The following is a 72089-nucleotide window of genomic DNA, read 5'->3' on the forward strand; positions in this document are numbered from 1 at the left end:
AGATGCTTGGTACAGAATTAGTAATGCTCATCATAGGTGTATTAAGAAACACTCCACTACTATCCTTCTTAGGAACTTCTATGTTCTTGATACTCTTTCGGGAGGTAATTTCCTAGGTACTCCCGCTTTAGAAGCTAGTTGCATCATTGAGAGTCTAGTTGGAATACCACCTGTTAATGAAGTTAAAATTGAAATCTCTCTTGAGGATGTTATGAAAAATTGGAAACCATAGAGAAAAAATTTCCAAGTATTGAAACTAAATTGGAAATGTTATTTGATAAAACTGATGAACTTGATAAATCCCTAGGAGGAATTGATGAAAGAATTAGTGTCCTAGGAACTTGTGTTGTCCATGATAATCAAACCAATAGGATTGATGAACTTGAAAAAGCTATGGGAACCTTGGGTTCAACTTTTTCTTCTCTCAAGTATAAGGAGAAAGCTTATGTGGGTAAAGAGCAAAAATTCATGTATGCCTCTAAGGTGCCTAAACAAAAGAATTATTATAGACCTAAAATTGCTAAAACCCCTAGCACCACCATAGAAAATTTAGATAATGGAGCATCTAAAGTACCCTCTGCAACAAGTTGTGTTTGTAAAAAAAATAATGATGTTGATGCTGCATCTCTTGAAAATACTTGATTTGCACTTTCTGCGCCTAGCTGAAAGGCGTTAAAGAAAAGCACTTCTTGGAAGATAACCCATGTTTCATTTTATTTACTGTATTGTTGAGTCTTGGAAGTTGTTTACTACTGTAGCAACCTCTCCTTATCATGTTTTTGTGCCAAGTAAAGTTTTTATGTTAAAGTTGATGCTATATTTGGGATCGCTGCGCAGAAACAGCATTGCTGTCTGTCACGAATTCTCGCAGAAGTCTCTGTAAAAAAATCTAAAAAATCTGCAAATTTACGAGAATGATCCTCAGATATGTACGCAACTTTCATTAGTTTTGAGTTTTTCCATTTGAGCAAGTTAAGTGCCCCTTCCAGATGCATCTTTACGGACTGTTCTGTTTTTGACAGATTGTGTCTTTTATTTCGCATTGCCGCTTTTGCTATGTTGAATGAGTTTCTTTGTTCCATTAATTTTCAGAAGCTTTGTGCAATGTCCAGAAGTGTTAAGAATGATTGTGTCACCTCTGAATATGTGAATTTTTGGTTATGCACTAACCCTCTAATGAGTTTGCTTGAAGTTTGTGTGAAGGAAGTTTTCAAGGGTCAAGAGAAGAGGATGATATACTATGATCAAGAAGAGTGAAAGGTCTAAGCTTGGGGATGCCCCGGTGGTTCATCCCTGCATATTTTAAGAAGACTCAAGCATCTAAGCTTGGGGATGCCCAAGGCATCCCCTTCTTCATCGACAACATTATCAGGTCACTTCTAGTGAAACTATATTTTTATTCCGTCACATCCTATGTTCTTTACTTGGAGCGTCGGTTTGTTTTTATTTTTGTTTTGTTTTGAATAAAGTTGGATCCCGCCATTCTTATATTGGAGATATTACGCTCCGCTTTTTCAATGGAACACTTGTGTTCTTAATTGTGCTTTAATGTTCATGGCGAAAGCTAATTGCTTCGTTAGATTGCTATTTGGTTGGAATTGGAAAATGCTGCATATGGTTTGGCAATTTGGCAATTGTTTGAGCTCTCATAGATCATGTTTAAGCTCTTGCATCATGTAGTTTAATCTATTAATGAAGAACTACCGTAGAGCTTGTTTAATTTGGTTTGCATGATTGTTCTCTCTAAGTCTAGATATTTTCGGGTAAAGTGTTTGAACAACAAGGAAGACGAGTGTAGAGCCTTATAATGCTTGCAATATGTTCTTGTGTGAGTTTTGCTGTACCTGTTCATACTTGTGTTTGCTTCAAACAACCTTGCTTGCCCAAACCTTGTACTGAGAGGAAATGCTTCTCGTGCATCCAAACACCTTGAGCCAAACTCCATGCCATTTGTGTCCACCATATCTACCTACTATGTGGTATTTTTCCGCCATTCCAAAGTAAATTACTTGAGTGCTACCTTTAAAATTTCATTCCTCTACCTTTACAATATATAGCTCATGGGACAAATAGCTTAAAAACTATTGTGGTGATGAATATGTAGTTATGTGTCTTAATTCTTATAAGTTGCTTGTTGAACGGTAACCATGTTTTCCGGGGACGCCATCAACTTTATCTTTGTTGGATATCATGTGAGATGCTATGCATGTTCGTCTTGTCTGAAGTAAGTGGACTTCATGATCAAATGGTTTGAGTATGCATATGTTAGAGAAGAACATTGGGCCGCTAACTAAAGCCATGTATCATGGTGGAAGTTTCGAGTTTGGACATACAACCTCAATCTCTTATGAGAATATTAACTATTGTTGAATGCTTAAGCATTAAAAAGAGGAGTCCATTATCCGTTGTCTATGTTGTCCCGGTATGGATGTCTAAGTTGAGAATAATCAAAAGCGAGAAATCCAATGCGTGCTTTCTCCTTAGACACTTGTACAGAGCGGCATAGAGGTACCCCTTTGTGACACTTGGTTGAAGCATATGTCATGTGATGATAATCCGTGTTTCCGAGCTAAGTAGGACAAGGTGCGAGCACTATTAGTACTCTATGCATGAGACATGCAACTTGTAGGAAGTATTATGCATAGCACATATTAATTATTACTACCGTTGACAAAATTGTTTCTATGTTTTCAAAACAAAAGCTCTAGCACAAAAATAGTAATCCATGCTTCCTCTGCGAAGGGCCATTCTTTTACTTTATGTTGAGTCAGTTTACCCACTTCTTTCTATCTTAGAAGCAAACACTTGTGTTAACTGTGTGCATTGATTCTTACATGTTTACTTATTGCACTTGTTATATTACTCTATGTTGACAAATATCCATGAGATATACATGTTACAAGTTGAAAGCAATTGCCACTAGGGATAAAACATTGATGCTATGTCTAAGGATGTAGTTGTTGATTACATTACGCACCATACTTAATGCAATTGTCTGTTGCTTGCAACTTAATACCGGAAGGGGTTCGGATGATAACCTCGAAGGTGGACTTTTTAGGCATAGATGCATGCTTGGATGGCGGTCTATGTACTTTGTCGTAATGCCCTGATTAAATCTCACTATATTTATCATATCATGTATATGCATTGTTATGCCCTTTTCTATTTTTCAATTGCCCGACTGTAATTTGTTCACCCAACATGCTTTAATCTTATGGGAGAGACACCTCTAGTGAACTGTGGACCCCGGTCCTATTCTTTACATAGCATACAATCTACTGCAATTGTTCTTTACTCGTTTTCTTCGCAAACAATCATCTTCCACACAATACGGTTAATCCTTTGTTACAGACAAGCCGGTGAGATTGACAACCTCATCTGTTTCGTTGGGGCAAAGTACTTTGGTTGTGTTGTGCAGGTTCCACGTTGGCGCCGGAATCCCCGGTGTTGCGCCGCATCACATTTCGCCACCATCAACCTTCAACGTGCTTCTTGACTCCTCATTGGTCCGATTAAACCTTGGTTTCTTACCGAGGGAAAATTGCCATCTGTGCGCATCATACCTTCCTCTTGGGGTTCCCAACGGACGTGTACATCTACGCGCATCGGCCTCCATTTAATCCGGGACAGTGACGGAAAGTTCTAAGGTTGTGGATGTGCTCGTTGCTACTAGGGATAAAACATTGATGCTTTGTCTAAGGATATTTGTGTTGATTACATTACGCACCATACTTAATGCAATTATCTCGTTGTTTACAACTTAATACCGGAAGGGGTTCGGATGATAACCTGAAGGTGGATTATTTAGGCATAGATGCATGCTCGGATAGCGGTCTATGTACTTTGTCGTAATGCCCTGATTAAATCACATAGTAATCATCGTTGATATGTATTGAATCTTTATTTGTCAATTGCTCGCCTCGTAATTTGTTCACCCGACATGTTAGTTATCTTATTGGAGAGACACCTCTAGTGAATCGTGGACCCCGGTCCATTCTTTTACATCTGAATACATTCTATCGTTTTTACTGTTCTTTGCAAACAAACACCATCTTCCACTCGATACGTTTAATCCTTTGTTTTCAGCAAGCCGGTGAGATTGACAACCTCACTCGTTACGTTGGGGCAAAGTACTTTGATTGTGTTGTGCAGGTTCCACGTTGGCGCCGGTTTCACCGGTGTTGCGCCGCACTACATTCCTCCACCAACAACCTTCACGTGCTTCTTGGCTCCTACTGGTTCGATAACCTTGGTTTCATACTGAGGGAAACTTGCTTCTATACGCATCATACCTTCCACTTTGGGTTCCCAACGGACGTGTGCATCTACGCGTATCACAAGTCCGAAGGCACATAATGAAGCACAACAACCTCATCATGCACCTGAGCACGTGTATAAAAAGCATCAACACCAATATGCTTGGTCAGCTCATGCTTGATCGGATCACGTGCAATACTGATAGCACCTGTACTATCAGACAAAAGTGGAGTGGGTGTCGTAACAGAGACCCCAAAATCTGCAAGCAATCACCGTAACCAGGTCACCTCAGCAATCAACAAAGCCATAGCCCGCAGCTCAGAAATGCGGCGGAAGGGAGGAAGCTATCATCATAGCACGGGTAGTATCAAGAATATGACGATGCTTACGCTCGGCGACACCATTTTGAGCATGCGCGCTGGGACACGAGAACTGAGCGAGGGTGTCCTGCTTGGCTAGAAGACCACGCAGGTGCTGGGTGATACGTCTCCGACGTATCGATAATTTCTTATGTTCCATGCTACTTTATTGATGATACCTACATGTTTTATACACATTATATGTCGTATTTACGCATTTTCTGGAACTAACCTATTAACAAGATGCCGAAGAGCCGATTGTCGTTTTCTGCTGTTTTTGGTTTCAGAAATCCTAGTAAGGAAATATTCTCGGAATTGGACGAAATCAACGCCCAGGTTCCTATTTTGCCCGGAAGCATCCAGAACACCCGAGAGGGGCCATGTGGGGCCCACACATGGTGGCGGCGCGGCCCAGGCCCTGGCCGCACCGCCCTAGTGTCTGGCCCCACCAGACCCCCTCCGAGGCTGCCCTTTCGCCTACTTAAAGCCTCCGTCACGAAACCCCCAGTACCGAGAGCCATGATACGGAAAACCTTCCAGAGACGCCGCCGCCGCGAATCCCATCTCGGGGGATTCAGGAGATCGCCTCCGGCACCCTGCCGGAGAGGGGAATCATCTCCCGGAGGACTCTTCATCGCCATGATCGCCTCCGGAGTGATGAGTGAGTAGTTCACCCCTGGACTATGGGTCCATAGCGGTAGCTAGATGGTCGTCTTCTCCTAATTGTGCTTCATTGTTGGATCTTGTGAGCTGCCTAACATGATCAAGATCATCTATCTCGTAATTCTATATGTTGTGTTTGTCGGGATCCGATGGATAGAGAATACTATGTTATGGTGATTATCAATCTATTACTTATGTGTTGTTTATGATCTTGCATGCTCTCCGTTATTAGTAGAGGCTCTGGCCAAGTTTTTACTCTTAACTCCAAGAGGAAGTATTTATGCTCGATATTGGGTTCATGCCTTCATTAATACCTGGGACAGTGACAGAAAGTTCTAAGGTTGTGATGTGCTGTTTCCACTAGGGATAAAACATTGATTCTATGTCTAAGGATGTAGTTGTCGATTACATTACGCACCATACTTAATGCAATTGTCCGTTGCTTTGCAACTTAATACCGAATGGGGTTCGGATGATAACCTCGAAGGTGGACTTTTTAGGCATAGATGCGATTGGATGGCGGTCTATGTACTTTGTCGTAATGCCCAATTAAATCTCACTATATTTATCATATCATGTATATGCATTGTTATGCCCTTCTCTATTTTGTCAATTGCTCGACTGTAATTTGTTCACCCAACATGCTTTTATCTTATGGGAGAGACACCTCTAGTGAACTGTGGACCCCGGTCCTATTCTTTACATCGCATACAATCTATCGCAATACTTGTTTTACTCGTTTTCTTGCAAACAATCATCTTCCACACAATACGGTTAATCCTTTGTTACAGCAAGCCGGTGAGATTGACAACCTCACTGTTTCGTTGGGGCAAAGTACTTTGGTTGTGTTGTGCAGGTTCCACGTTGGCGTCGGAATCCCTGGTGTTGCGCCGCACTACATTTCGCCACCATCAACCTTCAACGTGCTTCTTGGCTCCTACTGGTTCGATAAACTTTGGTTTCATACTGAGGGAAACTTGCTTCTATACGCATCATACCTTCCACTTGGGGTTCCCAACGGACGTGTGCATCTACGCGTATCAAGCTAAATTTCTTGCGCCGTTGCCGGGGAGATCAAGACACGCTGCAAGGGGAGTCTCCACTTCTTAATCTCTTTACTTTGTTTTTGTCTTGCTTTATTTTATTTACTACTTTGTTTGCTGCACCTAAACAAAACACAAAAAAATTAGTTACTTGCATTTACTTTATCTAGTTTGTTTTATTTACCGTTGCTAAAATGAATACCCCTGAAAATACTAAGTTGTGTGACTTCACAACTACAAATAATAATGATTTCCTATGCACACCTATTGCTCCACCTGCTGCTACAGCAGAATTCTTTGAAATTAAACATGCTTTACTAAATCTTGTCATGAGAGATCAATTTTCTGGTATTAGTTCTGATGATGCTGCTGCCCATCTTAATAATTTTGTTGAACTTTGTGAAATGCAAAAATATAAGGATGTAGATGGTGATATTATTAAATTGAAATTGTTTCCTTTCTCATTAAGAGGAAGAGCTAAAGATTGGTTGCTATCTTTGCCTAAGAATAGTATTGATTCATGGACTAAATGTAAGGATGCTTTTATTGGTAGATATTATCCTCCCGCTAAAATTATATCTTTGAGAAGTAGCATAATGAATTTTAAGCAATTAGATATTGAACATGTTGCTCAAGCATGGGAGAGAATGAAAACTTTGGTAAAGAATTGCCCAACCCATGGACTCGACTACTTGGATGATTATCCAAACCTTCTATGCAGGACTAAATTTTTCTTCGCGGAATTTATTCGATTCAGCTACTGGAGGTACCTTTATGTCCATCACTTTGGGGGCGGCTACAAAGCTTCTTGATGATATGATGATAAATTACTCCGAATGGCACACGGAAAGAGCTCCACAAGGTAAGAAGGTAAATTCCGTTGAAGAAACCTCTTCCTTGAGTGATAAGATTGATGTGATTATGTCTATGCTTGTGAATGGTAGATCTAATGTTGATCCAAATAATGTTCCTTTAGCTTCATTGGTTGCTCAAGAAGAAAATGTTGATGTGAATTTCATTAAAAATAATAATTTCAACAACAATGCTTATAGGAACAACTCTGGTAATAACTATAGGCCATATCTTTCTGCTAATGGTAATGGTTATAGTAATTCTTATGGGAATTCTTACAACAATAATAGGAGTGTACCCCCTGGTCTTGAAGCCATGCTTAAAGAATTTATTAGTACACAAACTGCTTTTAACAAATCTGTTGAGGAAAAGCTTGATAAAATTGATATTATTGCTTCTAGAGTTGATAGACTTGCCTCCGATGTTGATCTATTAAAATTGAAAGTTATGCCTAATAATGATATTGATAATAAGATTACTACTACAGCAAATGCCATCCAAGTTAGAATTAATGAGAATATAAGATTAATGGCTGAATTGCGTGCTAGGTGGGATAGAGAAGAAAATGAAAAACTAGCTAAAGAGAATAATGTAGCAAAAGTTTGGACTATTACCACCATTAGTAATGATAATGATTCACATGTTGCTGCACCTCCTACTATCAATGGTAAAATAATTGGTGTTGGCAATGTTTCTACTCCTAGTGCAAAGCGTACAAAACCGCTCTGAAATTGCTAAAACTATCGAAACCGCTTGTGATAAAACTGCTGAAATTTTTTCCAACCTTGGGAACAATGATCCCATTGCTGTAGCTCATAATGATTTAGATTTTGATGATTTCCACATCTCTGAAGTTATAAAGTTCTTACAAAAACTTGCTAAAAGTCCTAATACTAGTGCTATAAATTTAGCCTTTACAAAACATATTACAAATGCTCTCATAAAAGCTAGAGAAGAGAAACTAAAACTTGAAACTTCTATTCCTAGAAAGTTAGAAGATGGTTGGGAGCCCATCATTAAAATGAAATTCAATGACTTTGAATGTAATGCTCTATGTGATCTTGGTGCAAGTATTTCTGTTATGCCTAAAAAGATTTATGATATGCTTTACTTGCCACCATTAAAGAATTGTTATTTGGATGTTAATCTTGCCGATAATGTTAAAAAGAAACCTTTGGGGAGGATTGATAATATGCGCATTACGGTTAACAATAACCTTGTCCCCGTTGATTTTGTTGTCTTGGATATTGAATGCAATGCATCTTGTCCTATTGTGTTGGGAAGACCTTTTCTTCGAACCGTTGGTGCTCGTTATTGATATGAGGGAAGGTAATATTAAATATCAATTTCCTCTCAAGAAAGGTATGGAACACTTCCCTAGAAAGAGAATGAAGTTGCCTTTTGATTCTATTATTAGAACAAGTTATGATGTTGATGCTTCTACTCTTGATGTTACTTGATTTGCACTTTCTGCGCCTAGCTGAAAGGCGTTAAAGAAAAGCGCTTATGGGAGACAACCCATGTTTTTACTACAGTACTTTGTTTTATATTTGAGTCTTGGAAGTTTTTTACTACTGTAGCAACCTCTCCTTATCATGTTTTTGTGCCAAGTAAAGTTTCCATGTTAAAGTTGATTTTATATTTGGGATCGCTGCGCAGAAACAGCATTGCTGTCTGTCACGAATTCTGTCACAAGTCTCTGTAGAAAATTCGAAAAAATATGCCAATTTACGAGCGTGATCCTCAGATATGTACGCAACTTTTATTAGTTTTGAGTTTTTCCATTTGAGCAAGTCTGGTGCCATTTTAAAATTCGTCTTTACGAACTGTTCTGTTTTTGACAGATTCTGCCTTTTATTTCGCATTGCCATATTTGCTATGTCGGATGAATTTCTTTGATCCATTAATGTCCTGTAGCTTTGTGCAATGTCCAGAAGTGTAAAGAATGCTTGTGTCACCTCTGAATATGTGAATTATTAATTGTGCACTAACCCTCTAATGAGTTTGCTTGAAGTTTGGTGTGAAGGAAGTTTTCAAGGGTCAAGAGAGGAGTATGATATACTATGATCAAGAGGAGTGAAAGCTCTAAGCTTGGGGATGCCCCGTGGTTCACCCCTGCATATTTTAAGAAGACTCAAGCGTCTAAGCTTGGGGATGCCCAAGGCATCCCCTTCTTCATCGACAACATCATCGAGTTCCTCCCTTGAAACTATATTTTTATTCAATCACATCTTGTGTTCTTTACTTGGAGCGTCGGTTTGTTTTTGTTTTTGTTTTTGTTTGAATAAGATGGATCCTAGCATTCACTTTGTGGGAGAGAGACACGCTCCGTTGTTGCATATGGACAAATATGTCCTTAGGTTTTACTCATAATGTTCAAGGCGAAGTTTCTTCTTCGTTAAATTGTTATATGGTTGGAATTGGAAAATGCTACATGTAGTAATTCTAAAATGTCTTGGATAATGTGATACTTGGCAATTGTTGTGCTCATGTTTAAGCTCTTGCATCATATACTTTGCACCCATTAATGAAGAAATACATAGAGCTTGCTAAAATTTGGTTTGCATATTTGGTCTCTCTAAGGTCTAGATAATATCTAGTATTGAGTTTTGAACAACAAGGAAGACGGTGTAGAGTCTTATAATGTTTACAATATGTCTTTTATGTGAGTTTTGCTGCACCGGTTCATCCTTGAGTTTGCTTCAAATAACCTTGCTAGCCTAAACCTTGTATCGAGAGGGAATACTTCTCATGCATCCAAAATCCTTGAGCCAACCACTATGCCAATTGTGTCCACCATACCTACCTACTACATGGTATTTCTCCGCCATTCCAAAGTAAATTGCTTGAGTGCTACCTTTAAAATTCCATCATTCACCTTTGCAATATATAGCTCATGGGACAAAATAGCCTTAAAAACTATCGTAGTATTGAATATGTACTTATGCACTTTATATCTTATTAAGTTGCTTGTTGTGCGATAACCATGCTTCTGGGGACGCCATCAACTATTCTTTGTTGAATATCATGTGAGTTGCTATGCATGTCCGTCTTGTCTGAAGTAAGAGAGATCTACCACCTTAATGGTTGGAGCATGCATATTGTTAGAGAAGAACATTGGGCCGCTAACTAAAGCCATGAATCATGGTGGAAGTTTCGGTTTGGACATATATCCTCAATCTCATATGAGAATAATAATTGTTGTCACATGCTTATGCATTAAAGAGGAGTCCATTATCTGTTGTCCATGTTGTCCCGGTATGGATGTCTAAGTTGAGAATAATCAAAAGCGAGAAATCCCAAATGCGAGCTTTCTCCTTAGACCTTTGTACAGGCGGCATGGAGGTACCCCTTTGTAACACTTGGTTGAAACATGTGTATTGCGAAGATCCGGTAGTCCAAGCTAAGTAGGACAAGTTGCGGGCACTATTAGTATACTATGCATGAGGCTTGCAACTTGTAAGATATAATTTACATAACTCATATGCTTTATTACTACCGTTCACAAAATTGTTTCATGTTTTCAAAATAAAAGCTCTAGCACAAATATAGCAATCGATGCTTTCCTTTTGAAGGACCTTTCTTTTACTTTTATTGTTGAGTCAGTTTACCTATCTCTCTCCACCTCAAGAAGCAAACACTTGTGTGAACTGTGCATTGATTCCTACATACTTGCATATTGCACTTGTTATATTACTTTACATTGACACTATCCATGAGATATACATGTTATAAGTTGAAAGCAACCACTGAAACTTAATCTTCCTTTGTGTTGCTTCAATACCTTTACTTTGATTTATTGCTTTATGAGTTAACTCTTATGCAAGACTTATTGATGCTTGTCTTGAAGTACTATTTATGAAAAGTCTTTGCTTTATGATTCATTTGTTTACTCATGTCATTACCATTGTTTTGATCGCTGCATTCATTACATATGTTTACAAATAGTATGATCAAGATTATGATGGCATGTCACTTCGAAATTATCTTTGTTATCGTTTTACCTGCTCGGGACGAGCAGAACTAAGCTTGGGGATGCTGATACGTCTCCGACGTATCGATAATTTCTTATGTTCCATGCTACTTTATTGATGATACCTACATGTTTTATACACATTATATGTCGTATTTACGCATTTTCTGGAACTAACCTATTAACAAGATGCCGAAGAGCCAGTTGTTGTTTTCTGCTGTTTTTGGTTTCAGAAATCCTAGTAAGGAAATATTCTCGGAATTGGACGAAATCAACGCCCAGGTTCCTATTTTGCCCGGAAGCATCCAGAACACCCGAGAGGGGCCACGTGGGGCCCACACATGGTGGCGGCGCGGCCCAGGCCCTGGCCGCGCCGCCCTAGTGTCTGGCCCCACCAGACCCCCTCCGAGGCTGCCCTTTCGCCTACTTAAAGCCTCCGTCGCGAAACTCCCAGTACCGAGAGCCACGATACGGAAAACCTTCCAGAGACGCCGCCGCCGCGAATCCCATCTCGGGGGATTCAGGAGATCGCCTCCGGCACCCTGCCGGAGAGGGGAATCATCTCCCGGAGGACTCTTCATCGCCATGATCGCCTCCGGAGTGATGAGTGAGTAGTTCACCCTCGGATTATGGGTCCATAGCGGTAGCTAGATGGTCGTCTTCTCCTAATTGTGCTTCATTGTTGGATCTTGTGAGCTGCCTAACATGATCAAGATCATCTATCCGTAATTCTATATGTTGTGTTTGTCGGGATCCGATGGATAGAGAATACTATGTTATGGTGATTATCAATCTATTACTTATGTGTTGTTTATGATCTTGCATGCTCTCCGTTATTAGTAGAGGCTCGGCCAAGTTTTTACTCTTAACTCCAAGAGGGAGTATTTATGCTCGATAGTGGGTTCATGCCTTCATTGATACCGGGACGATGGATGAAAGTTCTAAGGTTGTGATGTGCTGTTGCTACTAGGGATAAAACATTGATTCTATGTCTAAGGATGTAGTTGTCGATTACATTACGCACCATACTTAATGCAATTGTCGGTTGCTTTGCAACTTAATACTGAATGGGGTTCGAATGATAACCTGAAGGTGGACTTTTTAGGCATAGATGCGATTGGATGGCGGTCTATGTACTTTGTCGTAATGCCCAATTAAATCTCACTATATTTATCATATCATGTATATGCATTGTTATGCTCTTCTCTATTTTGTCAATTGCCCGACTGTAATTTGTTCACCCAACATGCTTTTATCTTATGGGAGAGACACCTCTAGTGAACTGTGGACCCCGGTCCTATTCTTTACATCGCATACAATCTATCGCAATACTTGTTTTACTCGTTTTCTTGCAAACAATCATCTTCCACACAATACGGTTAATCCTTTGTTACAGCAAGCCGGTGAGATTGACAACCTCACTCGTTTCGTTGGGGCAAAGTACTTTGGTTGTGTTGTGCAGGTTCCACGTTGGCGCCGGAATCCCTGGTGTTGCGCCGCACTACATTTCGCCACCATCAACCTTCAACGTGCTTCTTGGCTCCTACTGGTTCGATAAACCTTGGTTTCATACTGAGGGAAACTTGCTTCTATACGCATCATACCTTCCACTTGGGGTTCCCAACGGACGTGTGCATCTACGCGTATCACTGGGAGATATACTCACCCGCAGAATCAGCACGAAACACACGAATAGGCATGGAATACTGAGTACGAACCATGGCCGCAAAGCGCTAATAAATAGAGAGCACCTCACTGCGAGAGCGCATAAAAAACAACCAGGTGTACCGTGAAAAATCATCAATGAACAAAATATAGTATCGATGGCCCCCTTTTGAAGCAAAGGGAGCCGGACCCCAAACATCTGAATAAACTAAATCAAAAGATCGCTGAGATACAGACACACTAGTAGGATAGGGAAGCTGAATCTCTTTGCCTAACTTACAACCCTGACACGAATGTAAAGACACATCTCCTGAGACAGGCCCCAGAAGACCACGACGAACTAATGACGATAAATGGGAGCCACAAAGGTGACCCAGCCGATGATGCCACTGCTGAAAAGAGCCAGTGACAGAAGGAGCAACCGCAGGAGAACTGGCAGATGAAGTGTCAGCGGAAGGAACGCGAAGCCAGTCGAACTCCCATAGCCCCGGAGACTCAAGGCTGCGAGGGCCAGCTCCAACCAGGGCCTGTGTACGGCGGTCCTGAACAGCACAAGAATCAGCGTCAAGAATGACGTGACAACCGGAATCGCAAGCCGACTAGCGTAAAACATGTTCATCTTAAGACTAGGAACATGAGAAACATCAGGAACAGAGAAAGAGGAAGTAGAAAGGGTGCCTCGACTGGAAACAGGAAGAGAGGTACCACCAGCCGTGATAACACGGACATGAGAAATAAGAGAGCGAAGAGTAGAAAGAATAGAAGACACAGAAGTCATATGAAAAGAAGATCCAGAATCCAGATACCACGGGGATGACGTACCTGATTGTGTAGAAGGTGGTAGTCGCGCGGTGCCAGAAGAGCTAGGCACAGAACCAACAGTACCCGACGAGGAAGAGCATGTAGCAGCGAGCAAACCACGAAGACCACGGATAATGTCCTGATCAGCAGTGCAACAGCAGAAGATCCTGAAGAACCAGCCTGCCTACGAGCATGGTACTGCTGACGTAAGCTGGGATCCCTCCTCCAGTAGCTAGAGGCATTGTGGCCAGACTTGCCACAGTAGGCGCAGGGAGGACGAGGAGGTGTTGTCATACCACGAGGCTGCTGAGGCTGACTCTGGCCCTGGACCGGAGGAGTAGAGAGTATCGGCGGTACTGGAAGCCGACGACACATGAGGACCACGAGCAGACGGCACAGGAGGACCACGAGCAGCAAGAACAGAGGGAACCTCAAGAACACCAGCACCACGAAGACGAGTCTCCTCAGCACGAAGCTTAGCCAGTACCTCAGAGAGCGGAACACGACCACGGGCAAGTAGTTGGGCACGACGCGGCTCAAACTCCTTGCGGAGCCGCGACAAGAACTCAAATACGCGCTGAAACTCCAGATCCGCGCGCACAGTCAGACAGCAGGGATAGGTGGCACACACAGCTGTACGAAGAGAGTCAAGCTGACGCCAAATAGCAGCACTCTGAGTATAGAACTCATCAATAGTGGAATCACCCTGCTGAAGAGCATGCTCCCGACGAACCACGGACGGATAAAGAGCATCCCCGGACGGCTGATAGCGCTGACGAAAAAAAGCCCACTGAGCAGCAGCAATGGGAAGACCCATGAACTCAGCAGCATACTGAGGCAGAACACTGGAAGTGAGAACAACAGCAGCACGAGCATCCTCATCTATCCACTGAGTGTAGTCAGTCAGATCCAGCTGGTACGTCGCAACAACAGTAGAATGCTCTTGGACCTTCCGGTCATACTCAGCTAGAGCAGTATCATCAGCACTCTTGGCTGCATCCTTGACCGCCTGAGTAGCATCGGGGGCAAGGACAACGGGCGTCGGTGCAATAGGCGCCGTAGGAGCAACGGGGCGCGGCGGACATGAGACCTCATCAGAAAGAAAACCCCAAAGACGAAGACCGCTCATGTGGACGTGCATGAAGGCAGTGAAATCAGGATAATTTGTGTCATCAAAAATCACCAGGCAGCGAGGAATCGCAACATAGCCCGGCGAGGAAGACACAACTCTTTTTTTTCGGGACGGGAGATCGGATCAAGTGCCGATCAAATCACGCGGCCGAGGTCCTGGCGGGCGATGGCCAGACGACGGGTGGGAATAGGGCGGCGGGGCGGCGGCCTAGCGGTGGGAGGCCGGGGCGGCGGCGGCTGGGGCCCGACGGGAGAGGCTTGGTGGCAAGGCGGCAGGGCGGCCTGGCGGCGAGGCGGCCTGGCGGGATGGGGGCGACGGCCGGGCGCGGGAGGCCGGACGGGGGCGGCGGTCAGGCGGTGGAGGGAGGTTGGACGGTGGAGGGAGGTCGGACGGGGCGGGCGGCGAGGAAGAGGCGGCAGCCGGGCGCGGCGGCAGGAAGCCGGGGCGGGCGGCGGCGGCGGCTGCGAGGAGAGGAGCTAACGTAGCTCTGATACCATGTTAGGGTAATAGACTTGTTGTATTACCAGGGGCAAAGGCCACAATATATAGTACATGTACAGGTGCAAATATGCAGGAAGCCCCCTAACATATGAAAAAACTATAATATACAAATATATACTCTAACACCTACATCCATCAGAGCTATCTCAGTGACGTGAATGTGTGCTTCATGTGCTCCATCATGGACGCCAACATATCCATGTGTTGGTTTGTATTTTACAGACCACCATCCCGCGGAAATTTTTCGCCTAGAGAGGAAAGAGTGAAGAAAGGGGCTGGGCAAGAGCGAGATACGGAGGAGGGTTGCTTTGTAGGAAGATCGGGAGCGGGTGCTCTAGTGGTGAGGCGAGGGAGGTAGCGAATGTGGGAGGAGAAGAGGCTAGCGCCGGAGCGGATTTGGTTTTTGGTGCCGCGAGGAGAGTAGCTAAATCTCTTTAAAGGTAGCCAGTTTGATTGAACTATTTGTCAAATCAGAAGACGATGTGCATTTTTGTCTCGGAGGATTGACTATTTCTGTGATAGGGGTAGTTCAAATTATGGTAAAGTTTTGATAAATCGCATGGTGCATGTTTGATAAACACATGGTGCTCGTTTGATTAAGAGAGCACTAGCAATACACGTGCATGTATCAGGTAAAATCGCAAGTCCTTCCAGTCTTTTTGACACCTCTGAATCTTTGAAAGTTTGAATGGGTCTGTCTGTTGATTATGGAGGTCGTAACTAGAATGGGTCGTACGTCGTCTCCAAAACATCATTAGGCCGCAAGTCGTGCGCAAATAAAAATAACTAGTAGGCTTTGGCGCGGCGGCACGCCGCGCCCGTGGCGGCATTTTGTTGTTTTTTTTAAATGCACTAAATATTTGCATTTGGCCGTTTGCTCTAAATATCGCGAATGTTCGCTAAATATATTAAATCTCGTGGCGGCGTTTTTTGTGTTTTTTTTTAATTGCACTACATATCTGCATTTTTCTGTTTGCTCTAAATTTCGAGAATGTTCGCTAAATATGTTAAGTTGTTGAAGTACTTTTTGTGGGAAGTTACGCCGTGCACCCGTGGCGGCATTTTCCTGCATTTTCCGAAAATGCACTAAATATCAGCGTTTGGCCTTTTGCTCTAAATTTCGTGAATGTTCGTAAATATATTAATTCCCGTACCGACTTTTTTGTTTTTTTTTTGAAATGCACTGAATATCCGCGTTTGGTCATTTGCTCTAAATGTCACGAATGTTCGGTAAATATATTAAATCCTGTGGCGATATTTTGTGCTTTTTTTAAATGCAATAATTATCCGCATTTGGCCGTTTGCTCTAAATGTCACGAATTTCAGCGAAATATATTAAATTGTGGAACTACTTTTTTGTAAGAATTTTCCTCGGAAATTTACTGCGAGAGGGAAAATTCCGGAACTATTCTACTTTTTTTGCGAAGTTACGCCGCGTCTGTGGCGGCATTTTATTCGTTATTTTTTTTTTGAAAATTCACTAAATATTCGTTGTTTGGGTGTTTGCTCTACATAGCCTGAATATTCGGTAAATATATTAAATTGTTCAAGTTTTTTTTGTGGGAAGTTGCGTTGAAGAATTACCGCGAGAGGGGGAAAAAGCACGGTGGCACGCCGTGCCCGTGGTGGCATTTCATTCACTTCTTTGAAAATTCATTAAATATACGCCGTTTGCTCTAAATGGCCCGAATATACGGTAAATACGTTAATTGTGCAAGATTTTTTTTGCGGGAAGTTGCGTTGAAGAATTACCTCGAGGGCCGGAAAGAAAAAACACAGCAGCAGTTTATTCGCTTTTTGAAAATTCACTAAATATTTACGGTTTGGCTGTTTGCTCTAAATGGCCAGAATATTCGGTAAATATATTAAATTTTTCAAAAATTTTTTTGCGGGAAGTTGCGTCGAAGAAGTAGCACGAGAGGAGGAAAAAAGTCAGCACCGTTCACAGGCATTGTTGGTCCATATATGTATAGTTCGCACTGTGCATCATGAGGCACTGTTCATCGACTGTACTGTAGCGTCCTGGCGAGCACTGTTCATGGTAACCTGTACTGTACACCGAACACTGTACATCACCGGAACTGTTCACCAATACTGTTCATCGCTGGGGGCACTGTTTAGCACTATTCCTGTAGCAGACTGCATGCGTGTCACGTTTTGTTTGGCAAAAAATAGCACATGACCAGTGCCAAGTGAAGTGGAGCTGCTCACAGCGCTTGAAAACAGCCGGCTAGTAGGCTTTGGCGCGGCGGCACGCCGCGCCCGTGGCGGCATTTTGTTGTTTTTTTTAAATGCACTAAATATTTGCATTTGGCCGTTTGCTCTAAATATCGCGAATGTTCGCTAAATATATTAAATCTCGTGGCGGCGTTTTTTGTGTTTTTTTTTAATTGCACTACATATCTGCATTTTTCTGTTTGCTCTAAATTTCGAGAATGTTCGCTAAATATGTTAAGTTGTTGAAGTACTTTTTTGTGGGAAGTTACGCCGTGCACCCGTGGCGGCATTTTCCTGCATTTTCCGAAAATGCACTAAATATCAGCGTTTGGCCTTTTGCTCTAAATTTCGTGAATGTTCGTAAATATATTAATTCCCGTACCGACTTTTTTGTTTTTTTTTTGAAATGCACTGAATATCCGCGTTTGGTCATTTGCTCTAAATGTCACGAATGTTCGGTAAATATATTAAATCTCGTGGCGATATTTTGTGCTTTTTTTAAATGCAATAATTATCCGCATTTGGCCGTTTGCTCTAAATGTCACGAATTTCAGCGAAATATATTAAATTGTGGAACTACTTTTTTGTAAGAATTTTCCTCGGAAATTTACTGCGAGAGGGAAAATTCCGGAACTATTCTACTTTTTTTGCGAAGTTACGCCGCGTCTGTGGCGGCATTTTATTCGTTATTTTTTTTTTTGAAAATTCACTAAATATTCGTTGTTTGGGTGTTTGCTCTACATAGCCTGAATATTCGGTAAATATATTAAATTGTTCAAGTTTTTTTTGTGGGAAGTTGCGTTGAAGAATTACCGCGAGAGGGGGAAAAAGCACGGTGGCACGCCGTGCCCGTGGTGGCATTTCATTCACTTCTTTGAAAATTCATTAAATATACGCCGTTTGCTCTAAATGGCCCGAATATACGGTAAATACGTTAATTGTGCAAGATTTTTTTTGCGGGAAGTTGCGTTGAAGAATTACCTCGAGGGCCGGAAAGAAAAAACACAGCAGCAGTTTATTCGCTTTTTTGAAAATTCACTAAATATTTACGGTTTGGCTGTTTGCTCTAAATGGCCAGAATATTCGGTAAATATATTAAATTTTTCAAAATTTTTTTTGCGGGAAGTTGCGTCGAAGAAGTAGCACGAGAGGAGGAAAAAAGTCAGCACCGTTCACAGGCATTGTTGGTCCATATGTATAGTTCGCACTGTGCATCATGAGGCACTGTTCATCGACTGTACTGTAGCGTCCTGGCGAGCACTGTTCATGGTAACCTGTACTGTACACCGAACACTGTACATCACCGGAACTGTTCACCAATACTGTTCATCGCTGGGGGCACTGTTTAGCACTATTCCTGTAGCAGACTGCATGCGTGTCACGTTTTGTTTGGCAAAAAATAGCACATGACCAGTGCCAAGTGAAGTGGAGCTGCTCACAGCGCTTGAAAACAGCCGGCTTTTATATAGTGTATAATCAGCTGTTACATCGTTTCAGGAAGGATATATACCTTTTGGCATTTAGTAACCCCTGCTGCTGCCCACTTGTGCTAGGCTGAACTAGGACGAACAACAGGGAACCAACCGTGGTTGGTTGATAGCAAAATGCAAGTAGGCTTACGCCATTAGCTTAGTAATAAATTAAAGTTTTCGAAGTAAAGTGGCCAGGTGTCCCAGTCCACGTACGGGCCCAGACAGGATCGCATGCATGCGCCCCGTTTGAAAAGTCGTCCACTGCTTTCACGTATGGCATGCGTTGGCACTGTTTTTTCTCGAGCTTGACGAGCAGGAGCAGGAGCAAGGGCCAGTACGGAGTGGTTGTACAATGTCAATGCCACTTGCATGACCAATCCATTCGATCCTGTTACACGCTAACATCAACTACAGCGCATGCGCATCGGGCCATAATTGAAGATCCGCACGTCGGCGTCCCTGCGTGTTTGCAAGTCAACAGTAGCTAAGCTAGCTGGCATCCTGATCCGGGCGATCTCTACCGGCTCGCTCGCTCGGCCGGAGGCGGACGCGCTCAGGCCGCGCACCGGTGTCATGGTGTGCCGGTGACCTCCGATGTGACTGTGAGAGCACGAGTGTCTCGATCTGTTGCCGTCGCGCGTGGGGTGGGGGCCGTCGGCCGTGATGGACTGACTGATGGACACCCCAAAACCACCGCGAATCAGCTAGCATGTACAGCACGAGAGATGAGAGATCACGGCCGGGCAGATCGGAGCATATCTCGTCACGCGCTAACCGCCAGCGCCAGGTCCTGGTGCACTAATGCCGACACCTACCACCGGTGTACGGACTCCGGTACGATCCATGTCCCGCGGTGTGAACCCATGAAATATGAAACTGGGCGAGACACGCGAACGACTCAGCCAATCGTCCGTCCGTACGTGCCGAGAGTAGGAGTCACAGCTCACAGGCCACAAGGAGGCCTGCTAGCTGGGCGTCCATGCATGTACACTCTGTATCACTGGTGGTACCACTGTCTCACCAGTCACCACTCACCACTGAGAGAATGCATGGAGGCTTTGCTTCCGTGCCAAGTAAATGTAGTACTCCGTAAGTCCGTTTGTCTCGAGCGTGTGAACTGCGGTGACACATATCGTCGTCGATGGAGCGGCAAGTCGTCAAGCCGTACACCCGTTGCTGCAGCATTGCTTGAAACTGTTGCACTTGCACACCCAGTTTTGGTGAGCATATCTTTCTTTTGACTCCGGCCGGCCGGCGCCTGCCTGCCTACAGTGCTGTTGTGGTGGTGCAGACTTTGTAGACCGCGACGAGGGCGTGTAATATCAGTCCTGTGAATCTGTGTGATAGGGACGGGTCTTGTTCGATCTTGAAGGCAGAGCCAGCGGTGACTAGCGTGGCACATGCACTTCGCAGACCACGCATGCTCAGTCTCCCCGGCCCTATGTTCTCCGAGGAAATCCACGTTCAGCAGATGGACGTCGTGTGGTCACTTGTTCTGGCTGGTTTGATCATGAGGTCAAGTTTCGTGCAAGCGACCACGCGCGCGTGTGTACACGTGCCGTCAAGATCCGCGCATGCTCAATAAGCGACCGATCAACACCCGGAGTATGGGAGTCTTTCGCATTAAATTATGTTTTCGTCATAAAATGCTACCGCTCTGGGGCAACTTTTTTTCTTTTGCAATGTGCACTAAAATAAATTTAAACATGAATTGGTAGCTTTTCTGATAGTGTGGCTTATAATTTCAGTCCGACATGGCATAACACAAATTGCACAGGCTCATAGATGCTATTTTTTATTTTAGGCTTTTTGTAATTTACTCTTCTTCCCCCTCCAATCACCGCCGCCGATCCGCTCGTGCCGCCCCTCAATCCTCGCTATGTGCAGCTGGGAGACAAGCCCTTTTCGCCATCGGCCCCACCCACCACACCAGCACCACACCTATGCTTGCACTTTTTTCGCTTCTCCTCCACCGCCGAAGGCCGAGCGTAGGTGTTCCCCTGATCACAGCCTCCCTCTTGCTCGTGCCCACTTCTCGCCCCTACTCGCGAGGATGAGGACCGCCGCCACTCGCTCTTGCTCACGACGAATCTGGCCACTGACGAGCTAGAAGTAGTCCCCGTAGCCGGCACGCATCAACCTATGCGATATGGGCTAGGGTATGCAGAAGAAGCTTTGCCATGACCGGGAGCAGCAGAAGCTCACCAGCCGCCTCCGCTCGCCAGCATGTGCGCCAGGTCGCCTGAGCACGTCGATGTAATGGAGCTTGGGACATACACAACCAAACGGCCAGGCTTGGCGTGGCTCTCACGACCCGACGCTCGTGCTTGGATACTTTTCTGGAAAAAAAAACTCATTTTCTTAACTATAGGAGAGGTGTGGTTATGTTTTTTAAAAGGCCCAAAATCTTAAGTAGGCACTTTGAACCGTTTTTGCCGTTGACACATCAGCATGACAGGTAGGCCCCGCAATTAGAAAAGCTAGTAATCCGCGTTTAATTCCATTATAGAGATATTACAAAAAAATTGCACAATAATAATAGTATTTTATCACAAAAACGTAACGGTTTGCTATGTCTCGACTCAACTGAGATTTTCTTAAGTCTAAGTAACTTATAAAAAATGCTTCAGTTGTATTTTTCTCGTTAAAAAATGCAATTACACTTTTCCGTCAGAAATGTGCAACTGGACCGAGTTATATTTTTTTGAACTGCAGTTACACTTTTGAGATGATCCCAGTTCTTAAATCCCAGTTAACTGAGATATAGATACACCCAACACGTAAAGTGGTAGATTTTTTAGAATTTAAGTAAAAAATATGGTAGTTTTATGCTAAAGACAAAGAGGATCGAGCTGGAGACCAACAAGATCGTGCAGACGAGTACTGCTAGCTGAGCTACTAGGAGCTGAACACCTGGCAACAAAGACTAAAAGACAGCCGACAAATTAAAGGACATGCAGCGCGCGCCAAGACCATATTGCCATCGCGATAGGCAACGGAGCATATTGACCATGAAAAAAGCAGCAGCCAAACCACGCCATGCATGTGCAATTGTGCATCACTGCTTGCGCATGCATGGGCGGGCGGAAACCATGGTCCGAGGAAGAGCAGTGGGGAAGCGGCGGTGAAAAGGTGTTGCACTTTGTGTCTACTTTTTTCTAGGTCCAAATAGAGATTGCACTTTCTCTATACGTTTCTCGAGTCCAAAAATGGGTGGTAACAAGATTTCTTAGCACAACTGCAATGATTCGTTGAACGAGAGAAATGGTAAAAGAGACAGGTGTAGGCTTAATTAGTCAAAATGCACAAAAGTCCTTTTTTGGAACAGGAGGATGAAACCTTCAACCACTGGATACACACACAAAAAAAATAGTGCTCAACTATGTCTAGAGTGACAGGAAGAAGCATAAGGAAAGGCTGACAAATAATGATACAAAAGGACACTAAACACTAAGACCAGCAGCCGTGTCTTCATCATCCAGGGCGTATATTTCCACACCAAGGCGGAAACCGCTCTCTCTCCCGTGTTGCCCCCGCGTGGCGGCTGGGAGAAACCCTACCGCATCGTCGCTGCCACCCCTCTCTCCCCCTCCCTTCCCTTGCCGCCACTAGGGGGCGCGGCCAGGCAAAGCCTAGTCGCCGGCGGCGGCGGCGGGGACTCCTCGTCCTCTCGCGCGCGAGGGGCGGACGCGGGACTTCCTTCTCGGGCCAGGGCGCGGCCCTCTCGTCGGGGGCCTCGGTGGCGGCACGTCGGCTCGGCGGCGGATCGACGGACGACGAGGTGGTGGTGAGCCCTGCCGACGGTGGAGGGATGGGTGGGGGCGGGCTGCAGGGGAAACCTTAGGTCCCTTCTCCTCGCCTCTCGGCGGCCGGCGGTGGAGGGCTGGCGTTTCAGCTGCGGCGGTGCCCAAGCGTGTGCGGTGTCTCCGGACAACATGATCTGCGATTGGTGTCTCCGGCGGCGACCTTGGCCAGCCTGGGACGGTCGCCGGTGTGGGGGCCCAACCTGAATAAAGGCGGTGGTCGTAGGGTCTCTCTTGGGCGAAGATGAAGACCTACCTGAGGCCTTCCCTTCTCGATCTGGCCGGAATGTTGAGTTCCGGAAGGCGCCGCCGACGAATATAACAGTGCTTATATTGTCTGGAGTTTGCTGGATCGGTGGTATCCGGTCGTGCACATCCATGCTTTTATTCCGACCGTTCCGTTTGGTTCTGGAGGGAGTTGCGCGAAGCTCTGTTCTGTGTTGACATCAAGTGACATTTGGTCCAGAGTGAAGTCAGAAGAAGAGAATATCATGAAGGCAGGATTGAAGGACTAGCTAAGGGAGGTTCAAGTATCTGCGTTGTTGAGGGACTTGCTTGATGTTCCGGGCTTGCAGCGGTGGTATGAAAGTGGGGGCGACATCACATATGAAGTTCAGAGTCTTACCTTTCAGGGCGAAAACCCAAGGTCTGGCCTTAACTGGTTGTGTCTGGCAATGTCCGTGTTGAAGGCATTGTTTTGAGAGCGGGGACTATCTTCAGGGTGAAAACCTAGGATCTTTGATCGGGCGGCGACGGCGCTGGTGCACTGTTTCCTTCTTTGAGGCTTCGCTTTTGGAGAGTCTGAATTTCAGGTGTTGTCTTGGTGGTGGATGTATTGCGGGACTTTTATTTCTTAGTTTATTTTTTATTTTTTCTGTGTGCTTCAGTAATGCCATTAGGGCATTGCGTTGTTGCAGAGGCTGGATGTAATTGATATATTTTGAAATTAATATATTTTTTTATGAAAAAAAGGAAACTGACGATTTTGACTTTACCGCAATAGCATCTTGGGGGCACATGGAAGCCATACCAATTACTACATCTGTTTTTATAGGGATACTTTCATCATCTAAAGCATTCTTTTATGGAAGGCGGGAGTAACAAAAACATATCCAAATGGGAGAGGAATTCTACCTATCCTACACTCAAAGCATGACCCAGATGTCACAGTAGCCACCGAGGCGCCAACCACGCCTCCATCAGGCCACGACCAACCAATCCTCCATAGACCAGGTGCCCGTATCCGTTAAAAATCTTGGTTTTGACTAAAATTTTCGAAGCGGATTTTCACCCAATTATAAGAGATCCCTATGTGTTGGTTGAGGTACTAGTTCTCTACAGTGAGACTTGCAACAAGAAAAACAACACTCGCATACGTTGTTGTTACCAACATCTTCATATGTAGATTTTGTCTGAGAATTGCGCACCTACACAACACACATCATCTCAGCCAGAGCACCCGAGCATCGCCATTAAGGCACATTCAACCTGGCTAAACATGTTGGTCTTTTATATGTTAATCTACTATTTTCTTTAAAATTGCTCCATCCTTTTGAATTGTTTTATTCTATATATCTTTTGATTTCCTCGGTCTCCTCCCTCACACTAATGTCACCATCTCTCGGTCTAAACTGATTCATTCAAATCCCATTGCCTGCAGCACTATCAATCTTCATACAACATTTTGCTATGAATATAGCTGAATCAGGCAAGGTCTCATCTATTGGATTTTTTTTCTCTAAATGGACCCCGACCTGTGCATGCATCAAAATGATCCATTAGCTTGGGTTGGTTTGGTTGGAGGGGGGAGGGGTGGATTCAACCCATTTGTATGAATCCCTCCTTTTTTGAAAGGAAGGCAAAAGCTTTGCCCCAATCTTGACCAGTTGCTTACCGAGAAACTAGGCGAACAAACCGTCAGAACGAATACCAGCAACACCTAGAGCACAAGCGGACTGCTCCTAAAGTAATTAACTCCTACAATCACCAAATCTCAGACAACATACATCTATCAACCAATCGCAGACTCCTTTCTTGTGGCGCCACTTTTCTTGCTTTTGCTACTCAGGTACTCTTTCACCTTATGGATTTTGCTCCTCAAAGAATTCTCCTTTAGGAGGCGAGCAATCACCTTACTAGATCCAAGGCTAGCCGCCTCCAACCCGACGAGAAGGTCACAAAGCTCACAAGCAAAGAGCGCCTAAGAGCTAGGTGCCAAAGCAGATGCCTCGATGACCTTGTTGCCACAACGTCTTGCCTCCACCTGCGGTGATGCGGAAGCCACTTAAGAGGTCACAAGCGAGTCCACCTGCAGGTGAACCATCGATAGAGGAGGGGGGGGGTTCTTGACACAGCCCCTGCAAGTTGGGCATGATCTGGATCACATGCATGATCTCATTGATGCCCTCGCACTCAGAGGCAATTGGTACACCGGGTTGCGGTGACGGGGAGGCCCGAGGGGAGAAACAACGAAAGAAGCATTCCTCCCCAACCATATCCAACTCTCTAGGGGTCTTGTCATCAATCGCTTCATCACTAGCCTTTGATGCTATCAAAGTGAGCACATCATCATCAATAACCGCAGACGATTCGTGCTCAGAGGATAGGTCTACACGCCCCATAGACTCGGTAACACGCGCCAACATAAGCTTGAATTTAGTCACCTCCTCACACAAAGGATGGGCTACCTCTTCATTGCGGATGGCAACAAGCTGAGTGATCTCCGTGCGCAGCAGGGAAAACTAGAATTGCAAGGTAAAGTTCAAACTGATGTTGGCATGGGAATCTTTGCAACACCTGGAAGGGGACCTAGGCGGCACCATCACACGCAAGGACGAGCGTCCCACGAGCTCAGCCCAACTACCGGTCAACACAGGTTTGACAAGCCTGGACAGACGAGGAGCCGCTCCTTTGCCAAAGGAGCGCGAGTGACCGGAGAGCAATCTCGAGCGAGCACAACGAAACCTTTCCCAATGCCCAGGACGGCGATAACGAATGCATATGAATCCCTCCTTGACTCCTCCCACATGGACACACCAAGTACGTTTGAAATACACCTGGGCAAAACTCGGGCCAGGCCGGGTTTCGGGCCAAGCCCGAAAAATCCCAAAGCTAAAATGTCAAGCCCGAACCTGGCCCGGCCCGACCGTTGGGCCTGTAAATCGAGCCCGAACCCGGCCCAAACTAGCAAAAGCCTGGCCCGACCTGACAAGCCCGGCCCGAACTTCGCCTAAATCACAAAAACAGCAAGCCCGAGCCCGGCCCGGCCTGACGTTCGGGTTCAAAAATCAAGCCCCAGCCCGGCCCAAAGTGCAAGCCTGACCCGGCCCGGTTCGGGATTTTCGGGCCGGGTCGTCTGGGACGGGTTGCCCATGCCCAGTTGCAGTTTGGAACACGGATGCGAAAACTAGTGCGTGCATATGGTCTTTTCTCGTTTGAGAGGTGCTACAAGTTTGTTTAGTTTTCTAATTAATTGGAGAGTGAAGCTTCGTCTTTTGTTTCCCTTCAGAAGAACTAGAAAGAATACTCACAAGGTAATTAAGCGCGAACACAATATTGCCTCTCCTCTCAGCCGCCGCCTCGACCCTAGCCGCCTCCAGTTCATCCTCCTCCATAGATTGGTTTCCCCTTCTCCGGTCGGCTTCGCCGGCGTCAGGAGGAGTGAGGAACCCGATCTATGCGTGGAGTTTCGAATAAAAGTATTGTTTTCATTAGATTATGTTAGGATTTTGGTAGCCGCTTTCTTGTTGGTTTCCCCTCAATGGAGATGGCATCGTCTGCAATAAGTAATCTTCGGCCTTTCGTTCGGCGACGAGATCTTCTCCCGACGTCAATGGTGGTGTTGAACAATCACAATTTTTAGCTATGGCCTTTGGATCTTGCTTCGCCTGATCGATTTTGGATCTTTTGTCGTTGTTGCCGCGAGGAGGATTATCCTCGCAGTTTTTGTCCCGGCTGCTATGTCCTCGACAATGGTGATTCGTACTCTCGGCTCTCCATTGACGACGACAAAACTAGTCGGTTATTATTCCCTGACATACTGGTGTTGGTACTCTTGCCGATGTTGTATGACTGCTTTAATGGTTGCGTGCGTGCACGCAGCCTTGGCATTGCGGCTCAAAAATTTATGGGAGAACTTTCGTCGGTATCTACAGGTCTATGGTTCGTTATGTATCTTTGGCTGCCTTCAGAAGAGTACAAGATTGTGTTCTGGAAGAAGAAAGAAATTGAAGACCTCAAAGATTTGTTACTATCTTTTAGACTTTATTTTGTAATCGTTGGAGTCAGTTTATGTATCTCTACCATGTACTATTTGTTGCTATGAATATATGTGGTATTGATTGTAAAAAAAAACATACTCACAAGTTGAGAACCAGAAGCGGTCTTAGTTCAGTTACGTCACTTTTCGTGACGTTGTTCTTCAAATAATTTATACTCCATTTATGAACGTGACGTTCTTCAAATACGTTGTATCTGCGAGTTACAAATAATATACTACTAATACTGCAACACTCAACTCCAGTAACTTGGCTGTTAGCATGTCGAAATCACATCTCACTTGCGGATCGCATAGCCAGGATCATGCTATACGCATTAGCTGCAGGCAGCTGGCTATGTGCAGCTAGGCTGCATCCATGCTACTTTCTAGGAAGCCGACCGTGAGGTGCCCACACAACGATCCACCGGCAGCATCTCTATACCAGCACGAATCCAAGGTCCCTGCCTGGTCATGGCAAAGCATGCATGCATATGCATTATGCATTATGCAAGGCATTGTCATTGTTAATTTCATGTTTGAAACACGCTTAATTAACCGGGTGCTCCTTCTGCAGAGAAGGACCGGCAGGAGAAACATGCATATGCTGTCCAATACGTCGTTACCGTTGGTCGATATAAAACGAGGAACATAAGCCGATAAGCGAATATAGTTCTGGTGGACAAAACTTCACAAGTGCCTGTACCTCCTGATCCTGATTTATCACTGAATGTTGCCGAAGAACGTTCGTGCTGCTTCCAGGCGATCCACACATCCAGTAGAAGGTGTAAGTTTTCACGAAACTACTAGTAGGCCTAAGGCGGTGATGGAACCGGCCTCTTTAAGAAATTGATTCGGAGGCCCATTGTTTTGAGAAAAAAAAAAAGAGGTTGTGGTTGAACTGTGACGTGATGTTAAGTTTGATCCTGCTGCGATTTTTGATCATTTGCGGCAAATGAACAAATCCCCGTGACATTTGGTGCGGAGATTCAGATGTGTTGCATTTCGGTGGAGTAATCGTCCACATCTTTGTTACTGTAACCAAAAATTTTCAAAGTCCAAAAAAAATCATCTCTTCAGCGTTTAATCCCAGCCTCACACTCGAATGCAGCAACAGTACACGCCAAAGCCAAACAAGTGGCTCTGCCAATCCTCGGTCCCTAGCCAGCTTGTCGACGCTACCGGAGCTCCGGCAATCGGAATGGCCTTGCTGCACCCGGCTCCTACCTCTCCCCTCCCCACCGGCCATCGCCACCGGAGCACTGGCCTGGTCCTCCGGCGACCAGCACTAGTTCACTCCACACGACGTTTCCGATCGCACGCGCAGAAGGGCCCGAGCACCGGCACGCCCTCGGGCTCCGAGTCGGACAACGTCGTCCTCAAGGCCGCGTGGTACGCTTCCGAGGCCCTCGGCGTCGCCGCGTCCTATTTCCGGCCATCGCCGTCTCCAGAGGGAGACGCCGAAGCTACAAATGACGAAGGCGCGTCAGAGTCCCTGTCGACCCTAGGCCCAGCGCAGATCGCCGAGGCCATCAAGGATGACTTCGCGCGGTCGTACTTCGTTACAGGTCAAGAATCAAGAACTACACCTTGTGATTTGCACCGTTTCTTTGAGGATTCAAGCTTAAACCATACATGTTTCTGTGTTTTGTTTCCTGATAGGAAATCTGACGCTCCGGGCGTACGAGGACGACTGCGAGTTCGCCGACCCGGCGGGCTCATTCAGAGGCCTGCAGCGGTTCAAGAGGAACTGCACCAACTTCGGGTCCCTGCTGGAGAAGTCCGACATGAAGCTGACCAAATGGGAGGATCTCCAGGTGCGATATATGGCACTTGCCGTGTCGACTAACCAATGTTACAGCAGTTTAACGGAATGATCCCTTGGTTGCAGGACAAATCAATTGGTCACTGGCGTTTCAGCTGCATCATGTCGTTCCCGTGGAGGCCCATTCTCTCCGGTGAGTTCACGAGGATGCCTCTATATGTGCACATTGTGAGCTTGTTCGGTTGGTGCAAATCTGAAAGTTGGTTCGTGGTCTAACGCCTCCCTGTATTTTGCAGCAACCGGGTACACTGAATACTACTTCGACGCTGAGTCGGGGAAGGTGTGCAGGTAATCAATCCATCGTTTCATGAGCTTAACTGATTATGTAAACGAGAACCATGTGTTCTGCGAGACTGGTGACTGACAGATACAGCTGCTGTTAACCTGTTCAGGCATGTCGAGAACTGGAATGTTCCCAAGATGGCACTCCTGCGGCAGATTTTCAGGCCGAGCAAATGGGCATGGGAGAAACGCTAAAAACGGGCGCAGAGATCGGTTGTATAGTACAGTAGCTTTGATGTGGCGTTAGGAGGGAGGAGAGTGACAAGTTTGTAATATCTGGCTTGGCTTACAAGTTCCAGGTCCTGAACTATTAGCGCACTCTGTCCAAATGGGAGCTATTATTCTGAACATTGTAACAGTGAGTATGTAGAAGTGTAATCGATAGAGTTCTGAATGATCAAAGAGGTCTATCAGGGCATTTCTATCAAAAAATAAAAATAGATGCAATTCTATCAACGTTGATTGTAATTTTTTTTTCAGAGCTCTCGTTATTGAAACTTCTTGACCTCAATCGATCCTGTAAACGGGCCCGGCCCATATTACGGGGTCTCGGCCTTTTAGGGTTTCTTACCCGCACGCCTTTATAAAGAGCCATGAACAGACCTTAGAAACAATCTGTCGCGCGCCGCCGTTTGCTCTAGCGGCCGCCTCGTCGCGACTGGCAGTTCCTCTCTGTTTCGGTCTTCTTTCTGTTCGCGGGTCTAACTCCTCACATCCTAATGCATTGATCTCGTGTTTCTTAGTCTCGTGATATGTTTGCTTTTTCTTTTCCTTCCAGTTGCGATGGCTATTTGTATCAGAGGATGAGAGAATACTGCAACAATATGATCCATGATCTGATTCTTAGTATTTAAGTCTCTGATGATCTTTGCCGCGACAACTCCTTTGGACTTTCTTTTGTTTTAGCGTTTCTGAATCTGCTTTTTCGTTGGATGTGATGAAGAAAAGTTGGTCCGTGTTTCTGATGTCCAGTGACAGATAACCAATCTTCAATATACTTCTGATCCTTTCAGCACGTACTGTTGTAACTCTTGTTGTTAGGTTTTGTTGTTTTCACTTGGCTGTCATTGCGGTGATGAGTTATGAATTTTCGCATGTCAGACTTCGGAGATGCTTCTGGCATCCATGAGAAGTAATATCATACGACTGAGCAATGGCTACCATCTTTGATTACATATCCGGAATTGTGAATTTCACCAAAGTAACTATAAAACATTTCGTGAACATCTGATGAAATGACGTCGCAAAAAATTAAAAGGATCTGTCCCAGCTCAGTGGATTTACAGCTTCAAAATTTGAACCAACAATCCGTATGTAAAATCACAGGTCAAACTTCATGGATTGGCTGGCTCTCTGTATGAGTTGGTTTTCTAGACAATAAAATGATGACACATGGCTATCTTATAATATAACGAATACTTGTGATAATTCTTGACGACCTCAATAATTATGAGAAATTCCAAGCATTTTCCCCTTTTAGTTGGTTGTACTAGGTAAAATATGTATCAGAGGATGAGAGAATACTGCAACAATATGATCCATGATCTGATTCTTAGTATTTAAGTCTCTGATGATCTTTGCCGCGGCAACTCCTTTGGACTTTCTTTTGTTTTAGTGTTTCTGAATATGCTTTTTTGTTGGATGTGATGAAGAAAAGTTGGTCCGTGTTTCTGATGTCCAGTGACAGATAACCAATCTTCAATAAACTTCTGATCCTGCAAGCACTAGTATTTTCGTGAGTTAAACTTTCAGTATTCTTGTTGTTAATTCTCTTTTGGCTAGTTTTTGTAATTCTCAGCTGCTGTGTCATTGCGATGACGAGTTATGAATTTTCGCATGTCAGACTTCAGAGATGCTTTTGGCATCCATGAGAAGTAATATCATACGACTGAGCAATGACGACCTTTGAATTTTTAAATATAAGCAATCTAACATAAAACTGTATCAATATAAGTAGATAAAAGAACAGTTTAGTCTTGATTAATTTCAAGAGAAACACAATGGACCTGGCCAAGCTCAATGTATTTGTTGCTTCAAAATTTGAGTCATCCATCGGTTTATCTTTGGACTGACCTCTTGGTACTGACCCGTAAAAATGTATGTGGCTGATTAATATTGTTTTCTCTATTACAAAAGAAAGAACACTAACATGTTAATCACATATACTATAATTGCATATTCATTTGTTTAAAATTCTCTTGTTAAACTTCTTATTGGAGTATGTTATCCTAGGTGATTGGAATATTTGGAAGCAACGAAACAAGAATACATTGATAACATCATAATTCCTCGACTCCAGCAACATCATAATTCCTTCACTCCGAGCTAGCTAACCAACTTTAGAATAGATTCAAAGATTCTTGTTTATAGGGTGAAGCGTGAGCTTAGAGATAATCTCATTTTGAGAGTCTACATTTCTATCTTAGAGGGATTGGTTTGTAAGATTTTCTATAAATATTTTGATTTATATTAATATAAGGGCAGTAGGAGCCTCTCCTACTCTAATTCCTCAAAAAATTCTTTTGTTGGACTGATGTCAGAAATTATAAGAAATCAACAAGCATTTTCCCTTTTGGTTGGTTATATTTTGTATATATCAAAGGATGTGAGATTACTGCAACAATATGGTCCAATAACTGAATATTAGCCTTTATGCGGTCTTTTATTTTGAGCTTTGTTTGAATCCATAGCTTTGTTTGATTTTATGAAAAAGGCAGCCCTTGTTTCTGGTTGGTGACTGGTAGCCATTTTTTCATTATTTTATCTCTTCATTTCTTTGTTTAGTGATATTTGCCTTTGTGAGTTATGTGTTGATGTGCTTATGAAATATGAATTTTTGCATGTCATACTTTGGAGATGCTTCTGGCATCCATTTGATTAGAAGGAAATTCATAAATCTGGCAAAGAATGCTCATTTTAATGTTAATGTATTATTCGTTCTTGTATATATTTAAAATTGTATGCCTTTCATGTCTCTTCCTCACAGTTTTAGAATTTGTAAAACTAAATCATCTAGTCCGTTCAAATTGTTCCATAATTTTATATTTGTATTTGATTTTTGATATAAAGGGAGATATTTTAGTATCAAGAATGTAACAAGTTCTCACAATCTTTGCAATAACTCAATATCAGGATTATAGTGAGACATCGAAAGTGCACGCATACAAATTATTGAAAATAAAGGGAAAATAGAAGAAAAAAACTGATGAGACAAAGGAAGCTTCTTCAAACCTTTTGAGGAGGTGAAACCTTAAAACTCAAGGTCAAAAGTTTTTCAACCTGTAGCAGAAAATTTGGTACTCAAAGGACAGAAATGCAACTCAAGCCACCATCTTCATCCGTGCTTTGACAAGTCAAACTTAAGACAATCAACTATATGCGAAAACTTCATATAGATTAAGTATAGCTCAAATCATAGCTACGACATATGTGTGCATCAAAAAGCTTTTTGAACAACTACCAACTTTTCAATGTAGGGGTGGCGAGGATGGCGGTGCATCTTCGGTTTGATCGAGTGCTTGTAGTCGTCGCTAGGTGATCCAAGGATCGATTTGTAATTTTGATTACCTTTGAGATTCCTTGTACCGATGCTGAAGATTACAAGTAGATCGGTAAACTTTCCATAAAAAAAAGGCATAAGTCATAGAGGAGAGTCGATGCCCCGCATAAAAAAGTCGCCTTCAAATCCCCTCATATCTTCGGTAGATGAGCTTGCCGACGTCGTAAAGAGGGCTGGTGGCAACACTGATGAGGAAGCGAGGAACTTGGGGTTGTTTCTACGGAGACTGATCGAATGATTATTATTATTATTTCAACCAAAACTAATTAAAACATTCACAACACAAATAGCAAGCTGAGCCATATGAAGACAGGAACCCCATGGTTGATCAGAACGTTGGATTGTCTCTGTTGCTTCTTCAAGGCCCCTACGGAGGTGACGGCGTGGCTGTTTCCACGGATTCTTTGAAGGTAAATAGCGTTAGGTCAAGATTAGGCCCCGATGCGAGAGGTGTGGGCCGGGCCTCGTTAGCGGTACAGCCCTAAAGCCCTCCTACCATTGCTCAACTGTCACAACTACCTGCGGTGGCAATAAGATTTGAGTACCCGTGTAAGCAATCTTTCTGATGGCATGTACAAATCAACTCTCGCTCTCAGCTCAATCTCCACTCGTAAAGTAGGCGTCGCTCTACTGATGTGAGACAGGGTAACTGCATCGTCGCCTCGTTACCGGCGCAACATACAGCATCTAAAAATGCTTCCGGCCCCGTTGTCAGCTGCATCAACAAATCGCAAAAGCTTGAACATCACTGGCCTAATTGCAATAGGAGTTAGTAACAGCGCGGCTGTATTTAGGTGTCCAAAAGTCTTGTCGCACTGTATAGCCATGATTCGAAATGGGTGATTTGGACCTGTCAACACTTGTTTGCTGTTTATCTTCGAGCTTTGAAGACAGCCTAGGAGAGAAATCACACGCTCGGCCAACTAATCCTCGTACGTACTAATGTTCAGGAACAGTTTTTATAAGGTGAACTGTTAATGATAATAATCTAATATAGACCCACTTACCAACAGGTCGACCTAATTGCAAACTGATGACGTGGATTCCTTATGAATTGATGATGTGGATTAAGGATCGCCATGTACGGTTGAGCAGCGTGACCCATACTCACATCAAGCTCTATAAGTAGCTGATCCCCGCACAGCAACTTGTCACTCTCGAGAGGGATAGAGAGGAGAACACAACTTCAGGAAAGATCGACAAAAGATGAGTAGAGCAGGGAGCAGCGGGGGTGGCCGGAGCTCTCTGGGCTACCTGTTTGAGCCGCAGGAGATGTTCCCAATCCACAGGATCAAATTATCCAGCCAACAAGCCACTGAGAAGCCCTCGGAAGACAGTATCGTCCTGCAAGACGACAAGGTGACTACCGGCGATGAAGCGGAACTAGAGCCGCCGTATAATGCTCCTCCGAAGAGAGAAGAAGACTCGAACCCGATAGTATCCCACAGGCCTGCGTCGATCATCTACCACACCAACCATTTAGGCAGCAACTCTGGGCTTCTGATCACTGTAAGTGGTACTGTAGTAGCAGTGCTACTTCAGATCGTTGGCTGTTTGCAGGCATACACATAGCTGAATTCCTGCATACTGCATGCAGAGATATGCATCTAGATCTCTGTCAGCATGCATGGAACATATACGAATCGATACACGTCCATAAGTTTCTCTCCTTGCATTCTAGGACCGGCCGTCGACGAGGGTGCGGTGTGCACCTGGAGGGGCGTCGTCACTTGGATTTCTCTTCTCTTCGGAGACGAACGCAACTGACGACAAATAATTGACAGCGCGCTTTCCCCCAATCAACAACAGTTTATGATCAGATCTATGTGTGCTTTTACCAAATGACTGAATGAGCAAGTGAAAGGGTGATCTAATTTATGTATCTCGTCCGCTGGTGTTTGCATGGCCTATATATATGCGTGTATATGTTGCTTGGTTGGTATGTAGCACATCTAATATTTACATTTGATCATGTCAGTATCGCGCGCATAGAGCGTTTGCGGCATATTTGTTGTAAATTGTTGTTATTGAGAGCTTAAGTTATATTGGGTTTAAGTTAATTAAGATTTGATGTTCAAATCTAAAGCAATGCATTTCAAATTAATGGTCTTGTTAATTGTGATTTATTATTTTTATGTATTGTGGTTTTGTTACTTTTGTGGGTCATTCCAAGTGAGTAGATTGTTGCAGTTGATTTTCATTTATCCCATGAAATTATATATATGATGTGATGCAGTCACGAGCAGTGTATATGCTCCACAAACATTTTCATATCATGCTACTTGAATATTATCGCAATTTACATCTACCACCAACAATATTTCCAAATCTAACTTCAGTCCGTAAAATAATTTTTTGATGTCTAAATGTTAGAACGAGTTAAATTGGTTCTGAAATGCACCCTCATCGTTTCCACTTTTCGAACTAATTTGCCTCCACAAGTTTGCCTCATATGCTTATTTAACTCTAGTACAGGATCAAAACTATCTAATATTTTCCGAAATATTAAAAATCAAAGGTGATTCTGGTTTTATTAAATCATATAAATAGAAACTAAGATCAAAAGCATTTTACGAAAATGATTTTACTTGCTTCTCTCATCACAAATTATGTCGTAAGGAAGCCTCCTCTTGTGTAACATGTTTCTCAAAAACCTTGAGTTTGGATTTTGCTGTACAATCTGTAATTTTCTTTCCTGAGAAAATTAAGGTTCAAGAAAGGTATTTTCACCAGGTTAGAGTAGAACTGCAAAAATATTGCTTCTACACCTATTCCCTGGAATGTCGATCCCATTCTGGTTCTTGTTCCAAAATTATCATGGATTCATTGTGAATCATGTTTATATTTATTTGACTACCTAAGGGACAGTTAATTAGTGACTCTCTACTATAACAATAGTGGATAGTGCATTCATAATTTAGTGAACTACTATCAGAACAAATAACTGATTTTCATGTCACCACTTGTGTATTTTATATGAACCCGAAGTTTCTCTAGTGGTCAGTACATAAATAATCAAAGTTTAGGATTAGCTTTATATAAAATTCAATGTCACCACTACTATTCACTTGTTGTACACCATAATAACTAGGTAATTTACTTCAAAAAATTGAAATAGACAATTGTACATGTATAACGAGATAATTTCATGAACTCAAATGTAGCACGCCAACAATAACAATCTGGTTGATATCGTTTTCTTCACTTCTTCAGCTTGATTATTTGCATATGTATAATTGATATTTGTTTCTTGATTATTTGCATATGTACAAGTGAGTGCACTATTCCTTTGTGCGATAAGCTTCGGAGAAGAAGGTGAGCCTTTGTGGCATTTGGTAATCTTTCGTGGGATTCCACACCTCTCCAAGATTTTTATTAGTGCATTTACATTGGTGAAATCTTCGTCTCTCCCGTGGCTCGGTTATTTCTATCCAAGATCTTTATTAGTGCATTTACATTGGTGATAATGTTCGTGCTTGAAGTATCTTGTCATCTAGGTTGCCTCACATAGTTTGCATTAGGCTCACATATGTTTCCGCATAGACTAAAATTGCATTTTTTTTGTAGAGACTATTCACCCCTCTAGGTTACCACCTCTACCATTTCAGTACTTTTTATTGCATCCTTAATATTATGAGCTGCATTTATGTAGGGATTCGTAGCATAGAAAACAAAAAAAAATTGTACTGCAAGAACGAATAACAAGCCAATATCCAATCTAGTAGATGGTAGCAACGAGATGAGATCATCATACCCTCGAAGATCGCTAAGCGTTAGTCGATCACTTGCCGCTTTCAAAAGCGCGTAGAAGATATTGATGGTGCCACAATCAGGCAGCACCTCCGTACTCGGTCACACATACGGTGTCGATGAAGACGTCCTTCTCCCCGTTCCAGCGGGCAGCGGAAGTAGTAAATCTCATCGGAATCCCGGCAGCACGACGGCGTGGTGACGGTGGTGGTGGAGAACTCTGGCAGGGCTTCGCCAAAACCTTGCGGGAGATATGAGGAGGAAGGGCTAGGGTTTGGGAGAGAGGGGGCTTGGGCGCCGGCCTTGGGTGCCCTAGGTGGTGCAACTGCTTGTGTTTGCCGGACCCCTCCCCTCTCCTCCTCTATATATAGGTGGAAAACCTAGGGTTTCCCCAAAAATCACTTTGGATTCCAACTCTGAAACTTACCAAAATTGAAAACCTAGAAGAACAAGGATTTCTCCCTTTCCTTCTTATGTGGCCGGCCAAGATGGTGGAGTCCACCATGGACTCCACCTTCCCACTTGGTGGGTCGGCTAGGGCCACCTGCCATAGTGAATTATTTCAGATGATTCTAGAACCTTCTGGAACCTTCCATAAATTCACCGGACCATTTCCAAACTTGGAATGTGACTTCCTATCTATGAATCTTATTCTCCGGACCATTCCGGAACTGCTCGTGATGTCCTGGATCCTATCCGAGATTTCGAACAATATTCAAACTCCATTCCATATTCTATATCTACTTAAAACGACATCGAACTTTACGTGTGTCACCCTACGGTTCGTGAACTATGCAGACATGATTGAGACACTTCTCTGATCAATAACCAATAGCGGGACCTGGAGATCCATAATGGCTCCCATATATTCAATGATGACTTCATGATCGAAAAAACCATTAACATACAGTACCGATTCCCTTTGTCGCGCGATATTTTACTTATCCGAAGTTTGATCGTCGGTATCTCTATACCTAGTGCAACCTCGTTACTGATAAGTACTCTTTACTCGTATCATGATACGGCATCCCTTGTGAACCAGTTACATGCTTACAAGCTAGTCGGATAACATTCCATCGAGAGGGCCCAGAGTATATCTATCCGTCATTTGGATGGACAAATTCCACTATTGATCCACGCGCTTCAACCTATACTCTCCGAACACTTAGTCTCACCTTTATAACTACCTATTTACGAAGTAGTGTTTGATATCATCAAAGTATCCATCCGGTGTAGGTGATTAACATGATCTCATGGTCTAAGGATTAGGTTACTATGTATCTTAAAGCTTGTAGCAAAACCAACTTAATGACTTGATCATATGCTACGCTTTCTATGGTGTATGTCCATCACATCATTCACCTAATGATATGATATTATTATTAATAACATCCAATGTCCATGATCAGGAAATCATGATCATCTCCCCTTCCGCACCCGACCCCCTCCCGAAACCCTAGACTTCTCCTCCCGCCGCCGCCGCCGGCGGCGCCGCCGGGCAAAGGCAACGGGGCGTGGCGGCGGCGGCGGGCTTCCCCTCGTGCGTGGATGGGACGGCGTCTGGGTGCCCACCTCGACGGCGGCGGCGGTAGATCTCTGCCTCCCGTGTGATGGCGGGGCGGCGGCGATCGGAGGAAGGAGGGGCAGCCGCGTGCTGCAGCCTCCCTTGCCTCACGTCGGTGGCACACCGGAGGTGGCTGGGTGGGACGGTTTGTGCCATCTCCTCCGCTTCTCGCCGGTGCGGGGCGGTGACCTTGGGTATCTCCCGCGGCTCGAGGACGCCCGGGGCAGCAGCCTCGGGTTCGATGGTGGTGGCGACTTTCTTCTTCGTCGGAGGTGGTCGGCCAGGCTGGTAGTCCTATGTGGGGGATCATGAGATCTCACACAGGTTTCCGGCGATGGTGATCTAGTCCGGGGTGTCATGGCGGCCGGTGAAAACTGAGCCTCGACCTCGGTCTTGGCGGATGATGGCGGCGTCGGTGGACGTCGTTACCTTGTCGAAGGCATCATCTTTGCTCGTCTTGGCACTTTACTCGGCGAGTTGGGGAAGTGCGGCTGCCGGTGAAAAACGTGTTCCGACCTCAGTTGGCGGATGATGGCAACGTGTCGCGCCGCTACCTTCTTGAAGGCATCGTCGACGCAGTCTGCGATTTCTCACTCGTGCTGCTCCGGGGGAAACCCTACGTCTGGGTCTCCCGGATCAAACGATGGCGGCGCGTCCTGCGTCGTTCTACCTCTTGGGGCATCGTTTTTGGAGCAGTTGCTGGATGTTGGCGGATTTCGGTGGAGTGGTGTTCATCTACCACTTTGTTGGCGTTGAGTCTCAGTGGCATGGTGCTGCAGGGTATCGACGACAAATGCGGGATGATGTATACGTGCAGGAGGGTGGAGCCGTCTGGCGTCATGGTGGCATCGACGGCAGGTCTTGCAAGATTAATGCGATGATCTCTCTTGAAGATGGAGTCGAGGAAGACGGCGGGAGAAACTCCTGTGGCGTGGGCGTTGGCGTGCGCTGAGAGTCTGCTTGACTGGATGTGCTTCTCACCTGCTATTGGGCGGTTTGGGAAGGCATTTAGTTTTGGTTGATGTGAGTTGGTGTATTGTCACCCTCTTCATCCCACTGTAGGTATAGTAAGGTTGCTTCGAGATTAGTATTTTGTATTGTTTCTTGTAAGGTTCGTGAATAATCTAATAAAAAAAGCCGTGTGCACCCTTTGGATGCAGAAGCTGGGGCGATTTTTCCCCCATTTCGAAAAAAAAAGTTTAACAAGAGGCTTACTAGGGACTCTTTTATGTTTACAAAACACACAAGTATTAATGTTTTCAGTTAATACAATTATAACATGGGATGTAAACATTTATCATGAACACTAAGATATAACAATAAACACTTTTAGTATTGCCTCTTGGGCATATCTCCAACAATTTAACGTATCTTATTGTTTTCTGCATTGTATAACAACCGGACTTGTAAACAAGCTGTTAAAATGTTCCGAGAGCTTTGACATTGGCGAGAAAATTTTGAGGAAGATATTCAATTGGTGGAAGATGTTCCGAAGATTGTATGCAAATTCCACGCACCAAAACTAATACACTAGAAAATACTAAACCAATTGTCTTTTGAATAGCCTTGTAGAGTCCTGCCGTGAAATTGAGGTTGAGTATGTAACTATCAATATGGAAACCATTAAAAATCATCAGATATTTAATCTTTTGTCATCTTGAAATAAGCCAAAGATTCATGACGAGTATTGTATCCATGCCAAGGTTCCATTTGAAAAATTTGAGCTCCTTACTTTGATTAGTAGATGAGGTCAATGCCTCAAACTTCATAACAATTGATCGTCAATTTTTTTGGTATGAAGTTCTTGTTTGTTACCTTAATTACATGTGAGGAGATGATGAAAAAATATCTCCAAGAGTTTTGAATCTCATTTTTACCTCATCTTAGACATAGGAAATTGTTCAATTTTTTGGCTATATGTGTTTAGTTGCTAACTATATTCATTGTAAATTCATTTTGAAGAAAAACAGAATATCCTTCAATTATAAGAAGTCTCACCATACACATGTAGCCATTGAGGGGTTGTTACAACCCAGCTAATGGCAACACACCAAGCTAGCTTAGATTGGCAAATTAGGTACAATTTGGTAGGATACAATAAGATAATCTGAGCGAGAAGAGAACGAGGAGAAGAGGAAGGTAGTCTCAGCTACAGTAGTCATTATTGTCTGCCTCGCTGTTCTCCCTTTTCTTTCTTTACATAGGCACCTCGACTTCAACGCTAGACAAAACCAGGTCCGGCTCAGTGATACGTCCAATTTGCATCACTATTTTGTATCATAATTTGCTGTTATTCATTGATATATTTCATATTGGGATACAATACTTATGTTATTTCATCTATTTTGCATGTTTCATCATCATTGGAGGATCAAGCACCGGAGCCAGGATTCTGCTGGAAAAAGCACCGTCAGAACGCAATATTTCGGAAGATCAAATGTGGAAGGAAATTTCACGTAAATTCCTATTTTTCCAGATGACGGAGGGAGCCAGAAGGGGAAGAAGAGAGGAGCCACTGTGGGCCCAGACCATAAGGCGGCGCGGCCCATGGCCTGGCCGCGCCACCATGTGGTCTGGGGGCCCCACAGCCCCTTTCGCCTCCTTTTCTTCGCGTACTCCTTCGTCCCGAAAACCTAAGCCACAGAGAGGACCTCACGAAGGGTTACAGCCGCCTCTGCGGGGCGGAGAACACCAGAGAGAAAAGAGCTCTCCGGCGGGCAGGAATCCATCGGGGAAATTCCCTCCCGGAGGGGGAAATCAACGCCATCGCCATCGTCATCGAGCGGGACATCATCTCCATCATCATCATCATCATCATCTCCACCATCTACACCGCCATCACCACCGCTGCACCTCGTCACCGCTGTAACAATTCGGGTTAAATCTTGATTGTTTGATAGGGGAAACTCTCCCGGTGTTATTCTATACTTGTTGTAGATGCTATTGAGTGAAACCATTGAACCAAGGTTTATGTTCAGATTGTTATTCATCATCATATCACCTCTGATTGTATTCCATATGATGTCTCGTGAGTAGTTCGTTTAGTTCTTGAGGACATGGGTGAAGTCTAAATGCTAGTAGTGAATTATGGTTGAGTAATATTCAATGTTATGATATTTAAGTTGTGGTGTCATTCTTCTAGTGGTGTCGTGTGAACGTCGACTACACGACACTTCACCATTTATGGGCCTAGGGGAGTGCATCTTGTATTCGGTTGCTAATTGCGGGGTTGCCGGAGTGACGAAACCTCGAGCCCCGTTAGTATATCGATGCAAGAGGGATCGCGGGATCTCGAGTTTAAGGCTGTGGTTAGATTTATCTTAATTACTTTCTTGTAGTTGCGGATGCTTGCAAGGGGTATAATCACAAGTATGTATTAGTCCTAGGAAGGGCGGTGCATTAGCATAGGTTCACCCACACAACACTTATCAAAACAATGAAGATTATTAAACCACATGAAGCGAAAGCACTAGACTAAAATCCCCGTGTGTCCTCAAGAACGTTTGGTCATTATAAGTAAACAAGCCGGCTTGTCCTTTGTGCTAAAAAGGATTGGGCCACTCGCTGCAATTATTTCTCTCGCATTTTACTTACTCGTACTTTATTCATCTGTTACATCAAAACCCCTTGAATACTTGTCTGTGAGCATTTACAGTGAATCCTTCATCGAAACTGCTGTCAACACCTTCCGCTCCTCGTTGGGATCGACATTCTTACTTATCGAAGATACTACGATACACCCCCTATACTTGTGGGACATCAAGACTATTTTCACGGCGCCGTTGCCGGGGAGTGAAGCGCTATTGGTAAGTGGAATTGGTAAGGAAAACCTTTACTGTTTGTGCTGATTTTATTTCTGCCTGCTGCTATAAGTCATTATGGAGAGATCTTCTCGTCAATTTCTATTTGGGAAATCTACTACTACTGCAACGGTAGTGGATGAAGCGCCAGGTGAGGAAGTAGTACCATATAAAATACCTATGAAAATTATTGAACGTGTTATGGATAACCGCTATGAAGGGGATGGAACTGTCCATCCTGGTGATCATTTATTGTTTTTGCATGAATTATGCGGGTTATTCAAATGTGCAGGTATTTCTATGAATGAAGTTAGAAAGAAACTATTCACTATATCGATGTCTGGTAAAGCGGCGCACTGGTATAAATTGCTGAAGAATGGTGATTCTATTGATTGGGAGGACATTGTGCCTTTATTTTATTCCAAATTTTATCCTCCAAGTGAAATTCACAAAGATCGGAACCGCATATATAATTTCTGGCCTCATGATGGAGAGAGTATTGCCCAAGCTTGGGGGAGATTGAAGTCTTTAATGCTCAAATGCCCCATTCATGAGCTTCTTGGTAATGTTATTATTGATAATTTCTATGCAAGACTTTCTTTTCAAGACAAGACCTTGCTGGATACTTCTTGTTCTGGATCATTTACACGCAAGAATGAAGAGTTTAAAAGGGACCTTCTTGATCGGATCCAAGAAAATACTGAAGGATGGGAGAACGACAAAGATAGAGAATCAGGTATAATTTATGATTATAAATGCATTGAAGCTTTTATGGATACTGATAAATTTCGTAATATGAGTGCTACATATGGTCTTGATTCCCAAGTTGTTGCAAATCTTTATAAAGCTTTTGCCTCTCATTATGAACTGCCTAAGAAGAATTTTGATAAGTATCATGAACCATATAAAGATAAAATTGATTCATCTGTAAACAAATGTGTAGTGGTTGAAACTGTTGATAATGTTATTCCTGAAGCTTATATTGAAAAAACTCCTTTCCCTGCTAAAATGAAGGAGTACTCTGTCGTATCTAGTGCTGTTAATAAAAGTGAAAAGAAACCTAAAGAACCTGAAGAACAAATTAAAATTGAACCGGCTGTTGCAATAGTTAAAGATCTTGTGACTGAAAATATGGAGGATGGTCATATTATTTTCTGTGAAGATGCTTCTAATATTGTTTCACATCCTAATAAACCCAAACAAGTTAGTGTTCCTATGCTATCTGTTAGAATTGGTGATCATTGCTATTATGGTTTATGTGATATTGGTGCAAGTGTTAGTGCTATACCTTATGAGCTTTACACGGAGATTATGCACGAAATTGGTTCTTGTGAACTTGAAGATATTGATTTGGTTATTCATCTGGCTAATAGAGAAACTATTTCTCCAATTGGTATTGTTCGAGATGTGGAAGTTCTATGTGGTAAGATTAAATATCCTGCTGACTTTTTGGTACTTGGTTCTGCTGCTAGTGATCATTGTCCTATCATTTTTGGTAGACCTTTTCTAAATACTTGTGGAGCTATTATAGATTGTAAGAAAGAGAAAATTTTGACTAGATTTGCTGGTGAACCTTATGAATTTAACTTTTCTAAATTTACCAAAACTCCTTATAAAGTTGACTTGCCTAGTAATGATTTTAAAATGGAGCAGTGTGTGTCTATTATTCTTGTTCCTAATAATCCTTTGCAGCAACATTTGGAGAATAGTGAAAGTGAAGCTTTTAGGAAAGAAAGAGATGAGCTTGAGGAAATTTTTCTTCACCAACCTATTCTCAAGCATGATTTACTCGGTGGAAGATTTGGGTACAACACCGCCACCGAAGGAAGATCCTGTTTTTGATTTAAAGCCTTTACCCGATAATCTTAAATATGCTCATATTGATGATAAGAAAATATATCCTGTTATTATTAGTTCTAAGCTTTCGGAGATTGAGGAAGAAAGGTTATTGGAAATATTGAAGAAACACCGAGGAGCTATTGGCTATACTCTTGATGATTTGAAAGGGATTTCTCCTTCTATTTGCCAACATGCTATTAATATGGAAGAAGATGCAAAGCCTGTTGTTGAACATCAACGTCGTCTAATTCCGAAGATTAAAGAGGTGGTAAGGAACGAGGTATTAAAACTTCTTGAAGCTGGTATTATATATCCTATTGCTGATAGTAGATGGGTTAGTCCTGTGCATTGTGTTCCTAAGAAAGGAGGAATGACTGTTGTGCCTAATGATAATGATGAGCTCATCCCTCAAAGAGTAGTTGTAGGGTATAGAATGTGCATTGATTTTCGAAAAGTTAATAAAGTTACTAAGAAAGATCATTACCCTTTACCATTTATTGATCAAATGTTAGAAAGGTTGTCTAAAAATACTCATTTTTGCTTTCTTGATGGTTATTACGGGTTTTCACAAATTGCTGTTAAAGCTAAAGATCAAGAGAAAACCACGTTCACTTGTCCTTATGGAACTTATGCTTATAGGCGTATGCCTTTTGGTTTATGTAATGCTCCTGCTACTTTTCAAAGATGCATGTCTGCTATTTTTCATGGTTTTTGCGAAAGTATTGTAGAGGTGTTCATGGATGATTTTTCTGTCTATGGGAATTCTTTTGATAATTGCTTGCGAAACCTCGATAAAGTTTTGCAGAGATGTGAAGAAACTAACCTTGTTCTTAATTGGGAGAAATGTCACTTTATAGTTAATGAAGGAATTGTATTGGGACATAAAATTTCCTAGAGAGGTATTGAAGTTGATAGAGCTAAAGTTGAAGCAATTGAGAAGATGCCCTATCCGAGGGATGTTAAAGGTATTCGTAGTGTTCTTGGTCATGCTTGGGTTTTATAGGAGATTTATTAAAGATTTCTCTAAAATTTCAAAGCCTCTTACTAATCTTCTTCAAAAAGATGTACCTTTTGTTTTTGATGATGATTGTAAGGAAGCTTTTGAAACTCTAAAGAAAGCCTTAACAACTCGCTCCCGTAGTCGAACCTCCCGATTGGAATTTGCCTTTTGAAATTATGTGTGATGCTAGTGATTTTGCTTGTAGGCGCTGTTCTTGGACAGCGGGTAGATAAAAAATTAAATGTTATTCATTATGCTAGTAAGACTCTTGATGCTGCTCAAAGAAATTATGCTACAACCGAAAAGGAATTGTTAGCTGTAGTCTTTGCTTGTGATAAGTTTAGACCCTATATTGTTGATTCGAAAGTTACAATTCATACCGATCATGCTGCAATTAGATACCTTATGACAAAGAAAGATGCTAAGCCAAGGCTTATTAGATGGGTACTTCGTTGCAAGAATTTGATTTACATATTATAGATAGGAAAGGTGCTGATAATCCTGTTGTTGATAATTTGTCTAGATTGGAAAATATTGCTTATGATCCTGTTCTCGTTAATGATAGTTTTCCAAATGAACAATTGGCTGTAATAAAGGTGAGCTCGCGAGAGAGCCCTTGGTATGCAGATTATGCTAACTTTATTGTTTCGAAGTATTTGCCTCCAACCTTTTCAGCTCAGCAAAGGAGGAAATTCTTTTATGACTTGAGGCATTATTTTTGGGATGACCCACACTTATATAAAGAAGGAGTGGATGGTATTATGCGAAGATGTGTTCCTGAATATGAACAACGGGAGATATTGAATAAATGTCATGGTAGTGTTTATGGAGGACATCACGCTGGAGATAGAACCGCGCAAAAGGTTCTACAATCAGGTTTTTATTGGCCAACACTCTTCAAAGATGCAAGGAAATTTATTTTATCTTGTGATGAATGTCAAAGAGTTGGTAATATCTCTAGACGCAATGAAATGCCTATGCATTATACTCTTGTTATTGAACCATTCGATTGTTGGGGATTCGACTTCATGGGTCCTTTCCCTTCTTCAGATGGTAACACTCATATACTTGTCGCTGTTGATTATGTTACTAAATGGGTAGAAGCTATACCTACAAAAAGTGCTGATGGTGAGACCTCTATAAAAATGCTTGTAGATGTTATATTTCCTAGATTTGGAGTACCTAGATATATTATGACTGATGGAGGTTCTCATTTTATTCATGGAGGTTTTAGAAAAACTCTTGCTAAGTATGGTATTAATCATAGAATTGCTTCTGCTTATCACCCTCAAACTAGTGGTCAAGTAGAATTATCAAATAGAGAGATTAAAGCTATTTTAGGAAAGACTGTTAATAAATCTAGAAAGAATTGGGCTAGCAAATTGAAAGAAGCATTATGGGCTTATAGAACTGCTTATAAAAATCCTATGGGAATGTCACCTTATAAAATGGTTTATGGAAAAGCTTGTCATTTACCTTTAGAACTAGAGCACAAAGCTTATTGGGCTGTTAGAGAACTAAATAAAGATCCTAAATTAGCTGGTAATAAAAGATTGCTGCAATTAAGTTCTCTAGATGAATGGAGAAGTGAAGCTTATGAAAATGCTAAACTCTTTAAAGAAAAAGTTAAGAAATGGCATGATAGAAGGATTATCAAAAGAGAGTTTAATGTTGGGGATAAAGTCCTATTGTATCGGTCTCGTCTCAGATTCTTTGCAGGGAAATTACTCTCGAAGTGGGAAGGACCATATGTTGTTGAGGAGGTGTATCGTTCAGGAGCAATTAAAATTAGCTCTCTCCAAGGCAATGCCACACAAGTGGTGAATGGACAAAGACTCAAGCATTATATCTCGGGTGATTCTTATAATGTTGATGTTGATATTATTCAAGTGGAAACACCGGAGGCTTTCATCAAAGGACAAATTGACGAGTCCGCCGTAACTAGACTTTGAATAGGTAACGATACAGGTAATAAAAAGTCCGCGTTTACCTTTCCGAACATTATTTCTGCTGTTTTTAGAAAATATGAAAAATTACGGAACCGAAACGGAGTGGAAAAGACGCGCGAGGGCCCGTCACCACAGGCCGGCGCGGGCCCCACCCTGGCTGCGCCGACCTATGGTGACGGCACCTCGGCGTCCCGTTTCCACTCGTTTTCGGCCTGGAACCTTCATTTTGTCGTAAAAATATTTGCTATATAATCCCCCGGACCCATGGAGGTCCGTAATATCGTTTTCTCGTCGTGTTTTGTTTCGAGCTGTTTTCTGCCAGATTTGTTTTGATCTAGAAGCACCATGGTCTCCAACAACAAGGACAAGGAACCTTTGAAGGAAAATATTCAAGACCCGGAGCTGAAGAAAGAAGACGCAAGAGAGGATGAGGAAGAAGTGGAGGAAGCTCCGCAAGAACACCAGACAAGCCACCGTTGCAAGTATTGGCGTGATATCAAATCCATCCAACATCAAGAGGAGTGCACGAATCGCTACCGGAGGAGCGGTTCCACGTCATTACTTGGCTCCAAGGACATCTTCTCCGAGCAATTACAACCCTTACCGCAATCTAATCTACGATCGTCAAACTGAAAGGACCCCCAAGGTAGTGTTGCCAAGTAATTGGGATATAGATCGTTCTGACATTGCAGGAGAGATGAAATCTGAAGCTGAAGGATGGGGAAACAATTCTAAGAGTTGGGATTCACCACCGGACATGATTATGAGCCGCGTTGAGCACAACTCGGAGATGATTCGCAACCTCACCTATGAGATTGAAGATTTAAAGGAGCTGGTTAAGAAGCTTGTCGAGAGGAATCCATCGCCATCATCACCGAAGGAGTAATTGATCATCGGTATTGGCATCCCCTTGGTTTGTTCCAAGCTTGGGGGAGTGCCGCGGTATCACATCATCGCTACCTTTATCTTTTACTATCAAGTAGTGTCATATCATGAGTAGGGAAGTTATCTTATGGAATAGTATGCAATATGGAAGTATCTCTCTTAGTTAGTTATCTATGTATCCGTTGGTGTGAGTTATCGTTATGGAATATTAATGAGAAGTCTTATCATTTACTTTTTGCACACCTTATTTTAGTTTGCAATCTCCATTATATGATTACTCTTGACATGAGTATTGATATCACTTTGGGAGCATCAAGTAAATCTATTTGGTTTTGGCAAACTTAGCATTGGTCAATAGCAACAACATCTTGATGTTTAATAGAAGAGAGAAATACACTTAGATATATTACTCTATTATCTCTATGCTTAGTATTCTAAAGTTAAAATTTCTTGTGCTTATGAGAAAGATGCATGATTGTTCTATCATATGTATACTTGTTTGTTTCCCTCAACCTTTATGCTTGCTATCAAACCTTGCTAGCCAAAGACCTGTATGGAGAGGGAATGCTTCTCATACATCCATAACCTTAGACCAAACCTATGCCATTTGTGTCCACCATACCTACCTACTACATGGTATTTTCTGCCATTCCAAGTAAATACTTCATGTGCTACCTTTAAATTATTCAAACTACTACTCCTTATTTGTGTCAATGTTCTATAGCTCATGAGGAAGTATGTGGTGTTTTATCTTTCAATCTTGTTGGGCGGACTTTCACCAATGGACTAGTGGCACATCCGCTTATCCAATAACTTTGCAATAAGAGCTGGCAACGGGGTTCCCAGCCCCAATTAATAACTTTCATTAATAATTCTCTTCACATGTTTTGCTCTGATTTATCAGTAAGCAACTTAATTTTGCAATAGACACTCCTCCATGGTATGTGAATGTTGGAAGGCACCCGAGGATTCGGTTAGCCATGGATTGAGAAAGCCAAGGTTGGGGGGAGTGTCATCCTTAATAAAACTAAAATACATGTGTAAACAAAAGAGAAGGGGGATGATCTACCTTGCTTGGTAGAGATGCCAGTCCCTCATGGGAGCTGCTCTTGGAAGGTTCGTTTGGCAAGGGGGTTAGAGTGCCCGCTACCATTCGTTGACAACAACAAACACCTCTCAAAATCTTACTTTTATGCTCTTTATATGATTTCAAAACTTGAAAAGCTCTAGCACATGATTTAATCCCTGCTTCCCTCTGCGAAGGGCCTATCTTTTACTTTTATGTTGAGTCAGTAAACCTATTTCTCTCTATCTCAAGCAAGCAATTGAGTTGGTGTGAACCAATCATTTATTCTATGATTCAGTTAATCATGTCTTTTATACTTTCTTGTTTAGTACCAATTTTATTTGAATGAATATGACTTTGAAGTTATCAATGATTATGAAGAGATTGTCATGCTTAAATATGAAGGCTCAGCTATAAATTCTAATATGAAAGCTTTGCTTAGAAGTACAATCCGTTAGTAGTTCTCTGACCAAGAACAAAGTTTGCCATCACCAATTATGATTTCTTATGCACCTTTACTTGTGATTTCTCTTTACCTATTTCAAGATGAGTTATATGAGGAAGTTGTTTACTAGAATGTCTTGTGTGAATGAATATGATGCTTCTTGTCCGTATTTTATTTATCGACTCTTCACTCCATAAACATGTGGTCTTGTTTATCGAGCTCGGTTTTGCTTGGGGACAAGCGAGGTCTAAGCTTGGGGGAGTTGATACGTCCAATTTGCATCACTATTTTGTATCATAATTTGCTGTTATTCATTGATATATTTCATATTGGGATACAATACTTATGTTATTTCATCTATTTTGCATGTTTCATCATCATTGGAGGATCAAGCACCGGAGCCAGGATTCTGCTGGAAAAGCACCGTCAGAACGCAATATTTCGGAAGATCAACTGTGGAAGGAAATTTCACGTAAATTCCTATTTTTCCAGATGACGGAGGGAGCCAGAAGGGGAAGAAGAGAGGAGCCACTGTGGGCCCAGACCATAAGGCGGCGCGGCCCATGGCCTGGCCGCGCCACCATGTGGTCTGGGGGCCCCACAGCCCCTTTCGCCTCCTTTTCTTCGCGTACTCCTTCGTCCCGAAAACCTAAGCCACGGAGAGGACCTCACGAAGGGTTACGGCCGCCTCGCGGGGCGGAGAACACCGAGAGAGAAAGAGCTCTCCGGCGGGCGAGGAATCCGCCGGGAAATTCCCTCCCGGAGGGGGAAATCGACGCCATCGCCATCGTCATCGAGCGGGACATCATCTCCATCATCATCATCATCATCTCCACCATCTACACCGCCATCACCACCACTGCACCTCGTCACCGCTGTAACAATTCGGGTTAAATCTTGATTGTTTGATAGGGGAAACTCTCCCGGTGTTATTCTATACTTGTTGTAGATGCTATTGAGTGAAACCATTGAACCAAGGTTTATGTTCAGATTGTTATTCATCATCATATCACCTCTGATTGTATTCCATATGATGTCTCGTGAGTAGTTCGTTTAGTTCTTGAGGACATGGGTGAAGTCTAAATGCTAGTAGTGAATTATGGTTGAGTAATATTCAATGTTATGATATTTAAGTTGTGGTGTCATTCTTCTAGTGGTGTCGTGTGAACGTCGACTACACGACACTTCACCATTTATGGGCCTAGGGGAGTGCATCTTGTATTCGGTTGCTAATTGCGGGGTTGCCGGAGTGACGAAACCCGAGCCCCCGTTAGTATATCGATGCAAGAGGGATCGCGAGGATCTCAGAGTTTAAGGCTGTGGTTAGATTTATCTTAATTACTTTCTTGTAGTTGCGGATGCTTGCAAGGGGTATAATCACAAGTATGTATTAGTCCTAGGAAGGGCGGTGCATTAGCATAGGTTCACCCACACACCACTTATCAAAATAATGAAGATTATTAAACCACATGAAGCGAAAGTACTAGACTAAAATCCCCGTGTGTCCTCAAGAACGTTTGGTTATTATAAGTAAACAAACCGGCTTGTCCTTTGTGCTAAAAAGGATTGGGCCACTTGCTGCAATTATTTCTCTCGCATTTTACTTACTCGTACTTTATTCATCTGTTACATCAAAACCCCTTGAATACTTGTTTGTGAGCATTTACAGTGAATCCTTCATCGAAACTGCTGCCAACACCTTCTGCTCCTCGTTGGGATCGACATTCTTACTTATCGAAGATACTACGATACACCCCCTATACTTGTGGGTCATCACTCAGCCACATGCGCCTCAGTATGCATCCTAGTCGATGGTGTCAGAGGCCCAGTAGCAGGGGGCGTGACATTGCCCTCTCATATGAAACCTGCTTGACCCCAAGGAGGTGCAACTAGGTAATCTTACAAAAGTGATCTTTGTTCTCCCAAGTTAGCCAAGAATCTGGCAGTGAAGACCATTGGACTTGTACAAGCACACTTGGAGAGGAACCGGTGTCAATAGTCTTAGTATCAAGAATATATAATGGTTCAATACTTGCCTCCATGGACACACAAGCTTTGTAAGATATGGTTGAGCTATAGCATCAGATGGGATAGCCTTCTTCAGCAATGATACATGCACCACGGGATGAATACGACTTTCAGGAGGCAACTGCAATATATAAGCTACAACACCCACTTTTTCAATTATCTTGTAAGGCCCAAAGTATTTGTAACTGAGTTTTTGATTTGAACGACGAGCGATAGACGTTTGCACATACGTCTGCAACTTCATAAACACCTCATCACCCACATCAAATGATCGCTCAACTCTTTTCTTGTCAGCTTGGCTCTTCATGCGTTGTTGTGCTCGTAATAATTGTTGTTGAGCTTGGTCATGTCATCTTTGTATTTTAACCATTGTTCAAGAGCATGAGTATTGACTGTGGTGCCATCTTGAATGCTGGGTTTCGGTTTATATCCATACAACACCTCAAAAGGAGATTTGGCCAACGTAGAATGCCAAGTTGTATTATACCAATATTCAGCTAGAGAAATCCATTTGGACCATTTCGTTGGACAAGCTTTCTCATGAATTGGTAAGCATTGATTCTAAGCATTGATTTAATCTCCCTATCTGCCCATCAGTTTGCGGGTAGTAACTAGAGCTCGATGACTTTGGCAAACCTTCAGTAAAATCAAGACTAGTAATGTCCCAAGCTTTCTCATGAATTGGTAACGGTTAGAGAAGCCCTGTGGTCCGAATATGCTCAGACTTGGCTTGTTGACACACTTGGCACTTACTAATATATGAGATCACATCTTGCTTCAATTTTGGCCAAGAAAATAGACTTTTGACCTTTTGATAAGTTGTTGTTATGCTACTATGGCCACCAATACCACAACTGTTAAATATCAAAGTGGAAAATATAAAAATGAAAAGATGAGATTGTTAAATATCATTGATCATCTTGATATGAAGGCGGAAACAAATCCATTAAATTCAAATGAAAGAGATGAATTAAAAAAGGCAAATGATAGTTTGAACAAATTAAGAAGAGATGAGGAGTCTAAATGGGCACAAAGAGCCAAAGTTAAGCATATTCAGGAAGGGGGTAATAATACAAGGTATTTTCATTTGATAGCGAATGGTAAACACCGAAAAAAGAAAATTTTCCAATTAGAGCAACAAGAGGGAACTATTGTCGGGGAAGATAATTTGAAGGTCTATATTACTAAGTTTTATAAGAAATTGTTTGGGGCACCGGTACCAACCAATATTTCTTTAGCTGAAGAGGAGATCCATGATATTACACAAATTTCATCAGTAGAGAATGAGATCTTGACAGCCCCTTTTACGGAAGAGGAGGTTTTTGGGGCGATTTCTCAGATGGAACTGGATAAAGCTCCTGGACCAGATGGTTTCCCAGCTGAGTTTTATCAAAAAAATTGGGAAGTAATAAAATATGATCTCATGGCTTTGTTTTCTCAGTTACCAAAGGAGATTTACCTCTTTATAAACTAAATTTTGGCGTCATCACTTTATTACCTAAGAAAGAGGACGCGGTCCAAATTCAGCAATATAGACCGATTTGTTTGCTAAATGTATGTTTTAAGATTTTCACTAAAGTTGGTATAAATCGCATATCGGGGATGAGAGTGGATTTGGTGATCACATGGGTAGGTACGCACCCTCTCTCTAACGTTGGATTTGCTTTAAGATGCTAACTTCACAGACGGCGACCAAACGGCATGCACGCGCGGCCGAGAGTTGTTCTGATAACCATTGATCTGAACTAAGCGTGTGGGTCCCTTTCCCTATCGAAGACTCCTACAGTCTGTCCACACACGGGCATAAAAAAACCACCATCCCATCTAGACACCACCGCACATCCGTCCCTATCCATCCCCAAATCTCGCTGACTCCTGCTCCCTCCAGCGAGCGGGGCTCCCACGACGCGGGATCCACGAGCTCTACGCCGGCCCCTCCCCAACTTCGCGCCGCCACCTCGCGCCGGCCGGCACGGCCCCGCGTCGAGCCCTTCGCGCGCGCCGTGGTTGGAAGGGGTTGCCTGTCCGTGGCTTCCTCCGGCGCCGGCGCGGGAGCAACGGTCAGGGACGCCATCCTCGTGGACCGCAGCGCTGCTAAAGGCTCCTGGAGCAGCACACACACGCTCATGTTCAGAGGTTGTCTTCCAGAGGCCGCATCGCATCGATCCAAGGTTGTCTTGCAGAGCGGCGGCGACGGGCGGCGTGACGCCGGGCGAAGCAGCTGGCCGCGGACGCGCTCAGTGAAGGTGGACGGTGAGCTCACGCGAGCCAGTACAAGCAGGCGCGCCTAGGAGTGCGGCGGCCGCAGCGGAACGCGGTCGGCATTGTCCTAGGAGTCGCGGACCTCGCAGAAGTAAAGCCGCACGGTGCGCGTGCCGAACAGGTGGCCTCGGCCCTCGGGTCTCCAACCATGCTTCTCGAAGGCGCGGAGGCGTCCGTCCCGAGCTCCATGGGCGGGCAGTGACTCAGTGAGAGAGAGGTGGGAATGGATGAGGGTCACAAGCTCACGACAGAAAATTAATGCTCCATGGGGTCCATGTACTGTACCCTGCCTCAAAATGCAGTCTCGTAGTGCCACGCCCATCATTGCTTTTTGTCTTCCATCTTTTTTCCCTATGCGCCATCGGAGAGGCTAAGACCCACACCAAACGAAGAGTTTCCTATTTAATTAGAAGTATCAGTTCACGGAACAATTAAACGCCGTTAGACACGTGTCGCTTCGCGGATGCGTGCTCACATACCCATGTGATCACCAGGCTTCATCCGTATCGGGGATTGCCCCAAAGGTTATAAAGCCAACTCAATCAGCCTTTATGCCAGGTAGAAATATCTTGGAAGGGGTAGTTATTTTGCACGAAACAATTCATGAATTACATACTAAGAAAATGGACGGGGTGCTATTTAAAATCGACTTCGAGAAAGCATATGATAAGGTGAAATGGCCTTTTTTACAACAAACTTTGCGCATGAAGGGCTTTGCTCCTGAATAGGGGAGCTTAGTGCAACAGTTTGTTCAAGGGGGTAGTGTTGGGGTGAAGGTAAATGATGATATTGGTCATTATTTCCAGACAAAAAAAGGACTTAGGCAAGGGGATCCGCTATCTCCAATGCTTTTTAATATTGTAGTGGATATGCTTGCCATCTTAATTGAACGAGCAAAAGAGGATGGTCAAGTTGGAGGTTTAATTCCACATTTAGTTGAGGGAGGACTCTCTATACTACAATATGCGGATGATACTATCCTTTTTTTTGGAACATGACCTCGACAAAGCAGTTAATATGAAACTAATTTTATGTCTCTTTGAAGAGTTATCGGGGCTTAAGATTAACTTCCACAAAAGTGAGATTTTTTGTTTTGGAAAGGCAAAGGAGGAGGAAGACCAATATAAGCAGATCTTTGGATGTGATGCTGGACAACTCCCCTTTAGATACTTGGGTATTCCAATTCATTACAAAAAAACTCAGGAATTCGGACTGGTATCCGGTAGAAACACGGTTTGAAAGTAAATTAGGATGCTAGAGGTTAGTCCTTATCAATTCAGTATTAACTAGCTTACCGATGTTTATGTTGTCTTTCCTGCATATACCTGTTGGGGTAAGGAAACGTCTGGACTTCTATAGATCTAGATTCTTTTGGCAGTCCGACGAAAATAAAAGAAAATACTGCCTTACAAAATGGAACATTGTTTGTCGACCCAAAGATCAAGGGGGCTTAGGTATTGAGGTTCTCGAAATCAAAAACAGATGCTTATTGAGTAAGTGGCTCTTTAAAATTCTTAATGAAGACGGGGTGTGGCAAGAATTGCTACGTAATAAATACCTAAGACTGAAGACATTATCGGAGGTGCAAGCTAGACCTACTGACTCCCCTTTTTGGAAAGGATTGATGGAGGTCAAACATGAGTTTTTTTCTAGGGGTCTTTTCAAAGTGGGTAATGGTATGAACATCCGCTTTTGGGAAGATATCTGGTTAGGAAATACTTCTTTGGCTCAGCAGTATCCGTCCTTATATAATATTGTACACCATAAGAACGTCACTGTCGCACAGGTGTTAGCACAAACACCTTTGAATATTACATTCCGGAGGATGTTGAGTGGCAACAAATGTACTTCATGGTTACAATTATGTCGGAAACTAATGATGGTTAATTTGAATGAAGAGGATGATCGTTTTGTTTGGAGGTTGACAACTAATGGTTCTTTTACAGTGAAGTCTATGTATGAAGATATTATGTGTGACCATACCCCATTTCTAAGAAAATATCTATGGAAGGTTAAAGTTCCGCTTAAAATTAAGATTTTCATGTGGTTTTTGAGTAATAAGGTTCTGTTAACTAAGGATAACCTAGCTAAACGACATTGTAATGGGTCTACAAAATGTGTTTTCTGTGGGGAACAGGAGACCATACAACACCTTTTCATTGACTGCCCACTAGCTAAGCTCTTATGGCGTACGGTTAATTTCACTTATGATCTTCCACCTCCCACCAATATTACTAATATGTTTGGTAATTGGTTAAATGGAGTAGATAGACAATCTAAGGCTTTTATCCGGATTGGGGTTTCTGCTTTATGTTGGTCTATTTGGAGGGTCAGAAATGATATAATTTTTAACAAAAAATTCTCTTTTCATTTCTTGCAGGTTATTCATATGGTCTCCCATTGGGTCCAGCTTTGGGCCCTACTCTCTTCGGAGGGGCAGCGGGATGTCATGGCTTCTGGATGCACACGGCTCCTGATGATCGCTCAGGATATCTTGTACCAGGCTGGTTGGCGACATACTAGTAGGCTATGTTGAGATGTAGTCATAGTATGTGTTGTTTTCGATGGTTGATTTTTGTATCATTCCTCGGTGATGCATGAGTTGTAAACCATACTTTTTGGAACCTTTTTCTAATAAATGGCCGTGTGCATCATCATGATGCAGAAGCCGGGGCAAATCCCCATTTCGAAAAAAAACCAATACCACAACTGTGAAGAGCTAAGAGAATAGCTTGCTTAGCCTCTTCATGGTTACCCAACCAGATTCGATCATGATATTTAATCACTCAATCATGTAAGGCACAACCATTATCATTAGGGCTAGAAATGCTTAGCTAAGTGAGAAGTTGCTTTGCCTTAGGATCCTTTAAATAGCTCGCCACGACAATCTCTAACCATTTAGGTTTGCTAACCGAGATGGCCACACATTCTTGAGAACCTTATAGGGAGATAATGTATCAACATCAGAATTGGCTGATCCTTCCTTGTACTTGACCGTGTTGTAAACCCAACGATTTACAAAAAGCCTTGTGTTGAATGGCATTTTTCTGATGCTGAGACTCCAAATGTACCAAACTCTTGTGATCGGTGAAAATTGTGAATTCTTTATGTTGTAAATATTGTTTCAATTTCCTAACTGCCAATATTAAAGCTAAGAATTCCTTCTCATATGCGGAACGAGCTTGTGTCCAAGAACTAAGGGATTTGCTAAGGTAAGCAATTGGGTGACCTCTTTGAGATAGTACTGTACCAATACCTTGACCTGAAGCATCTGTCTGTATATCAAAAGACTGCTTAAAGTCTGGTAAGGCCAAAACCGGTGCTTGAATAAGAGCTTGTTTCAGTACCCCAAACGCGACTTCCATTGTGCTTGTCCAAATAAATTGGGTGTTATTGTTCAATAATTCTGTAAGTGGCCTACTTATTGCACCATAGCTAGCAATGAAATTTCTCTAGTAATCTGCTAAGCCCAAAAATCCCCGCAATTGCTTTACATAATTGGTTGTAGGCCAATATTTGATAGCTTGAATTTTGGTAGGATGTGTAGCCACCCCTTCCGCACTGATGATATGCCCGAGGCATTCCAAGTCGGGTTGAGAAAATGAACACTTAGAGGCCTTGAGATAAAACTTGTTTTGCTGCAAAATTATCAGTACTTGTTCTAATAGAGAATTATGGCGGACGGGCTCTGCGGCCGTCTTCATGCGAGGAGGCATTCTCCGGCGAGGGTAAGTTGGTGGAGCGACTTCTTCTTCCCCGGCGTGGTCGGCGCTACTACTGTGTTTCTGCTGGTTGTTGCGTTTCTGCGTATGCGTTTGTATGCTCTTTGTTGGAGATATGCCCAAGAGGCAATAATAAATTGGTTATTATATATCTTTGTGTTTATGATAAATGTTTATATACGATGCTATAATTGTATTAACCGAAACATTGATACATGTGTGTTATGTAAACAACAAGAAGTCCCTAGTAAGCCTCTTGTATAACTAGCTTGTTGATTAATAGATGATCATTGTTTCGTGATCATGAACATTGGATGTTATTAATGACAAGGTTATATCATTATGTGAATGATGTAATGGACACACCCAATTAAGCGTAGCATAAGATCATGACATTTAGTTCATTTGCTATAAGATTTCAATACATAGTTACCAAGTCCTTTCGACCATGAGATCATGTAAATCACTTATGCCGGAAGGGTACCTTGATTACATCAAACGTCACTGCGTAAATGGGTGGTTATAAAGGTGGGATTAGGTATCCGGAAAGTGTGAGCTTGAGGCATATGGATCAACAGTGGGATTTGTCCATCCCGATGACGGATAGATATACTCTGGGCCCTCTCGGTGGAATGTCGTCTAATTAGCTTGCAAGCATATGAATGGTTCATAAGAGACCACATACCACGATACGAGTAAAGAGTACTTGTCAGGAGACGAGGTTGAACGAGGTATCGTGATACTGATGATCAAACCTCGGACAAGTAATATATCGTGTGACAAAGGGAATCGGTATCGTATGTAAATGGTTCATTCGATCACTAAGTCATCGTTGAATATGTGGGAGCCATTATGGATCTCCAGATCCCGCTATTGGTTATTGGTCGGAGAGAAGTCTCAACCATGTCTGCATAGTTCGCGAACCGTAGGGTGACACACTTAAGGTTTGATGTCATTTGAGTAGATATGGAATATGGAAATGGAGTTCGAAGTTTTGTTCGGAGTCTCGGATGGGATCCAGGACATCACGAGGAGTTCCGGAATGGTCCGGAGAATAAGATTCATATATAGGAAGTCATATTCCAAGTGATCCGGTGCATTTATGGAAGGTTCTAGAAGGTTCTAGAAAAGTCCGGAAGAAAGGCACTATGGAAGGTGGAGTCCCGGAGGGACTCCACATCCATGGCCGGGCAAACCCTAGAGGGGGAGTCCCAGGTGGACTCCACCTATGGTGGCCGGCCACCCCCCACCAAGGAAAGGTGGGAATCCTACCTCAAGTGGGACTCCCTCCTTGGGTAGGTTTCCCACCAAAGGTAGGTTTGCTTTTGGGGTCTTATTCGAAGACTTGGGATCCAACTCTTTGGGGATTCCACCTATATAATGAGGGGCATAGGGGAGGGGCCCGGCCAACTCAAGCCCACAAGATGGCCGCCCCCATAGCTGGCACCATAGCCACCTCTCCCCAAACCCTAGCCGCCTCCTCCTCCACCGCAACTCCGCATACGCTTAGGCGAAGCCCTGCCGGAGTTCTCCACCACCACCGCCACCACGCCGTCGTGCTGCCGGGATTCCGAGGAGGATCTACTACTTCCGCTGCCCGCTGGAACGGGGAGAAGGACGTCGTCTTCATCAACACCGAACGTGTGACCGAGTACGGAGGTGCTGCCCGATTGTGGCACCGTCGAGATCAAGATCTTCTACGCGCTTTTGCAAGCGGCAAGTGATCGTCTACATCCACCCCGAGATCTAATCTCGTTAAGCTTTGCGAATCTTCAAGGGTTAGTCTCATCATCTCCTCGTTGCTACCGTCTACTAGATTAGATCTTGTCTTGGTTTTCGTCCTTGCGGTAGGAATTTTTTTGTTTTCTATGCTACGAATCCCATCAATGGTATCAGAGCCGTGTCTATGCATAGATTGGTTGCACGAGTAACACAATTATTTTGTGGGCGTTGATGCTTTTGTTGTCTTTAGTTCGTGTACTTTGCATCTTGCGGTATAGTGGGATGAAGCGGCTGGGGCTAACTTTACATGACCGCGTTCATGAGACTTGCCCCATGTTTGACATGCAACTTGTATTGCATAAGTGGCTTTGCGGGTGTCTGTCTCTCCCACTATAGTGAAGATCCAATTTACTCTTTCTATTGACAACATTAGTATCACCGTTGTGGTTCATGTTCGTAGGTAGATTGGATCTTACTCGAAAACTCTAAACCACGTAAAATATGCAAACCAAATTAGAGACGTCTAACTTGTTTTTGCAGGGTTTGGTGATGTGATATGGCCATAATGTGATGATGAATATGTATGAGATGATCATTATTGTATTGTGGCAACCGGCAGGAGCCTTATGGTTGTCTTTAAATTTCATGTTGAGTAGTATTTCAAAGTAGTTGTAATAGTTGCTACATGGAGGACAATCATGAAGACGGCGCCATTGACCTTGGTGCTACACCGACGATGATGGAGATCATGCCCGTTGATGATGGAGAATCATGTCCGTTCTTTGGAGATGAAGATCAAAGGTGCAAAGACAAAAGGGCCATATCATATCACATATGAATTGCATGTGATGTTAATCCTTTTATGCATCTTATATTGCTTAGATCGCGACGGTAGCATTATAAGATGATCCCTCTCACTAAATATCAAGATAATAAAGTGTTCATCCTTAGTATGAACCGTTGCTAAGACTTGTCGTTTCGAAGCATCACGTGATGATCGGGTGTGATAGATTCAACATGTGCATACAACGAGTACAAGCCAGTTTTGTACACGCGGGTACTAAGGTTGCCTTGACGAGCCTAGCATGTACAGACATGGTCTCGGAACACGGGATACCGAAAGGTAGAGCATGAGTCATATGATTGATATGATGAACACTTTGGGTGTTCGCCATTGAAATTACATCTTGTTCGTGATGATCGGGCTTGGTGTGGTGGATTTGGTTCGTGTGATCACTAAGACAATGCGAGGGATATTGTTTTAAGTGGGAGTTCACCTAGTTTTTAATTTTGTTAAATTAAAATTTGAACTCAATTTGTCATCAACCTAGTCTAAACTATTGCAAATATATGTTGTAGATCATGGCGTCCCCATCAATCAATTTTAACCTGTTCCTAGAGAAAGAAAAGCTTAAAAGCAATGGTAGCAACTTCACCGACTGGTTCTGTCATGTGAGGATCTTCCTCAATGGCGGAAATCTGCAATATGTGCTCGAAGCACCGCTAGGTCCCCCACCACCCCCTGCAGTGTGCGAGGAAGAAAAGAATGTTTTCGAGACTCGTACCAAAGTGTACTCTCAAGTTCAGTGTGCCATCCTGTGCAGCCTAGAAGCAGAGCTTCAAAAGCGTTTTGAGCACCACGACCCTTGTGAGATGATCCGTGAGCTCAAAGTTATCTTTGAAACTCATGCGGCCGTGGAAAGCTATGAAGCCTCGAAGCAGTTCTTTGGCTGCATGATGGAAGAGGGCAGCTCCGTTAGTGAGCACGTGTTTGCTATGTCCGGACACGCGAGGAAGCTCAGTGACTTGGGGATTGTGATCCCTAACCAGATGGGTATTCATCGTGTTCTCCAATCACTGCCACCAAGTTACAAGAACTTCGTGATGAACTACAATATGCAGAACATGAACAAGGATTTACCTGAACTCCTCTCCATGCTAAAATCTGCTGAGGTTGAGATACAGAAAGAGCACCAAGTGTTGATGGTCGATAAGACCACCAAGTTCAAGAAGCAGGGCAAACCTAAGAAGGACCTCAAGAAGGGTGGCAAGAAAGTTTCCGCTCATCCTGAGAAGCCTAAGGGTGGCCCTAAACCTGATACTGACTGCTATTACTGCAATGGGAAGGGGCACTGGAAGCGGAATTGCTCCAAGTATCTGGCTGATCTGAAGAGCGGCCTTGTCAAGAAGAAGAAAGGTATATCTGATATACATGTTATAGATGTTTATCTCACTCGGTTCTCGTACTAGTGCCCGGGTATTTGATACTTGGTTCGGTTGCTCACATTTGTAACTCGAAACGGGAACTACGGAATAAACGAAGCCTAGCGAGGGATGAAGTAACGATGCGCGTTGGAAATGGATCCAAGGTCGATGTGATCGGCTGTCGGCACGCTCCCTCTACATCTACCATCGGGATTAGTTTTAGACCTTAATAATTGTTATTTGGTGCCTGCGTTGAGCATGAACATTATATCTGGACCGTGTTTAATGCAAGACGGTTATTCATTCAAGTCTGAGAATAATGGTTGTTCTATTTTTATGAATAATATCTTTTATGGTCATGCGCCTGAGAAGAATGGTTTATTTCTATTAAATCTCGATAGTAGCGATACACATGTTCATAACATTGATGCTAAGCGAATTAAATTGAATGATAATTCTACTTATATGTGGCACTGTCGTCTTGGTCATATTGGAGTGAAACGCATGAAGAAACTCCATTCCGATGGACTACTTGAGTCACTTGACAGATGCGAAGCATGTCTAATGGGAAAAATGACTAAGACTCCATTCTCTGGTATTATGGAGCGAGCTACAGACTTATTGGAAATCATACATACCGATGTGTGCGGACCAATGAGTGTAGCCTCGCGCGGTGGTTATCGTTATGTTCTAACCTTCACGGATGATCTGAGTAGATATGGGTATATCTATTTTATGAAACATAAATCCGAGACTTTCCAGAAGTTCAAGGAATTCCAAAGTGAAGTAGAAAATCAACGTAACAAGAAGATCAAGTTTCGCGTTCTGATCGCGGAGGCGAATATCTGAGTTATGAGTTTGGCATGCATTTAAAGAAATGCGGAATACTTTCACAGTTGACACCGGCGGGAACACCACGGCGCAATGGTGTGTCCGAACGTCGTAATCGAACTCTCTTAGATATGATTCGTTCTATGATGTCTCTTACTGATTTGCCGTTATCTTTTTGGGGTTATGCATTAGAGACAGCAGCATTCACTTTAAATAGGGCACCATCGAAATCCGTTGCAACGACACCGTATGAATTTGGTTTAATAAGAAACCTAAGCAGTCGTTCCTTAAAGTTTGGGGTTGCGAAGCCTATGTAAAAAAGTTACAACCGGACAAGCTAGAACCCAAAGCGGAGAAATGCGTCTTCATAGGATACCCTAAGGAAACTATAGGGTATACTTTCTATCACGAATCCGAAGGCAAAAAATTTGTTGCTAAGAACGGAACCTTTCTTGAGAAAGAATTTCTCACTAAAGAAGTGACTCGGAAGAAAAGTAGAACTCGACGAGGTTACTTGAACCTTCTCTCGTTGATCAGAGTAGCGCAGTACCGGAAGATGTTCCTGTGCCGCCCGCACCGGTAACAGAGGAAGCTAATGATAATGATCATGAAACTTCGAGCGAGGTAGCTACTGAACCTCGCAGGTCGACAAGAGAACGTACCACTCCTGATTGGTATGATCCTTGTTTAAATCTCATGATTGTGGACAACAATGATGAGGATCCTGCGACGTATGAAGAAGCGATGATGAGCCCAGATTCCAACAAATGGCAAGAAGCCATGAAATCCGAAATGGGATCCATGTATGATAACAAAGTATGGACTTTGGTAGATCTACCTGATAGCCGCAAGGCTGTTGAGAATAAATGTATCTTCAAGAGAAAAACAGATGCTGACGGTAATGTTACTGTCTATAAAGCTCGACTTGTTGCAAAGGGTTTCCGACAAATTCAAGGTGTTTACTACGATGAGACTTTCTCACCTGTAGTGAAGCTAAAGTCTGTGAGGATTTTGTTAGCAATAGCTGCATTTTTCGATTATGAGATTTGGCAGATGGATGTCAAAACGGCGTTCCTTAATGGTGACATTGAGGAAGAGTTGTATATGGTACAACCCAAAGGTTTTGTCGATCCTAAAAATGCTGACATGGTATGCAAACTTCAGCGTTCCATTTATGGACTGAAGCAAGCATCCAGGGAGTTAGAACCGACGCTTTGATAAGGTGATCAAAGGCTTCGGGTTTATACGATGCCATGGAGAGGCTCGTATTTACAAGAAAGTGAGTGGGAGCTCTGTAGCATTCCTGATATTATATGTAGATGATATATTATTGATTGGGAATGATATAGAACTATTAAGCAGTGTAAAAGGTTATTTGAATAAGTGTTTTTCAATGAAGGACCTTGGTGAAGCAGCGTACGTTTTAGGCATCAAGATTTATCGAGATAGATCAAGACGCCTAATAGGGATTTCAGAGAGTACATACCTGGACAAGATTCTAAAGAAGTTTAGAATGGATGGAAGTAAGAAAGGATTCTTACCGATGTTGCCAGGTAAGGTCTTGAGCAAGACTCAAGGTCCAGCTACGGCAGAAGAAAGAGAGAGGATGAATCGGATCCCCTATGCCTCGGCGATAGGCTCTATCATGTATGCCATGCCGTGTACTAGACCGGATATAGCACATGCTTCGTTAGTTTGACTAGCAGATATCAAAGTGATCCAGGAATGGAACACTCGGACAGCGGTCAAGAATATCCTGAAGTACTTGAAAAGAACTAAGGATATGTTTCTTTGTTATGGCGGTGACCAAGAGCTCGTTGTAACCGAGTTACACCGATGCAAGTTGGAACACCGATCCCGATGACTCTAAGTCTCGGTCCGGGTACGTGTTTATATTGAATGGTGCTGCGGTAAGCTGGTGCAGCTCAAGCGAGTGCACGGTGGCGAAGTCTTCAACGGAATCGGAATACATAGCGGCTTCGGAGGCTTCATCGGAAGCGGTATGGATGAAGAGGTTCATTGTTGAGCTCGGTGTGGTTCCTAGTGCATTGGACCCACTAGTCATTTATTGTGACAACATGGGTGCCATCGCCAATGCACAAGAACCAAGGTCACACAAGAAGCTAAAGCATATCAAGCTGCGTTTCCATTCGATTCGCGAGTACATCGAAGATGGAGAAGTAAAGATTTGCAAAGTACACACCGATCCGAATGTAGCAGATCCGTTGACTAAAGCTCTCCCTAGGGCAAAGCATGACCAACACCAGAATGCCATGGGTGTTAGGTACCTTACAATGTAATCTAGATTATTGACTCTAGTGCAAGTGGGAGACTGTTGGAGATATGCCCAAGAGGAAATAATAAATTGGTTATTATATATCTTTGTGTTTATGATAAATGTTTATATACCATGCTATAATTGTATTAACCGAAACATTGATACATGTGTGTTATGTAAACAACAAGAAGTCCCTATTAAGCCTCTTGTATAACTAGCTTGTTGATTAATAGATGATCATTGTTTCGTGATCATGAACATTGGATGTTATTAATGACAAGGTTATATCATTATGTGAATGAAGTAATGGACACACCCAATTAAGCGTAGCATAAGATCACGTCATTTAGTTCATTTGCTATAAGCTTTCAATACATAGTTACCAAGTCGTTTCGACCATGAGATCATGTAAATCACTTATGCCGGAAGGGTACCTTGATTACATCAAATGCCACTGCGTAAATGGGTGGTTATAAAGGTGGGATTAGGTATCCGGAAAGTATGAGCTTGAGGCATATGGATCAACAGTGGGATTTGTCCATCCCGATGACGGATAGATATAATCTGGGCCCTCTCGGTGGAATGTCGTCTAATTAGCTTGCAAGCATATGAATGGTTCATAAGAGACCACATACCATGGTACGAGTAAAGAGTACTTGTCAGGAGAAGAGGTTGAACGAGGTATCGTGATACCGATGATCAAACCTCGGACAAGTAATATATCGTGTGACAAAGGGAATCGGTATTGTATGTAAATGGTTCATTCGATCACTAAGTCATCGTTGAATATGTGGGAGCCATTATGGATCTCCATATCCCGCTATTGGTTATTGGTCGGAGAGAAGTCTCAACCATGTCTGCATAGTTCGCGAACCGTAGGGTGACACACTTAAGGTTTGATGTCATTTGAGTAGATATGGAATATGGAAATGGAGTTCGAAGTTTTGTTCGGAGTCTCGGATGGGATCCAGGACATCACGAGGAGTTCCGGAATGGTCCGGAGAATAAGATTCATATATAGGAAGTCATATTCCAAGTGATCCGATGCATTTATGGAAGGTTCTAGAAAAGTCCGGAAGAAAGGCACTATGGAAGGTGGAGTCCCGGAGGGACTCCACATCCATGGCCGGGCAAACCCTAGAGGGGGAGTCCCAGGTGGACTCCACCTATGGTGGCCGGCCACCCCCACCAAGGAAAGGTGGGAATCCCACCTCAAGTGGGACTCCCTCCTTGGGTAGGTTTCCCACCAAAGGTAGGTTTGCTTTTGGGGTCTTATTCGAAGACTTGGGATCCAACTCTTTGGGGATTCCACCTATATAATGAGGGGCATAGGGGAGGGCCCCGGCCAACTCAAGCCCACAAGCTGGCCGCCCCCATAGCCGGCGCCATAGCCACCTCTCCCCAAACCCTAGCCGCCTCCTCCTCCACCGCAACTCCGCATACGCTTAGGCGAAGCCCTGCCGGAGTTCTCCACCACCACCGCCACCACGCCGTCGTGCTGCCGGGATTCCGAGGAGGATCTACTACTTCCGCTGCCCGCTGGAACGGGGAGAAGGACGTCGTCTTCATCAACACCGAACGTGTGACCGAGTACGAAGGTGCTGCCCGATTGTGGCACCGTCGAGATCAAGATCTTCTACGCGCTTTTGCAAGCGGCAAGTGATCGTCTACATCCACCCCGAGATCTAATCTCGTTAAGCTTTGCGAATCTTCAAGGGTTAGTCTCATCATCTCCTCGTTGCTACCGTCTACTAGATTAGATCTTGGCTTGGTTTTCGTTCTTGCGGTAGGAAATTTTTTGTTTTCTATGCTACGAATCCCATCACTCTTGTCTTTGTAACATGTACGGTGTACTCTATATTCCGTATTGTCTGAATGGAATCACAGCTTTCAAAAAAAGAATTATGGCCTTCCAACCTACGCTGATATACTAGAGTATCATCCATGAAAATAAGCACACCTTTGCGCACTAATGGAGCAAACAGCAGATTCATAGCCTTCTGAAATGTTCCTGGAGCATTAGTAAGGCCGAATGACATTACCTTAAACTCCCAATGACCTTGATGTGTCTTGAAAGCTGTTTTATATTCTTCATCGGGTAAGAGCCGAATCTGATGATACTACCCACTACAGAGATCCAATTTGATAAACCACCTTGTACCATGTAGCTCATCCAACAATTCATCGACAGTTGGTAATAGATATCTGTTTTTCACCGTCAGTTCATTGAGATAACGATAGTCTACACACATACGCCAACCTCCATATTTCTTTTTGACCAAAATCACATGCGAGGCATATGGACTAGTACTAGGTTGAATAACACCACGGTCCAATATATCCTTTATTTGGCGTTCCAATTCATCCTTTTGAGATGGAGCATAATGGTAGGGTTTCTTTTGAATTGGCACCGTTCCAGGAATTAATGGAATTGAGTGATCAAAAAATCTTTGCGGACGCAAATCTGTTGGTTCTTGAAATGCTGAAGAATAACTATCTAGGATAGACTTGGTGGAAGCTGGAACAACACTTGCGGATGGTTGTTCAGTAACTGAATTTAACTGCACCATGTGAGCAACAGCTCCATGTTGTACAAGGTGAGATAATTGCTTTCGAGACATTCTTGAGTAGTAGGTTGTATTATCATTGATTCCCCTCAAGATAATGCGTCGACCTTCATGATTAAACCGCATTTTTTTACGGCGCCAACTAACCCACATTTCACCATTGCCAATTTTTTCAAGCCACTCCATACCCAGAATAATATCATAGCCTTTAAGCTTTAGCACACACATATTAGCCTCAAATTTATGTTGCTAAACTCTCCATTTCAAGGCAGATATACCATCCGTCCTAAGCATTGTAGACCCATCTGCAAGTGCCACACGAGCGGTAGATAATTGTTGCACAAGCAACTGCAGCCTTTCAACCAGATCAAAAGTGATAAAATTTCCATAACTCCCTGAATAAATTAAGATGAACACTTGATGCTTGCCAATATAGCCCTATAGACGCAATGTTTTCTTGCCTTTGGTGCCTTGTGTAGCTGCTGGAGACAAGCAGAGTATTTCTTCACTAGTTTCACTACCACTTCCAGTATCCTCGGGATCAGCATCACTTTCAGATACGGCTTCTACCTATAAAGTTTCGTATAACTCCTCCATAACAGTCAGGGAAACTTGTTGAGGAAATTTATGACCTAGAGCACACTTTCCACCACACTTGAAGCACTCGCCACGAGCATGTCACTGATCTTTGAGTTCCGCAAATTTAGACAATTGTGATTTTTGAGTTGCATATGGAGCAGCCCCAGCAGGTATTTGTGCTTCAGCTGGACGAGGTCCTAGTGCACCTGGACCAGCCTGATTATGCCATTTCCTTGGCTCATAACAAGGACACCGAGCATCATGTAATTAGGTTCCTGTAATAAGGCCAAAGTAATCGCCGCATCAACCGTTCTTGGTTTATGCAAGATAATAGCAGATCTAAACCAGAGTTAAGCTTTCATTAAGCCTTTCAGGAACTTTGCAACAAAGAAGGTGTCATCCAAACCAGAGTTATGCGTTAACAACTGATGCATCAGAAGCTCAAATTCCTGATGATAACTAGCAACATCACTAGTTTGCCTAATTTGTTACGTTTTGGTCATGTTGGTGTAATACAGATCTTTGCCAAACTTTTGACAACCTGCGACACATAAATGGACCCAACTATCTATGTTATGTTGGGCCTCATAGGTCTGAATCCACAGAGATGCTGTACCTATGAAGTGTAATGTAGCCCTAGTCTACTTTATATTCACCAGTGACATGAAACATATGAAAATACTTTTCAGCTTTCTCTTTCCAAATTTTTGGGTTACTACCATCAAACTTAGAAAATTAGTCTTAGGCATGCCAAACTCCCTAAGATATTCTCTACCCTGCCTATCATGTCTCCCAAAGTAAATTCATTAGAAAACCTAGCACACTCTCTAGAAGAACTTGATTCATGATAGTTTCGAGGGATACGACACTCACCATTGCCGAGGACATGCTCAAAGGCAGTGCCCAGCTGTTGGAGTCATGAGCGCCAATAGATTATGTAGTTGGCCATCCATCTGCTCAACAGTCATGGTCGTCGCCCCTAGTTGTTGCTCGACGACCAATATCCTTGTTGTAAGTGTCCGAGGTCGAGGAGGACATGCCATGATGTCTAACTCCACCCACGCCTGAATCTACCGCCGCCTTACCTGACAAGTACTAGGACAAGCCGTTCCTTTGCCAATCAGGAAATCCGCCGCCGGAACCACGTTGATTCGATTGAGTGGCCGGATTTTACCACTAGTGCAAGTATATATGCACCAGCAACCATCACCATCCACGAATCCGTAGCCAAATGATCCCGTCACCAAAGATGTCGCCTCCGGTGCTGCTTGAATACGAGAAGTCATCACCCGTCACCGCGATGGACACAATGACTGGGGATTGTACAGAAGATCCGAACCTAGCAATTGTTCCGATCGATTCGCCGCCAACTTACGAATCCAGACGAACTCGCAAATCATATACTAGAAATTTTTTGGGGAATTATTTTGTGGAGATTTTCTGGTTCTTTGTAGAGATCCGAAGGTCGTAGGCTCTGATACCGATTGTTACAACCCAGCTAATGGCAGCACACCAAGCTAGCTTAGATTGAAAATTAGGTACAATTTGGTAGGATACAATAAGAGAAATCCGAGAGAGAAGAGAACAAGGAGAAGAGGAAAGTAGTCTCGGCTACAGTAGTCATATCGATTGCCTCTTGGTTCTCCCTTTTCTCTCTTTACATAGGCACCTGGACTTCAATGCTAGATAGAACCAGGTCCGGCTCAGCCACATGCGCCCCGGTATGCATCCTAGTCGCTGGCGTCAGAGGCCTAGTAGCAGGGGGCGTGATAGGGGTATCTTATTAGGTGCCTAGCATGATGGCTATTAAATGTACTCTATACTTAAATCTTAGAGAATGCAAGAAACAACACGAAAGTCACTTACATCCTTGCAAATTAAGCAAAATCATAACTCATAACTTTGTTGTTCCCGTTGTGCAGATTTCCACGTGATTTGTTGCGCATACATACTAAACATGCTCGTTTGACATGGAGCTACACATATCCACATGACAGTAGATAAGACACATTACCTCTTAAGGTACATCGATTCTTCACAATGAAGAATCCAGCCATTGGATGCACATGCCACTGATTTGGGCATCTGGAACTTTTGTTCTAGTATTTGATCAAACATTTCTCCAATTATTTTTATAAAGCTTTGAGAATGGTGAAAAAGTACTATTAGAGACCGAGCAGACAAAATATGAAGCAATATGTGTCTTTCTTAAAGCTTTGTGAAAAAACTACAAAGTAACTATTCTCAAATAGTTCTAGATCTTATATTGCAAATTATGTTTCACATGTGCACACATGAACAAATCCTTGGTGGAAAGTTAATTCACCTATGCAAAAAAATCCATATATATATGGGGAGCAAGATTGATGATTAGAATAAAGTGGAGACACATAGTGTGCACCTATGTGACATCCTGTCCCATGGCTTAATGTCATTGATATAACACTCATATAAAAAATGTATACCTCCTTTTGTGGAAGCTCATCTAAAAAGAACCTCCCTGTTAAGCATGCTTGGCATAGATCAATTTAAAGGTGGGTGACCTACCTGGAAGTTCTTCTCGGGTGTGCACGAGTGAGAACAAAGTACGCAGAAACAACTAGTGTTGGTCCACATGGGGCCAGACTAGAGATCCTAAAGAGTTGCCATGGATGATGTGGGCATGCTCCATCGGGTACCCACCGTTAACATACCTGGTGCAGCACAACTGGAAGCCCACCTGATAATCTGCTAAGGGCCATGAAGCCCAAGATAATCTGGCAACCATGCCATGTTCCTGGCATGAGAAACAAGGTCAAGTCCAAGAATAGGGAACCCTAGAGTTCGTCTTTAACTTGTAACTGACCTGGTCACGGTACCTAAGACCTAGCCTCCTATATAAAGGCTAGGAGGGGCCACCCAGACAAACTCGCATACCCTCAAATTCACGCATAATCTTCCCTAGGAAAGATCCGACCTTCGCCACCATAGCCATCACAAAAACCTTGTAATTTCTATCAATAATCAAGATCAGACAAGCATGAAGTAAGGTAATACCCTCCGGGGTCCTGAACCTGGGAAAATCTTGCCTCCTCCTTTGTTTGATAGTCGACGAATCTACCAATGCGCTAATTTTCCTAAACCCAAGTCCATCATCCATGCGCATTGACATGTGTATACCATATCTGGTATCAGTATTACCATCCATGGTGTAAAGTCTAGGAAGGAATAGGCGAAGGCCCATGAAGAAACCGACATAGAGTCGAAGCCCATTGCATATGTAAATAGGAAAGTTAGGCCCATATCGGGTTAAAGCGATTCACACAACGTAATTAGACCTCGAGGTGGACTCAGAGACCTAGCCTAGTATATAAAAGCTTAGGAGGAGCCACCGAGGGGACGGATATTCAACAACTCGCGACACCCTATAACACTAGATCTTGAATAATACAATCTCGGCGATTTGCCCTTGATCATACTTTTCGTCGGCTACCTAGTTTGGCTGACCGGTATGTTGATTCGCCAATGTTCTCCTTCCTTGAAACCCAAGTCCATTATCATGGGCATTGACAAGGTCACTCCTTCGTCATTGGCGCGATTAACATGCCCGATAGGGGGTGGCCGGGGAGTTATAACCTTTCACTACAACAATACTAGATCCAAGGAACAAAGTAGAATGTTTGAATTTCTTCTATCAAAATGTGGATCATTTTAAGAACAGTGTTGATCATATAATATGTTGATGAAATTATAATTTCACAAAATATAAAGAACATGCAATATGAAGTGCACACACAAACACACACACATATATATAACTTGAAAAAATTATACTTTAATAATTATAAATAAAACACAAAGAGAAGTGTGTGAATGTTTGGCTTCTCACAAAATATAATGTTAAGGTGGAATCAACATTTGTTGGTGAAAGCAAGGTTGAAGATTAAATTTCTTGTACAACACACAAAGGAGAACCTAAATGCAAGTGAAGTCATAGTTGTGCGCATGTCTATACAATAAAAACCTTGAAATATCTAATGTGATATATTGTCCGGGTGGAAATAAAATGGTTAAAAACACCCCATGCTTTTAGCTATGATAGATGATCTTCTTGTACTGCCTATTAATATTGTGTCATACGAGTCAAAATTCAATAGTTGTTAAAAAACTGCAGGATACACATGAGGCTTGTTAGACCAAATTTTTTTTGAAGCTTTAATGTGCACAAGACATTGGCTTATTTTCCCAAATAAGTTAATGTATGATGTTTTTAATAATTATATATAAATTTATTTCATTTTTTCTTAACAAATGTCAACATGTGTGGGTCCAAACTCAATTGTATAGTGGTACACAAGCCAAATCAGAAGATAGTGCACCGCTGATATATCACATATACATATTCTTAATTTTTTGTTTTTACTTATTTAACATATGATGCCTACGACATGGGCATGATCGAGTACAATAGTTCACAATCCGTAGCATTTATTCAACTTGTTCAAACTATTTTCTGCTACATAGCTAAAATTTTATATGGATAAATTGCATACTTTAAAAATAATAATATCCCTTTGAGCCTTAAGCTCTCATAACTTATAGGTGTTGCTTATATAGTTTCACCAAAGTGTGTCTAATCACTTTGCTTAAATCAAAAGTAGTAGCTAGTTGGTTGTGCATAATAGTTGGTTAATATCATCCCAACACAACTATTTCTAGAAACTTACACATGTATTTTCTGTGATACTTATCTAGAAGATTTAAGTGATGTGGCCTTCCTTTTATTTTAGTGAAAACCATGTTGTATAATGTGGAAATTTTGTTGTAACATGTGGAGATTGTGTTTTTAAAGTATTTCCATCTACTACAAATCTTTTTAGACGATCTACACTAGTCGTATGTACCACACTATTGCTATTTGTAGAACGGTGACCTTCATGGTTTGCAAATGGATTGATC

At 43.0% G+C, this 72089-nt stretch overlaps 1 protein-coding gene, 4 non-coding genes and 2 pseudogenes across 5 annotated transcripts; all 7 read left to right on the plus strand.

The window, feature by feature from the left end:
* The first annotated feature begins 28108 nt into the window (after positions 1-28108).
* On the plus strand, positions 28109-29556 carry LOC124677097. The gene is made up of 5 exons (XM_047213095.1): positions 28109-28561; positions 28656-28810; positions 28885-28951; positions 29055-29106; positions 29211-29556. The coding sequence occupies exons 1-5, from the start codon at positions 28195-28197 to the stop codon at positions 29293-29295; spliced, it is 726 nt and encodes a 241-aa protein (XP_047069051.1). The 5' UTR covers positions 28109-28194; the 3' UTR covers positions 29296-29556.
* A 337-nt stretch (positions 29557-29893) lies between these two features.
* On the plus strand, positions 29894-29967 carry LOC124679906 (annotated as a pseudogene).
* Positions 29968-30029: 62 nt separating this feature from the next.
* On the plus strand, positions 30030-30108 carry LOC124679896. Its single transcript, XR_006995317.1, has one exon. It is a non-coding gene; the product is annotated as a small nucleolar RNA SNORD18 (small nucleolar RNA).
* Positions 30109-30164: 56 nt separating this feature from the next.
* On the plus strand, positions 30165-30257 carry LOC124679921. Its single transcript, XR_006995338.1, has one exon. It is a non-coding gene; the product is annotated as a small nucleolar RNA R64/Z200 family (small nucleolar RNA).
* Positions 30258-30602: 345 nt separating this feature from the next.
* Positions 30603-30676, plus strand: LOC124679907 (annotated as a pseudogene).
* Positions 30677-30738: 62 nt separating this feature from the next.
* Positions 30739-30817, plus strand: LOC124679895. Its single transcript, XR_006995316.1, has one exon. It is a non-coding gene; the product is annotated as a small nucleolar RNA SNORD18 (small nucleolar RNA).
* An 89-nt stretch (positions 30818-30906) lies between these two features.
* Positions 30907-30999, plus strand: LOC124679919. The gene has a single exon (XR_006995337.1). It is a non-coding gene; the product is annotated as a small nucleolar RNA R64/Z200 family (small nucleolar RNA).
* The last annotated feature ends 41090 nt before the right edge of the window (positions 31000-72089 follow it).

This window comes from Lolium rigidum, chromosome 7 (assembly GCF_022539505.1).
Source record: "Lolium rigidum isolate FL_2022 chromosome 7, APGP_CSIRO_Lrig_0.1, whole genome shotgun sequence".
NCBI lineage: Eukaryota > Viridiplantae > Streptophyta > Magnoliopsida > Poales > Poaceae > Lolium > Lolium rigidum.

Coding starts and splice junctions, on each gene's coding strand:
- LOC124677097 (XM_047213095.1), top strand. CDS start 28,195: ATGGCCTTGCTGCACCCGGCTCCTACCTCTCCCCTCCCCACCGGCCAT. Junction 28,562..28,655: donor GCGGTCGTACTTCGTTACAG/GTCAAGAATCAA, acceptor GTTTCCTGATAG/GAAATCTGACGCTCCGGGCG. Junction 28,952..29,054: donor GTGGAGGCCCATTCTCTCCG/GTGAGTTCACGA, acceptor TGTATTTTGCAG/CAACCGGGTACACTGAATAC.